The sequence below is a fragment of the Eschscholzia californica genome, unplaced genomic scaffold (assembly GCF_041429995.1).
Source record: "Eschscholzia californica isolate CP2 unplaced genomic scaffold, dmEscCali1.0.p SCAF_1, whole genome shotgun sequence".
Taxonomy (NCBI): Eukaryota; Viridiplantae; Streptophyta; class Magnoliopsida; order Ranunculales; family Papaveraceae; genus Eschscholzia; species Eschscholzia californica.
In genome coordinates this window covers 22,805,331-22,877,419 of record NW_028238198.1, presented here as the reverse complement: position 1 = coordinate 22,877,419, position 72,089 = coordinate 22,805,331, and the positions used below count along the sequence as shown (strand labels likewise).

Below are 72,089 nucleotides of genomic sequence, written 5' to 3'. Positions count from 1 at the left end.
TGTTTTCAATGACGCTTATGACGTTGAATGTGTCTATTTCGTTAATGGTTTTACGATAAAGTTTGTATCGTTGATAATGCTTATCGATTGGCAGTTTTGAGGATTTAGACGTTGATTTCAATGGAACTGTTATCGTCAACTTTCCTTATTGATGTGATGGTTTATATATGGAAAATATCTTACGAATGATTTTTAGAGAAATGGTTTTCTAAACGGATTGTAAATTGATGTTTTGAAACTGTAACGATTTCGTATGTTGTATGTGATTGGTGATGTGGACTGAGACGAGTCATGAGGGTCTTGGCAGTTGTAGTGCTCCACTCGCTTGCCAGGATTCTCGTTAGGTTGGACTCTCGGGGCTCAGGGATTTGCTACCCTTGACCGCTCGAATGGACTGTAAGCTTATTTGTTCTTACCCTCGGGGCTCAGAGGCTGTACACCTCGGACCGCCCGACTGGTTTGATGATTGGGATCCCTCTGCACGTTATGATATGACTCTTGGTTGTGCCACTTCTGTGTGTGATAAGATAAGTAATGTTTTAAAAAACCTATCTCAGTCGAGGGCGTAATGGGTGAGTTTCGAATCTGCTGAGATTGTGGGTGAAGGATGTTTTCACAAGAAAAGAGTATTATTTCGAAATGCTTTTCCAAAACCAGAAGAAATAGTTGCATGCTAGGGTACCGATGAGAATATGCTTTTCGTCCCAACACGAATACTAGAGGGACGACCTGACTATTAGACTTCGGTGAAGCTAAAACGTATCTAGTTAAGCTAGGTGTATATATTTATCACGAGGTTGGCTTTTCAATGACTGTGGAGTCGCCTAGTGGGAGAGGGGCTTACCTACCTAGGAGTAAGCCACTTTCTCGAGAGAATTTGAGTACCTTGGTTGGTGCCGGTATGTGACGGTACTAGCCAAAGTACAATAGAATTCTCTGGGTAACTCCCTGTTAATTGAGAGGCATACCAAGGGTGGGCAGTTAAGTCTGCTATTGTATGTTAGTATTAGGATTGATATATATTAATATTTGGGCATGTTTTACTCGAGAAAAGGCTTATCGCAATTTTGTTTTGGAACTCCTCTACCAGTTTAACTCGTGTCGGTGAGTTACTGACCCCCTACTAGTTCTTAGTGTGCAGGTTCTTAGTTAGAATCATCTGTAGTGGCTGGGTTAGCAGATGGATTGCAATGGTTGTGGCGGTGCCACTTTGGGTGTTATCTCTTTTCACTTTGGTTTTCTTTAGCTTCAAGTTATATTTTATTTCACGAAGAACCATATAACATATATATGTATCACATAAGTTGTATAAGGATGTATGGATTTGTGCAGGATGAGTTAAGTGAGTTCTGGTGGTTCGGTTTTGAACCAGAGTATGTTAGTTTAATTTTAGTTTCATTTTAGCTTCCGTTGTGTTTGTGTATGCGAATGTATGGTTTGCATGACAGGTTCTACAGGTGCGACCGGTTCGATTTACAGAGGAGATGTTGCCGAATTTTCGGTTCGTCTGTGAATTGTTGGGGCGTGCTCGTGCCTAGTTATGGGGCACGGGGCATCACAAAATCCGCATTTCTTAATGGAGAACTTGAAGAAGAGGTCTATGTGGAACAACTACAAGGCTATGAAATGCAAGAACATGAAGACGAAGTCTATCGTCTTCAAAAGGCGCTTTATGGACTTAAACAAGCACCAAGAGCGTGGAATAACAAAATTGATGATTACTTTCAGAAGAATGGATTTCAAAAACGTCCAAGTGAACCATCACTTTATGTGAAAAGGGAAGGCCTAAATGATTTTCTTATTGTATGCATATATATTGGTGATTTAATTTACATGGGCTCAAGCATGGAGATGGTGAAGGATTTCAAAACCAAAATGATAAAAGAATATGAGATGTCTGACTTGGGTCTTATGAAATGTTTTCTTGGGATCCAAGTGAAGCAATCAAAAGGTGAGATAGTTATTTCTTAAGAAAAGTATACTGATGATTTGTTGAAAAAATTTCAGATGGACAAGTGCAAGCCGTTGTCTACTCCTATGGCATTGAATGAAAAATTCAACGATGGAGCAAAACAAATTGAATCAAAATTATTTCGAAGTCTTGTTGGATACTTGATCTACCTCACAAATACAATGTCAGACATAAAGCACTCGGTTAGTCTTTATCGAGGTTTATAAATGAGTCAAATATACTTCATTATGCGCAGCAGCAAAAAGGGTTCTAAGGTATCTTCAAAGTACAAGAACACAAGGCATCTAAGCTTGTATAAGAAAGAAGAAGATAACAAGTTAGTTGGCTACACTGATAGCGATTGGGCTGGATATTTGGAGGATCAAAAGAGCACATCAGGTTACATATTTTATCTCGGAACAAATATTGCCTCATGGAGTTCAAAGAAGCAGAAGACCGTGGCATTATCTTCCGCTGAAGCTGAATATCTAGTTGCTACCGAGGCAGCATGTGAAGGAGTTTGGTTGAGAAGAATTCTTGCTGATTTACTTCAAACTCAAGAACAACCAACTCTCATTCACTGTGATAATATGTCAGCAATTGTTATGACAAAAAATCCAGTGTTTCACGCAAGAACAAAACACATTGAGTTGTGTCACCATTTCTTTAGAGATTTGGTAAACAAAGATGAGATAAAATCAAAGTTCATTGGAACGAATGATCAGCCAGCTGATTTTCTCACAAAGTCCATCAATAGTGAGAAATTTGAGAAGTTCAAAAAGTTCTTAAAAATTATAAATTATGAAGGGGTGTTGAAAGGTAATTAGTAAGTTTCTAGAAAATAATTATATATGTCTTAAGTATGTTTTTAATTACATAAGAGTTATGTTAATCAAGAGTTGGGAGTTTAGGAAATCAAGAGTTTGGAGTTTGTAAGTCTAAGAGTCTAGAAGTTATTGTAAGAGTTATGTCTATCATCTATGATCTATATAAATAAATGTCTTTGTAATGAGAAGATATCAAAGCAAAAAACACAAAAAACATTCAACAATAGCATCTATCTCAATGCAAATAAGTTTAGCAATTATCTTCTTGCTATTCTTCTTGTAAGCACAAGAAAAACGCCCAACAACATCTCCATTAATGGAGTTTTTAAGATCTTATTCAAACTTCAAACCCTTTTTTGCACTGGATATTCATATAGAAAACAAGGTTATTTGCTTCTTCATTTCTCTTCCCAACTAACTATTGTAGTCCTGAAGGATTAATAACTTCAGAAGCTACACATTTCCTCATTTTCCTCCATTGATCTCCCCATGGAGCAACAGTAACAATAGATTAATATCCACCACTCTAATATCTTGTACCCATTGTTAAAGGCCTCGATGCAAATATAGCATCTTATTTTTTCAAGAATTCGGGAGCTATTACGGGTGGATTTACTAGAATACATGAACATTACCAAGATGAAAACAAGCAATATCACTCTTTCCTTCATAAACCCTAATATCCATCGAAAAGCGGGTTTATTTTTTACATAACTCGATTAGGTTGCCGACAACCAGCCAGGGTACAAGACCAGGAGGAAGTGGAGCTTCTCCTCCTTCTTTGGTGGCGGATGATTGTGACAATTAACGTTTTCTATAATTGTTTGATCCAACTTGTATGAGAAATATGAAAAAGAAGAGGAGAAGGAAGGAGGAAGAAGAAGAGAAAAAAAAAATTAAGATCATGGGCCTGCAGGTGACTTTTTGCCGGAAAGAGGGAAAAAATATAGGTGGGTGATAAACACCCGTAAGTTTAAGCGTTGCCTCTAACCATACATGGTCAATTTGTTTTGATCAAGTCTTTAGCGAAAAATACATTGCCTTTAACAAGTTTAGGCATTGCCTATTAAACTTCCCATAGCAAAAAATATCTTGTAATTCGATCATGAAATGAAATGAGAATTTTATCTCTTGTTTTGATTTCTATCATGGTAGCAGAGTAAATATTAATTTCTCTCGTTTTCTCTATAATGAAATTCTGTGATTCTTCATTTAGTGATGGTGTCCCTCTCAATCATCAGCTTCTTCTCAAAATATCTCATCTTCTTATACCTCAATCTCTAACATCGCAAATTTTGTTTCTGAAAAATTGGAAGAACAACTCTACATCTAGAAAGATCAGTTTTAACCATATTGATTAGTACAGAGCTCTTAGGTTATGTTGATGGCTCCATCAAAGCACCTTCGCAACAATAGTTGAAGTTGATACTGAAATAACTAATCCGGCTCTCGTTCAATGGAGAAAGGAACAGAGATTTGTCAAATCATGCATGAAAGCAACCTTATTACAAGATCCTTAACTTCAAATGTGTTAGGTTTAACCACATCAAGAGAAATCTGGAAATTGCATGAGATACAATACGTTGAAGAATAAAAAGTTAAAATTTCTTCTCTTCATGAACAAATTCAAAGCATCAAACGAGGTGATTGATGCACCCGAAAAGGTTGCACACCCAAGCGGAGGTATCAAGTAGTAATCCGGCAAAGCCGGGATCGATCCAAGGATAGGAAGGTAGTTTGGATATCGAAGGGTCTTATCCCTCGGTCTAGATATCAAAGGCTTACTTAGACAAAAGCAGGAATAAACAAAGATAATGTGAGGTTTATAATCGAATAAGCAATAAGAAAATAAAGTAAGTAAAACAAACTAAAATATCAATGTAAGAGGGCGAGAGAGATTTGAGAGAAGTGTCGGAGGAACAAAAGTCGGGAGGCAACAAGAGTCGGGAGGCAAATAAGTGAGCGAGGTGTCGAAGTCCGAGAATCCATAATGATAAACCTACGACTATATGTAGTCCGATCTAATGTTTCAAAGTATAATCGATCTTCGACTCCTAAAGTAGATGTCTCTAAGTACTACGTATATCCGGAGATCATACTTAGTCAAACAAACGTCTAAAGCGGTTAATCCCGGGTCATCGAAAGTATCGTCTAGTCGCCTAACTATGTGAAGTGCATGACAAAACACATGAAATGATGACTTAGACTACGATCGATATCGAATACTTCGTTTCGTCTATTAACTATGCGAAGTGCTTGACAAGACACATGAAAATACGATCAAAACGATAATCGAAATGTATGAACATCAATTTATAATTAAAACATCAAATCACATTAAACATAATCACGAATTCATCACATTTCATCTCATATAATCGACACACTAAAGCTAGCTAAACATGATGATTGAATAAGAAATGGAAAGGAAATGATGAGAGAATCCCCCTTTTTCGATGTGGTTCGAGGCTAAGATCGTCGGAAAATATGAGTCTTTAAGGTGCAGCCGATCTCCCCTTAGCAATTTTCTGGGTTCCCCATAGCGACCACCATCATCTTCTCCATTTATCACAAACTCCATTGAAAGCTAAACCCTAGCTTTCTCTCTCTAGCAATTTCTAACCCAAAATCAAATCAAACCACATGGGTAGCTAGCCAAGGACATGAGAAGTAAAAGCCCCATGATTTCGAATCAAAAAGGTTGCCGGAAAACTCATAAAAATCCGGCCAAAAAGTGAAGAAATCCGGCCAAATCCCTAGATCCGGCCAAAGGGTGCTATCCCGAGCCTTGCAGCCGCGTCCCGTGAGAGCAGCCTCTGTCCGTGCCTTGCAGCTGCAGTCCGAGCTTGAGATGGAAGCTGCTGGTCGCGCCCGAGCTCTGCTGTTCCGGCCATGCTGCAGTCCCGAGCAGGTCTGCTGCTGTCCCGAGCCATGAAGCTACTGTCCCGTGCTATATCTTGCCGTCCCGAGCTTCCCTTGCCGTCCCGTGTTGCAGCAGTCCCGAGCTGCTGCTCGTATTGCAGCTCGGGCTGCTGCTCGGCCGGCCAAGTTAGGCCGGCCTAGTGTGCTGGCCGGCCTAAGCTTGGCCGGCCCTCCTCCTTCTTCCTTCTCTCTTTCTAGCTCTCAACCCTTTTGAATCTTCCAAACTTGAAACCCTAGATCTCCTAGCCTCCTATTCTCTCCCTACTTTTGGTGCTTGAATGATGAAGATGATGAATAGTCTCCCTTTTGATTTCTTTTTCTCACTTGTGTATACACAACCCTAGACTTGACTTAGTCAAACTTGACTAAGTCTTAGGCCATTTTGACTTTGACCAAAAAGGTGCCCATAGAATCTCTATTATTCTCTTCCTCTTTGGGCTCTTAGGTTGGGCTTCTTTCTAAAGCAAGGGAGTGCCTTCATCGAATCGTTGTTTCAAGACCGAACCTCGGCTTCTTTCCTTCACAACTTCTCCGTCCGAACTCCGAATCGACTTCCGTTTTCACCGCCGGACTCGTCATTGACTTCACTTGTTGTTTGACTTCTGATTTTGACCAAAATGACCAAAATACCCCTGGTGCTCTTTTCTTCTCTTTTGCCGCATAAGATGAAAATGTGATAATTCGTTCTCTTTATTCCGAATTACACGCCAAACCCCAAATAAACTACCTAGCAATAAAAATACATAAATAATTAGAAATAAAACTCGAAAAGAACTAACTAATCAAAGTTAAGTGACCTAAATGTGGCATTTTCACGCCACATCAACATCCCCAAACTTAGAATTTGCTAGTCCTCGAGCAAACAACCAAAACAAGACAATAAAGTAAACCTAACTCACTTTCGGAGGCATCCCGGTTGCATTTAGCGTATGCAACAAGCCTTTAAACCCTTAGGTTACCCCTAAAGGACGAGTTTTGTCTCGTGAGGGTTTCCAGTGAATACACCCACAAAGTTCAAGATTTCAAGAGATAAAAGAGTTGAACTATCGATGCAAATAAGGTAACGATCAACAAGTGAGAGACTTAAGTGTGTCAAACATATGAATCAAACCAATAAACACAAAAGCATGCTAAGAGTCTCCTCACTAATAGTGTCATACTCAAGTGCAAATGTCTCATCATCATGAGTATCATCCAAGGCTAAAGTTACAAAACCTTGTTTCCTATCATAGCACATTTCGCCTCGACTTTAGCCTCACGGTCATACGCTCTTAAACATGAAATCACTCAAAATCGAAGTGTAATGGTTCACTCTCATGTGTGAGCATGGAATAAAGTAAACTCAACACATACAAAATTTAAATGAGGATATCAAGTTCTAAAACGAAATGATCTCTTAGGAATGGAAATAACCACTAACGGAATGGGGAAGCTCACTCACCCTTCTCACCCACTCTACCCTCTAATAATGTCTCCTAAAGGTAAACGAATACAAGTGATGGAATGGAAGATGATGAAATCCCGAGAATGTCGACGCCTTCAATGATAAAAGAACACTCAAACAACCTTTAACTTGACTTTTTTGCTTTGAATACTTTATTTACTTCAAATACTTACATAAACACTCAAAAGTTCAAATGAACTTTTACACAAAAACAACTTTCTTTCTTTTTTTTTTTTCTTTTTTTTTTTCTTTTTCTTTTTCTTGTTTCTCTTTTTTTTTTTCTTTCTTTTTTCTTTCTCTTTTCTCTTTTTTACACACATAACCAAACACCAAACACCAAACACAAAAGTACAAACTAGTATTCTCAACAAATCACCTTTACTTTCACACTTTGCTTTCACATTCTTTCTTCTTTACTTTTCATGCCTTCATTCTCGGGAGTAGTATGATGAATGGATGGTGGAGTATCCGTTTCCCTAAAGTTGACACTATTATCGGGTTTCATGGACTACAAGAGTAAGGTTTATTCGCTATCCTGATGTCACTCCTAGTGGCTAAGGAAGTTGAGCTCATGAGATCGCCTAAGCTCTTTTGAAAGTTGCGAAGTTGAGTAGCTCTTCATTCTACTCGGAGTTAACGCGGAAGAGTACACTCAAAAGCAATAGAAAGGCTCAGATATCTCACATGGGTTTAAGTCTCCACTAATGACTATTTTAGGTCACTTAGAAGTGTTCCTTCTTCCTTAAGATGCTACTCACATGATAAGACACCAACACCAAAGGACTTAACATTCATGAAAAGACTAAGAGCATGCATAAGATTTATCAAGAAAGAACCACATGTATCAACATACTTAAAAATACCACTAGAGTCATACCAAATCTACCCAAAAATTTTCAAATTTGGTCAATTTGTTGAACCCTCTTGTCTTTTGAAATCTAAAGTCATGATGTCATGCGACCAAAAGGTCGTATCCCCATCCCCAAACTTAAAACTAACATTGTCCTCAATGTTCTAAGCATATACTCACTAAAAGATAAGAGGTACAATAAGTTAAAGAGAAGAGTGGAAGGATATTACCATAGCCGACGGAGATAAAAATTTATACTACCAAGACTTGTGTATTCGAGTTCCAAGTTGATGATAAGCCCATCGCCATCCCCAAACTTGGAACGAACCACGTCCCAAAAGTATACAAAGTGAGAAACACTCCTAACACATCAATATAAAACATAAGAATGAAGCATAAGCATGACAACATAAAAATGACCACTCACGCAGGATCACTCGATTGCATCGAACCATGCAATTAGTCATTGATTCTCTTACTTTCGCAAGAGCACGAGTTAGGTCTCGTGGAGGGTTTCCAGAGATGATACCCACAAACATCAAACCCATCTCAATAGACCAACCAATCATATAACAAAAGACGAAATATTTGGGGGTCTACCCATACGAAAGTTTTAACTAGTAAGAACCGTCTCACAACAATGTAATGGTATGGGTTTATACGTGAGACGGCAAAAAATAAGAGGTAATTCCCAAACTTGGATGACGACAAGGCAACAAAGTTTGACATAATAACAGGGAGGACATGCATTTCACTAAAGGAATTTACGTATGTATGAGATATTGGTTTAGATGTCGAACTACAACTTAAGGATTTGTCCATAAGGCTCGGGACTAAGTCAGAAGTTTCCTTAAGTGAAGGTTCAACCAATCGTTTAAACATTATTCTCGTCTCGATATCATACGTGTCCTTAGAGAAATCTATAGCTCCGCTCAAGAGGGCATCCACATCTAGTCCATCTTTACTAGCTACAAAGGTCTCAGGTAGCAAACTAGTCATGTCGTTATGGTTCTCCTGAGCACTACTAGTATTGTCCCTCTTAACAATCGATGCCAGCATATTCATATCATTGGTAGGGAACAATTGTTGAGGGAAAGCGGAATGAGGTTCATCAACCAATTCAGACTCAGATTTCGATTTTAAAACCTTGTTATGCCCATTACCATTCTCAAAAGTTGCACGATCCTCGGGTATGTCTACCTTCATAGGAGTATCCAATCTAATCATTTCATCACTTCCAAGAATGAAGTTGGACTTAACATTAGCACTAGGTGTATTACCCTCACCTATACCCTTGAGATCTGTTGGAGTTTGGGGTTGTGAAACCCTTTTCTCGATGTCTTTTAATTTTTCCTCCATCTCTTTAAGGGTGTGCAAGGTGTTTTGGCTAATCTGAGTTTCTGCCTCATAAAATGATTTTGAAACATCTTCAAGATTCCTCTCATGATGAGACACATAAGTGAAACCGACTAAGGGCTCTTGAAGATTCTCATAATCATTTGTAAAGACATCACTCCTCGAACCTACGTGCTTCATATGAGTGTCTACGACATTTGTGCATCTTAGTGAGAAATCTCGACAAGGAGAAATAGTAGGGCATTCACCCGATAAGTGTTCTCGACTTGCACAAATGCTACAGACACTATCAATCACCAAATCACCATCATGCATATCTATAAATTCTTTCCGAGCCATGTAGGCAATTTTATCTTCTACTTCCCCGTTCTCCTTTAAAAAGCATATGCCTCCTTTTGAGTAATGGGTTCCTTCGGCTATATCTCTGTCACTCTTAACGGGTGTGTCCCAATCTTGGACTTTCTCCGCTAAGAGGTCGAGATACTCCCAAGCCTCATTAGGACTTTTACTCATAAACTCTCCGTTGCACATCACTTCCACGAAGTGTTTCATTTTGGAGGTCAAGCCATCGTAAAAGAACCCGATGACCCTCCATATTTCATAGTTATGATGTGGACATGCGAGAAGGAGGTCTTTAAATCTCTCCCAACACCCAAGGAAGGTCTCCTCTTTGTGTTGCTCAAAATTCATAATTTCTCTTCTTAAGGTGTTGGTTCGATGAATTGGGAAAAACTTTTTCAAAAACGCCCTAGTCATCTCATCCCAACTTCTTATAGTCCTAGGCCTTAGAGAATGAAACCATATCTTCGACTTTTCTTTTAATGATAATGGAAATAGTTTGAGTTTAGCGACTTCCTCAAGTACTCCATTGATTGGGAGTATCGAGCAAATCTCATCGAACTCTCTCAAATGAAAATATGGATCTTCATCCTCTAGGCCTCGAAATATAGGAAGTAACGGAATAATCTCATGGTCTATGTCTAAATTACACTCATAACTCGGGAATATGATGCATGAAGGTATGCTAGCCATATTAGGTTCAAGGTAGTCTCTAAGACTTCTAAGTGGTCGATGAACCTTATACCCATCATTCCAACTATCATTCCCATAAACATCCATTGAAGCACAATTAAAGCAAAATGCAAGCAATCACAAGTGTTCAATTCAACCACTACTATCAATAATAGACAAGTTACAAATGCACTTAAGCTGCTCAAATAGGTAAAGGTTAGGGAATGATACTAGAGGTGGTGTTTGTTACCACAATTGGATCCCCTTCCCTTTTCTTGTCTCTACCTTTTTATCTCCAAACTTGTTTGCTTTCGTCCTTTAAAGCTCCTTGAATGAGTACCTCAAAGAAAACAAGAATTAAAAAGAAACTAAAAAAAACAAAGAAAATAAACGTCTAAGAAGCAAATAACACAAGCCTAATGAACAAAACAAGAAACGTTATCCTAACTACTAAACCTATCCCCGGCAGCGGCGCCAAAAACTTGATGCACCCGAAAAGGTTGCACACCCAAGCGGAGGTATCAAGTAGTAATCCGGCAAAGCCGGGATCGATCCAAGGATAGGAAGGTAGTTTGGATATCGAAGGGTCTTATCCCTCGGTCTAGATATCAAAGGCTTACTTAGACAAAAGCAGGAATAAACAAAGATAATGTGAGGTTTATAATCGAATAAGCAATAAGAAAATAAAGTAAGTAAAACAAACTAAAATATCGATGTAAGAGGGCGAGAGAGATTTGAGAGAAGTGTCGGAGGAACAAAAGTCGGGAGGCAACAAGAGTCGGGAGGCAAATAAGTGAGCGAGGTGTCGAAGTCCGAGAATCCATAATGATAAACCTACGACTATATGTAGTCCGATCTAATGTTTCAAAGTATAATCGATCTTCGACTCCTAAAGTAGATGTCTCTAAGTACTACGTATATCCGGAGATCATACTTAGTCAAACAAACGTCTAAAGCGGTTAATCCCGGGTCATCGAAAGTATCGTCTAGTCGCCTAACTATGTGAAGTGCATGACAAAACACATGAAATGATGACTTAGACTACGATCGATATCGAATACTTCGTTTCGTCTATTAACTATGCGAAGTGCTTGACAAGACACATGAAAATACGATCAAAACGATAATCGAAATGTATGAACATCAATTTATAATTAAAACATCAAATCACATTAAACATAATCACGAATTCATCACATTTCATCTCATATAATCGACACACTAAAGCTAGCTAAACATGGTGATTGAATAAGAAATGGAAAGGAAATGATGAGAGAATCCCCCTTTTTCGATGTGGTTCGAGGCTAAGATCGTCGGAAAATATGAGTCTTTAAGGTGCAGCCGATCTCCCCTTAGCAATTTTCTGGGTTCCCCATAGCGACCACCATCATCTTCTCCATTTATCACAAACTCCATTGAAAGCTAAACCCTAGCTTTCTCTCTCTAGCAATTTCTAACCCAAAATCAAATCAAACCACATGGGTAGCTAGCCAAGGACATGAGAAGTAAAAGCCCCATGATTTCGAATCAAAAAGGTTGCCGGAAAACTCATAAAAATCCGGCCAAAAAGTGAAGAAATCCGGCCAAATCCCTAGATCCGGCCAAAGGGTGCTATCCCGAGCCTTGCAGCCGCGTCCCGTGAGAGCAGCCTCTGTCCGTGCCTTGCAGCTGCAGTCCGAGCTTGAGATGGAAGCTGCTGGTCGCGCCCGAGCTCTGCTGTTCCGGCCATGCTGCAGTCCCGAGCAGGTCTGCTGCTGTCCCGAGCCATGAAGCTACTGTCCCGTGCTATATCTTGCCGTCCCGAGCTTCCCTTGCCGTCCCGTGTTGCAGCAGTCCCGAGCTGCTGCTCGTATTGCAGCTCGGGCTGCTGCTCGGCCGGCCAAGTTAGGCCGGCCTAGTGTGCTGGCCGGCCTAAGCTTGGCCGGCCCTCCTCCTTCTTCCTTCTCTCTTTCTAGCTCTCAACCCTTTTGAATCTTCCAAACTTGAAACCCTAGATCTCCTAGCCTCCTATTCTCTCCCTACTTTTGGTGCTTGAATGATGAAGATGATGAATAGTCTCCCTTTTGATTTCTTTTTCTCACTTGTGTATACACAACCCTAGACTTGACTTAGTCAAACTTGACTAAGTCTTAGGCCATTTTGACTTTGACCAAAAAGGTGCCCATAGAATCTCTATTATTCTCTTCTTCTTTGGGCTCTTAGGTTGGGCTTCTTTCTAAAGCAAGGGAGTGCCTTCATCGAATCGTTGTTTCAAGACCGAACCTCGGCTTCTTTCCTTCACAACTTCTCCGTCCGAACTCCGAATCGACTTCCGTTTTCACCGCCGGACTCGTCATTGACTTCACTTGTTGTTTGACTTCTGATTTTGACCAAAATGACCAAAATACCCCTGGTGCTCTTTTCTTCTCTTTTGCCGCATAAGATGAAAATGTGATAATTCGTTCTCTTTATTCCGAATTACACGCCAAACCCCAAATAAACTACCTAGCAATAAAAATACATAAATAATTAGAAATAAAACTCGAAAAGAACTAACTAATCAAAGTTAAGTGACCTAAATGTGGCATTTTCACGCCACATCAGTGATTCTCCAGTAATGGACTATCTTCGAAAGATTAAGGTATTACTGACTCTCTCATTACTGTTTGAAAGATTTAGGTTTTTGGATGAGGAAAACCATATACCTCCATATTTATTTATACTAGAAGAGAATTACAATGTATGAAAATAAATAACGTAAATATAGAAATAATCCTAATTCTAGTAAATCCATATCTTGGAGATATATATATGAGAATATTTTCTTTGAATTTCTTAGGTAGAAATATTTGACTTGAATACCTCTTTTACCCTTATTACCCTCCCGCAAATTGAACGGAGGATCAAATCAAAAGTTCAATTTGAGAAATAACTTCGTGGGGAGAAACTTCATGATACTATTCTGTTCCTTGATAAGCTTGAATGGAACTGAGATTAGATGCAGTATGTGTCATATGACTACTTGCACCTGTATTAGCTAGCCAGGCTTTATCTTGTACTGTTTTAGCTTCAGGAACTACATGACATTCCTCTGTTGCATCTAAATTTGAATCACAATCATAGAAAATGTCATCATTTATGTCAAGAACAATTGTTGTATGACATTCTTGAAGTACATCATCATCATCATCATTATTATCGAGTTCATATAGTACAGCATTTTTGCATTCTAGTAAGCATTCATCCTCATTCAGGTAAGACTGTGATTCTATTTCACCTTCAAAAGTCATGTTTGCTGAAATTTCTTGCTGATTTTGAGATTAGGAGTGATGACCCATATGAGTTTTATTAGATTTATACCTAAAATAACATACTCCTGTTGAATGCCCCCATCTTTTACAAATTCCACAAGGGGCTGTGGTGAAATCAAAATCATCAGATCTCTGACCCTTGTATTGAGTATTGTGAGCCATAGTATTGAGGACTTGACACAGTCACGTCTTTTTTGACAGAAGCCTGATTTTTATAATATGAGGCTGATGGTTTATACCCTTGTCTTGAATATTGTTTCTGATTAAACATTTTTACATAATAGGCTTCTTGATCCACATCTCTTGACAACAACCATTGTTCATGCTGGATCAATCTTGACTTAAGTTGAGCTAGAGTCAAATGTTCATTATTTGCTTTAATTGCAATAGTAAATTGATCATAACCTGAGTTTAAGCCTTGAATTGCAAGTCGAACAAGTTCTGACTCACTTATTTTATCATGAACTGAAATTAGAGAATAGGAAACTTATTTTAATTCTCTAAGATATTCTGATATTGTTGCATTTCCTTTCTTAAGAGTTTGTAGTTTTCCCTTAACTGGTCTTTTTGTGTTTCTAGGCCTTCATTATTGGTAAGAGATAGGTAATCCCAAATCTCTTTTGTTGTCTTTAAGCCATATGTGTCATAATAAACTGATTTTGATAAAGTGCTCTTAAGATATAATCTTACAAAACTCTCTTTATTCCTCCATTGTTGATAGTCTGGATTGACTTGCTAAATCCCATGAATAAATTTGATTTGTGGTGGTTCCTCTATAGTTCTAGTAACAAACCCTAGGAGATCATAGGTACCAAGAAGAGTTTCTACTTGATCTTTTCACATGAAATAGTTTGAATCATCTAGTTTCTTAATTATGAAACTAGTAACAGCAGAGATAGGTGGAAGATTAGCTTCATTTGATGCCATTTGTTGAATGCTGAAAATTGCTTGGAAGAATGCCCGAAAGAACAGTAAGTATTCTTCTAATACTTATCAATTTTGATCTTTAATCTTCTTTTTTGAATGCTAAATCTTCTGAATTTTAATGTTATCCTTGTTTGTTTTGCGAGATAATCAATGATTGCTTTTGAGTTCTTGAAGAGAAAACCCTAGTTTTTGGATCTCAAACCCTAGATTGTACCATGTAAGAAATCTCTTATGAACTCGATTTTGTTTCAATCAAGCTTCGCAGTCTTTTGACATTATTTATTTATACAAGTAAAGAGATAAAATGAAAGAGAGTAACAGAAATCTGTTATGAATAATAGAATAGAGAAAGTTAGTTACGAACTAACTTTCTCGTTACAGGTAGTAGATGAGGTTGCCTTTATCAATTGTTGATCAACTACTGGGCTTGACATTCTTCTTAACTGTTGAATTGGCTTGACTGATATCTGGGCTTGACTAGAGTCTTCACTTGACCAACAGATGACTGGTCAATAGCTCCTGTATATAAAAGACCAAATGTTTCCCTAATATTTACTTCTCTTTCACTTCGAAACCCTAGTGTCACACTCATTATGTTTATCCTTCTTAAGATGAGCCTAGAGATAGAGAGAGAAATAGGTAGAGAGATAGAAGGGTAAACTACGGTGGGTTTTGTTTAGTTGAGAGAGAGTGAGAAGGAGAGGAGAAGAAAGGTTATCTGTTTTTAGTGATTTCAGTATGTTACTCTATGTTGTTGGAAGTAGTGAGTTTGTGTAGAGGTAGCAAATTTGATGTCTTTTTTAGAGAGAGAAAAAATTGTTTAATTGATTTTAGAAAGAGAAACAATTTGGGGAAGATGAAGAAGAGAGAGAAACAATTTGAGGAAGATAAAGAAGAGAGAAAAATAATTTGGGGAAAATGAAATAATTAAAAAAGGGCATTTCTGAAAAATACAAAAAGAGGTTAACAGTCAGGACAGTAACGACCAAACGGGGTCATCTGGGTATTTTCGATAAACTAGGGGATTACCCGGGAAGCTGGCCATAAATTAGGGGGCCATTTGGGAAAGAACCCTAAAAGAAAACACTAAGTACTCTACGTATATAATACATAAAATAAAATTATCTAGTTTTTACCCATCAATTATGAGTTCTCATATACTTATATGTCTCTTTCACTTTTGAGTTATTGATTGCTTCGTACTTCTCTAAATGTGATTTTAAAGATTCTGGCGACCTCAATCCATCTGACACAACAAAATGCGTACTTCATCCAACAAAACGCGTACTTCATCTCAGTTTCTTTCTCTAGAAACTGAAATGAAGCATCTCTCCATCTCTCTTTCTAGATCTCTCAATATTTCTTGTTTCCTCATCATACATTTCGGAAGGTTCATCAAACACATTCTAAAGCACAACCGGAACCCTAAAAGTCAGAAACAAAACGCCATGAATGATTCATCATCTACATCTTCATCTTCAAGCTTCTTCTTCATCTTCAAGTTTCATTAATGATTGATAATATGTTATTAAGGTTTGATAATGCTCATGAGAAGCTCTGAATCTTGAAGCTTCATCTTCTTGCTTTCTTTATGCTTTCATTTGTACTTTTTCATCTTCAAGGTTATGTTTCGATCATCATCTTCATCTTTTTTTAGAGTTTTATCTTCAAACTTATGTTTCAGCGTCTGTACCATTCACAAACTATTTATTACAAAACACATTTTGTATCATCCATTTCATATATTTTATGTTCATAAACTTGTTGTTTCATATTATATATGTTTTGTATTATGATTTTTCATATTGTGATTTACAAAATGAGATTTCCACTTATAATAATACGCGATTTGATGTGTTATTATCAAGTAAAAATTATATTTTTGTAATACGTAACAGAATACATTTTTTACACAAAATGATTATGTGTTATTATCCAGTAAATATAAAAAGCAAAAATAAAAGTTTATTAGCAATATGTGTGTTTTATTAGACATTTCTTATTTAGGTAGATAAATATATATCCTTCAAATTGTTAATTGGATAATGTTGATTTCAGGGAGCTAAATCAATTTTCTTTTCTGTGGATAGTTGGAACAAGTTCTAAAAACAAAAAAGATAAAGAGAAGTCAATGGGAGGCTGCATAGTTGATGTGGTTGGACAGCCTAAATTTATACTAGATTGCAAATCTATTTCTACCATATTACAAATCGAAAATGGAAAATCTTTTGATATTTTATCACTAACAAACAATGTAATTTTGTTTTTCATCTGCTTAAGTATGTTTTTCATATACAAATGTTGTTCTGTGAACAACCTCAAACTGTTATGTTAAATTTTCAGCCAAACCACCGATAAACTTCAAATTGAAAATTATAAATTTTGTTGGCCGCAAAATGAGTATTTTCATCTGCCAAACGTATATTGATCACTGAAAGTTATACAAAACATACACAATAATGAGAATAAGTTGGAACATAATGTGTTTTACTATAACAATAATAAATTGTTTTCTTTTGAATTTCAGTGGTGCCCAACCATGGATTTTCATTTCAGTGGTGCCCAACCATGGATTTTCATTTCAACAGTGCTCAGCCATAAACTTGCCTATTGCAGTCTTCTATAAGGCAAGCAGCAATGACACGCTTTAAATCATTCTTCACAAACTTGAAATCGTGACCCGTGTTAATACTTTATTGATGAAGGATGAACCCAAATGTCTTCACACCCCAGAGAATAGTTGACCAACGTGAGTGGAAATTTAATGCAACCCTCAAATTTGAGAGTCTTCTTCTCTACTGAGTTTGATGATTCCATGGAATAATCCATGAGCATTATTGTAACTGACAATATAAAATTGAATTATTATGATAACAGAAAGCATTATGATGAATACAAAATGAATTATGTATCATCTAATATGGAAAATGTTGAATGAACTGTCCAATATTTATGGTATGTAATTTTTTTTTCTGCTAAACAAAATGAATTGTATTAATTGCATTTATCATAATGTTAATGCATATGAAAGATATAACATTGTTAATACAAAATGTGTTGTGTATGAAACATACATTAAAATGTTAGTTGGAAATGATATTTGAGAATAAATAAGTGGGTTCTTATAAAACAAAATACGTTGTGTATCATACATTTGTTAAGAAGTGTAATTTGTTTAGATCTGACATCAATAGTTATAAAAAGAAGAGAAATTCTATTCATCCCTCCATTTTGGTCCCTCCCCCAGCCCTCCGCTGTTGTGGCGACATCTCACTTGAGTATGGAGTAATTGGAGAGAGAATTGTGAGAAAATATACTCAAGTGATATGTCGCCACTTCAGCGGAGGGCTGGGGGAGGGACCAAAATGGAGGGATGAATCGGATTTTTGTATTACATAAATTAAAATTCAGAATCTGTTAGTACCTGTGACATCCGAAAATATCTTAACAAAAATGGGGATTTAGTGTAAGATGATGGAGAGGTTAAGATGATAAACTGACCATGAAAATGATGACGAACATGAAGATTAATGAAAGATTTTAATAAATAAAAATTGTGCTTTATGTGAGAAAAAAACAAAACTTCTATATGATAATGGAGTTTTGGTTTAACAAGATGATGGATGATGATGGTGAATAAGAATAAATAATAAGAAACAATTCTGAAAACTTACCTGATGGGTTTGGAAGATGATGAAAACGATTCTGAAAAATGTTATATGATAATAGAGAGAGAAAGTATTGAACTCGTGATTAATTATTCATGTAAACGCATTTAAAGGAGATTACATGTGGGTGTGGGTATACTCAATGAATTTTCCATTATTTTAGCCAACTAGTCTAGAAGTCAATTCATTGGGGAAAACATGCAGCAAGTGCTTAAACAAGTGATGAAAAGAGCTGGATCTTAGGATCAGAGCACAAAACAATTATATTTTGGAGACAACTTGGTTACTTAATCAATCAGTACTACTGAAGCAAATTGGAAGGATTAGTTAATTAGTTGGAATTTGTTGGTTGAAGTCATCAGGTGAACAAGTTGGCAATTTATTTAATCCTTTTGCAAGGAGCCGGTTGCTATAAATAGAGAGGTGATGTTGGAGATGAATTCACCAAGCAAGCATCAAAGAGTAGAATTTCAAAACCAATATATAGGAATATCTACTTCTTTGCAGTACTCATCAAAATGGCCTCTAAGACTTCATCTCCTTTGTTGGTTGGCTTCCTCTTCGTCTTGATTGCTTTATCTGCTAATTCGCGTAAGTACACTTAATTGTCTTTGTTTCATGTCTCTTTTATGCAGTTTATTATATACTTGCATTCGTTTTTGTGATTGCTAATCTTGACGATATATTTTTTTGTAATATATGTTATGCATGCAGAGATGGCATCAGCTATAGGACTTACCTGCCAGACCACTGTAATTTTGAACTTGACAATACTTGGGGTATGCAATCCCACACAGTGTCAGACTCAATGTGGCACTACCTGCAACATCAACTTGGGCGGTTCAGTCACAGCTTCTGCTTGTGTTGCCGGCGGTCTCCTAGGCCTAAGTGGATCTGGTTGCGCATGTTGTTGTGCCAGCGTACTCCCATGATCGGTTGTGCACTATCATGCATCCGTCATAAGTTAATAAAAGCAGCAAAAAGCTATAGCTATAGCTGCGACTTAGTTTCTTATTCCTACATGCACCTTAGTACCATTAGTTGCTTATGATTGTGGATGTTACTCTAGTTCATACTTGCTTCTCTTGTATTTCCATTATCATCATCATTGTGTACTAAGGTTGTGTTTTTTTTTTTTTTTTAATGTCTGAATCTGAATTGGCTGAATCTGAATTGGCTGAACTGAATTGGGCTGAAGCTGAATTAGCTAAAATACTTTGCAAGTTAGATGTTTGTTTTTTACATCTGAAATGTTAAGTCTGAATTAGAATTTTGACAATTATACCCTTATATAATATTTTATACAAAACCCTAATTTCTAGATCTCCCTCATTAAAGTAAAAAAGAAAACCAAAACCTAAACTTTTCATCTCCCTACCGTCTCTCTCTCTCTACTTCTCTAAAACAAAAGGAAATCTGGCGATGGAGGTCCAGTGGAAAGGTCTCTCTCGCAGTACATTTATCTCTCTTTAATCTCAGTACATCTCTCTTTCTCTCTCTTTCTCTCTAATCTCAGTACCTCTCTCTCTCTTCGAGTTCCTCTCTCTCTCTCTTAGTCCCTCTCTTTCAACAGATCGGTGAAGTGAAACCCTCGCCAGATCCGGCGAGGGTTGTCTCTCTTTCCCAGATCCGGTGAAGTGATTTTAATGGTGGTTAGTGATTGTAATTTGTGGTTATGGTCTTTGGTGGTGGTGTTGTCTTTTGAAGCCACGGTTTGGTCCATGTTGGTTGGTGGTGTTTTATGGTTTGAAGTGGCGATGGTGGTGGTTTTCTGGTTATAGTTTTGTGGTGGTGGTGGTGGTGGTGGTGGTGGTGGTGGTGGTGGTGGTGGTGGTGGTGGTGGTGGTGGTGGTGGTGGTGGTGGTTTTCTGGTTATAGTTTTCTGGTTATAGTTTTCTGGTTATGTGGTGGTGGTTTTCTGGTTATGTGGTGGTGGTTTTCTGGTTATGTGGTGGTGGTTTTGTGGTGGTGGTGGTGGTGATGGTGGCAGCGTTTTGGTGGTGGCGGCAGCGATCTCTTGTGTTGGGCAGTAAAAAAATTTTGATGGGAAACTTTTTTCTAAATTAAAAGGGTATAACAGTCTTTTACATTTTCCAGCAGATGGACCTTTATTTCAGACTTGTTTTGAAGTCTAAAATATTTGGTCTACATTTCACCCAATTCAGACCAGGTCCCAATTCAGATCAGATTTTCAGATTTCTTTAAATAAAAAAACAAACATCTGACATCATGAATTGACACCCAATTCAGATTTCAGATCTGAAAAAATAAAAAAAACAGACAGCACCTAAGTTTTTTTTTATGTTTTAATAATAGTGCCAAACATTTTTGTGGGCCATGCATGTGAACCACCAATTAATATTTGCTATATAAATTGTGAATGCCTCAGTATTTGTTTGACCCTAGTGGTCACCAACATTCCGGTGTTCTGGCGTGCATGCAGGGACGCATCCAGAATTTTTACTTAGGGGGATCGGATTTATATACTTAAATAAATTTCTTTTTTGCATATACAGTAATTAACAAAATATTTATATTCATTAATTATATTAATACATCAACGATTACAAACGCAATTGAGCTCTATAAGAGTTCATATTTTGAAATGTCAGTATAATCGATTCATTGTCAATTTCACTAAAAACTTCTTTTTTAATAAAAACTACTGAACTATCATTCAACCACAGATAACTCATCTTATTTTTTAAGCGTGTTTTAACTAGCTTCATAGCTGAAAAAGCTCTTTCTACGGAGGCAATTGCAACCGGTAAAGTTCGCGCTAAAGTGATAAGCAAATAAACTAAATATAAATAGAGAAGGGAGCATTACCAAGATCACTAATAATCCACCTAATAGTTTCATATGTACATGAGTAAACAATATCTTTTTTAATATTAGGAGCAACCAATTTTAAATTTTCAATAACATTATCAAATGTAACTGCATCAATTTCTATACAATTTTGGGCAAGAAGCTTTAGTAGTTTAATGAAATTACCTGGATTTTGTGAAGTTTCAAATTCATCATTTTCGTGAAACGGCAATCCTTGTTCCAATAGATACCGAGTGACCTCTATGATGGCATTTAAATGAGTGCGGTACGACGTTTGAGTTTGCTCGGAATGTCTACCTAATGTCGTTTATGACAGATGAGTTGAAGTTTAAAGGTTTTAGAGTAGATAAATTGAATTTTATAGGGTGTAGGGTAGTTGAATTGAATTTTATAGGAATTTGCTCGGAATGTCTATCTAATACCGTTTACGGCAGATGGGTTGAATGCGGTATGATATTTGAGTTTGCTCTAATGTTGTTTATGGAAGATGAGTTGAAGTTTATAGGGTTTAGAGTCGATGAAATGAATTTTATAAGGTGTAGGGTAGTTGAATTGAATTTTATAGGAATTTAAGATATATTAATTGAATAATATCAATAAATAAAAAGTTAAAATACTTCAAATTGTTTATAGTGGGGTGGGACTCAAACCCAAAACCTCAAGTTCCTACTTGCCCACAACCCAATGCTTAAACCGCTAAGCCAAACTTTAGTTGATGTCATTCATATGCACGATTAGATATATATATAGGCATAGACACATAAATATCAAAAAAATACTTAATAAAATGCTTGTACAATGATTGGAACTCATGCCCTTACTACAATCACAACCGCATCACAACTCATGCTTTAACCACTAACCCAAAGACTTCTTTGTGTTGAACTCATACATCAGAACATATATATTATACGCATCTATCCATATAAAAAAATTACTACTACTAGTTTTTCTTTTCTTTCGGATCCAAGGGGTGCGGTCGCACCCCCTCGCACCCCCTCGCACCCCCATAGATCCGACCCTGCCTGTGAGGAACACAACGACTATAGTAGGCACAAAGTTAAGCCATGTAGTTCGGTGTTGTGCCTTGTCACCGAAGTTTAGGCATGCACAACAACGTTCTGTAACAGCTGCCCCTCCGTATAATTACAAGAAACTCAATCTGTCACGACTGTAACAGGCACAAAGCTAACCCATGCCTTTTTATACATAAAATTTTGGATAATTACAATAGATATCCTAAATAAATGAAACTTAATTTTTGTATCTTCATATCTCTTGCGATATATTCTAAAATATAGGAATATCTTCAACTTTTGTTGATCGCCGGATCTTCGCCTTCTCCATCCGTCACTAAAATCACGTATCTTATAATAGCTCTATATTGATAGAGTTAAGCACTTTGTTTTGTAATTATACTCAAACATTAGCTTGTGCAAGAGGCTCTGACGTCACTGTTGGGACTTACCGTAGCCTAATACTACCAACAGAATTTTCGGACAATGATCAGTTCGGTTGATTCCTCCATTATTTTACATAAGTAGCATGTGTTAACCATTGTAATCCCACATCGACCACTTCTTGGTGTAGTGGTTGGACCTATTGTGAAGAAATCAATTAAACCAAGAAAAGCAATAAGAAAGTAAACAATCACATATAAAAGGTTTACGTGGTTTAGTTGGTGATGTGACAAGAAAATGCCACATTTTGATTGTTACACCTCGATTAGTTCGTCCGTCTTGGGTGTTATTTTTTAGGATTAATTCCCTTTTGTCCCCCAATTTGTGACCAACTGGTCGGTTTGGCCCCCAATTGTGTCTTGCTTTCTTGTTTGGCCCCAAAAAATTGTCAAGCATTCCGGTGACACTTCTTTTTTCTTTTTTCTTTTTTCTTTTTTCTTTTTTCTTTTTTCTTTTTTCTTTTTTCTTTTTTCTTTTTTCTTTTTTCTTTTTTCTTTTTCTTTTTTGTAAACTTTTGTAATTATATTGTTTTCTTCCTTTCTCCAACTCACCTCCACTTCATCCTTTTCTTTCTTCTACCTCACCTTCTTCAACCTAAGAAGGACGTCGGAGGAAAGTCGTTAGCCGACGACTTCCGACAAACTTTTTTCTTACTCATTTTTCTTAAATCACCTCTCTCTCCATTACCACAGTTGGTTGATTCTCCCACCACTGCCCAAAAATGATGGGCCATGAAAATATTTTATCTGGATCGTTTAATTTAGGCGAGTTAGTCTATTTCCAGGCTTTATTATAATAATATGATTGTTTTACTTGATTAGGTGGCTTTTGCGGAGATAAGTGAGAAAAATAGATAAAAACGGAAGAAAGATACTCGGAGAGCATTTAGGTCATTTGGAGCCAAGAATATAAGGGAAATTTTTCAAAATCAGTATGTGGGTGAAAAGTAGAGTCAAAGACAAATCTGGAGGCGAAAACAAAACTCAAATCGGAGTTTGGGCGAGCAAATAAGCCAAAGTCAGAGTTAGGGTCAATTAAAGTTAACCAAGTCAGCATTTGGGACATCTTCGGGATTTATTTGGGCAAGTGGGAAATGTGTTCACGATTTGGGGATGCGCTACAACTTATATTGTCCGCCGCGAAGTAGCAAATCGCTCGCTCTAAAGCGCATGATCTAGTAAGTTGCGAGGCAACTTAACCTGCATAATCCCACTGACGAGCATTATTCAGATCTGCGTGATTCTTCAAACGAACGGCCAAAGCTTGATGTCGAACCTCAACTCAGCAACCGTAACTCACTCAATCCCACCCAAATCTGAACCCTAGCCGTCAGGAAGTAAAAAAAAATATTTAAGGTTTATGCCTCATTCAATTCCCTTTTGCACCAAATTCCCGAATTACCCTCTCTCCCTTATCTTTCAAAACAGTGCTAACCCATATAAACACATCATTTAATGCCAATCATGGACAAGACCAAATCCCTGTCGTTCTTACCCATCTCTTAAACCTTCTTCTTCAACATTCTTGAGAAATTCTCAATTTTCTCCGAAAATTCTTCTCTTTTTTCCTCAATTTCTTCATCTAAACTTCTAATTTATCTAATTTCTCCACAACTTCTCTAAAATCTCTTTGTCTCTCATTTCTTTTTTAAATCTCATTTTCTTAAGCAATAAAAAGAGGATATCACCTGAATTTTGGGATTATTCTTGAGCACAATTGGAGCTAATATTGAACATCAACGTGGAGCCACATGGAGCTATGGATCTAGATTCCCTTTGGAGATTTCTTTTCATTTCTCTTTTGTAATTCCATTTATTTTGTAATTTCAATGAGTATTTCCTTAGATTCCATGTGTAGCTAACTCTTCATCTAGAGTTGTAGATGAAACTCATCTTGGATCCTTTTGAGACATGTTATTGATTAATTAAATCTTTTGATAGTGCTTTAATGGCTATAAATGCGTGATTATAAAATGGTTTTATCAAAGAATATCTTCCGGAATTTAATTAGGTCATTATATTAAATTTTGAGTTATAACGAAAGAGGTTTAGTTGATTAATTGTTTGTTTTACAAAGTGAATTTATGTGGTGGATTCTAAAATCTTAGACTTCTTCTTACCTTGATTTCTAATTCCCCTATAGTTTTTTATTATTATTTTTATCATTTTCAAAACTCAAAATTCAACTTTATGAATTGGGTGTTAATTTAAGATTTAAAAGCAAATTTTCTTGTCCTTGTAGATCGACCTCGGTCTTGCAGGGTTTATTACTTGACGCCCATATACTTGAGGGTATATACTTATTGGGCCAATCAATAAACGAATTTCAATGACTCTCTCACTTATTTAATTTGATGGCGTCTTTCCGCTCACATTATTTCTGCAAAATCCCCTTTCATTCGGCTTTATTTCTCTCTCTAAAGTTTCTCACCCCTTCTTTAATCTCTTGCTCTCTCGAAGCATGGATTTGGAGATTCTTCTATCATTAAGGTGTTGGTTGAAGCTTACTGCAAAAATGACTCAAACAAAAAGCCATCTTAGATACTTTCCAACTGTGCAGTGATTGTCCTCGCCGGCAAGACATTAGCGGCGGCATCGTCGATTTCCTCATTCCTGGTGACTTTTCTGATAGATAACCAATTATTTCCGTTGAAGATTCTTGATCTTCTTCTTCACATGAAGGAGACATTCCTCGATCTCTAGCTCGGCGTGAACACAGATTATGATGATGAGTCGAATTCACTAAAGATATAACAAATTGGTGGCCAAAACCGAATTAACCAAATTTTTAGTAAGATGCATGTTTTTCTTGTGTAGATGGTAAATGAAACTAGACATATAGTTGGGAATAAAAAGAGCAAAATCATCATTTCATCTCATGCGGCCAAAACGGAAGAAATATGGATCAAGGGTATTTTGGTCATTATGTACTAGGGTATTTTGATAATTTTGATCAAAATCAGAGGTCAAATAAAAGTTCAAATCATAAGTCAAATATGCTGATGATGTCAAACTAATGATAATGATGGTAGCTATTATCATTACAAAACACATGATTGACTCGTCTAAAGTAGAGTATGAGAGCATAGTAACTCGAAAGTTCGTTGGAGCGTATAGAATTGTAATGTTTCTTTCTATATGACGCGATCGTTGTATCTTGGGAGACAAGTGCCCGTAGAACCGTTAGCACCGTTGCGGAGACATGATTGTCTTAAGGAAAGAGTGACCACTCGCCTCGATCAAACAAGATAAATTTTCGTTTTTATATTTATATAATCTTACAGTGTGATAGTAATTAGTTGTCAAGAACCGAATCCATAAACCCGAGAACAACAAGATAAACATTAAAAGATAAGAAAAGCATAAAGTAGAAATATCTAAAGATATGATGATCTGGTTTCTTCTTTCCCCTTCATCTGGATTTCCTTCTTCTATTTGATATTCTTCTCATTAGAGTGAAATGTTGGACATGAATCGGCACCCAACTACAAAGAGTAGAGTTTGATTACTAATAGGATTACTTTCCCATCCAAAATTTTCAAATCGTCAAAATGGCCTCTGAGACTCTTTGTTGGTTGGCTTCATGTTTGTCTCGATTTCTTTATGCAGTCATGTTTTGATGGGTTGAACATAATTAATGGTGAAATAATCCTATTTGATTTCAGGATTTCAACTATAAGAGAGTACTTAAAGGCTTCATGTTTGTCTTGATTGCTTTATCGACTCATTCACGGAAGTACTCTCTTATAGTTGATATATCAAATAGGATTATTTCCCCATCAAATATCTTCAACTCATCGGACCATGAGTAGGTAAAGCCCTCAAGACAAACACCAAGCCTCTAAGTACTCTGACTATCTTTTTGAAATGTTGGACATGAATCCGCACCCAACTACAAAGAGTAGAGTTTCATTACTAATAAGATTATGTCTAATATTTCACACTATTTATAGCCTGCAGTTCTCATTGCATAAAAATAAAATTGAGATTTTAACTAAAAATGTCAAAATAATAGTGAAAATGAGTAAAAAAAAAAGTATAAAACACTTCATAATTATTCTTTGAGTCAAAAACATAAAAAGATTAAAGTAATTCTGTTAGAGTATAAAGATCGAGATGAATCGAGATCCGTAGATATCCGTATCAACCGTCCAACATATATGAAGATATTATTGATACTTATCCTAGATAGAGTCCTAGGAAAATAAGATACCAAAATCACTCTATAAATAGAAGTGACCTCCATGTATTTTATATTGAATTGAGTTGCATTGAGTCTTCGAGTCTGTAACCAATCAATCCCACGATTGTGGAGATAATATAATCCAGCCATTCATGGTTTTCTCCGTGGACGTAGGTCGTGATCCTCCGACCGAACCACGTAAACCATTGTGTTATTTATTTAGTTCGTATCTTCTATTCTAGCGACTAACATGAATTTTCACATGGTATCAAGAGCAGGTTAATCAATCCTGATCAAGCTTCCGCAAATTCTGCCGACGTTTCTTTTTTCTTTGCGTCGTGATTCTACCTTCAGTCACTTTGTCGATTTGTTCGACTCTGATATTCATACTTCACTTGTTCTTACAATATCATCTATATCGATTGATATTTGTTCTCGGTTTAACAAGCCGTTGTTCTAGAGAATCCCAGCCACTTTTGCCATTCAAGTTGTCTTGGTCGATATAGATTATAGAAGAACTTGTATCGTGAGTTTTTTCTTTCTTTTGGCTTTCAAATCTGACCTTTTTAATCAGATTTGTTCATCTTTCGGTCTTTCTTTATCACTAAATCTAATCGTACCAACAAGGTCAGATCCGAATTTTACTACATCAAATTTTCAAATCCGATTATTTGATTGTTAGATTCAGTTCCTCTTTAATCTATAGACATGGTTAGTCTAACTATCATCTATGGATTGGTTTTATTTTCAAAAACCTAGTCGTGTTATTATTAGCTTACCGGCACTGTTCGATTCTCTGCCCTAGTTTCATCACTCCTTGAGTGTTCAAGTCTATTACTACATACCTGGTTTATTCTTTTGGATAACCATTTATGAAGCTTTGAACGAAAATATCCCATACTCAGATGTAACTTTGCAAAATAATATCTCTATCAATCTAAGCTTTTATAATCCAACACTCCAGCTTAATCTTCAAAGTACCCTTCCCTCTTCCTGCTTGGTACTTTAATCCTTTCCCAATTTAATGGAAGTTCCATGGATGGAGTAGTAATTATCTCTCTCTCTAAACTTTCAGAGTTCAGTTCTTTCATGGATTCTCATTGAGAAATTTATATTTCTTCTTATTCGGGCATTGTTTCATCGTCCCCACGAATATCACCACCATCAACAACCGTAGGCCAGGTTTCACTGGCAGGGTTTGTTTTGCTGCAATTTCCATTAAATTGTTCCATTACTTGTCGATTGCTTCCGTCGATTTGGCTTAACCACCAATGATTTCCCTTTTCGATTTGGTGACGAATCCATTGTGATAACTTCCGATCACTCTCTCTCTCTCTACAAGCCGATCACCGCCGGTTGATCTTGGTCGAGTCCGATTCATATGGTCCATACAAATCATCGATTTGGAGTCTAATACACATTACATGTGATTTCTATTATTTGACATTAACCCTAAATCGAGTTTGAGAAATCCTGATTTCGGAAAACCCTAGTTATTTGGCTAGAGGTCTTAATTTCCACAATTTTATTTGTGACAGCTTCTCTGTTTTGTGACAGCTGTTTGCCACAGTTATTTCCTGTCGGAAATTTCCTTTTGCGACAGACTACTTTTGTCCCTTATATCCAACTATTTCTAGTTGTGACACAAAATTTCTGTCACCCTTTTCCTTTGTGACACTATATCTTCATCATCCTCTTCATGGATCCTCGAGATGAATCGATTATGTCCACCGGTTCCTCTCTTCCATCATCAACTACCTATCGTTTTCTCCCTCTCACCAAATTTTATTCGAGCTCGAAAAAGAAAGAAACAAAGAAGAAAAGAACGAGATTCAAGCTTACGAAGAAGAATATTATATCAAGTTTATGTTTGATTACAAGTTCAAGTTGCAGACAAAAAATTCAGCACCATTGACAATTGTTCGACGTTAAACAAAAAATTAAAATTCAAGTTCAAGTTCAAGTTCAAGTTCAAGTTTGAATCATATCGTATGCGAGCAACATCCATCTTTTCCAAGTTCAATTTTCAAGTTGGAAACTCCACAAGTTCCGCTTCCAACTTGAGGGGGAGTGTTAGAGTATAAAGATCGAGATGAATCGAGATCCGTAGATATCCGTATCAACCGTCCAACATATATGAAGATATTATTGATACTTATCCTAGATAGAGTCCTAGGAAAATAAGATACCAAAATCACTCTATAAATAGAAGTGACCTCCATGTATTTTATATTGAATTGAGTTACATTGAGTCATCGAGTCTGTAACCAATCAATCCCACGATTGTGGAGATAATATAATATAGCCATTCATGGCTTTCTCCGTGGATGTAGGTCAGTGATCCTCCGACCGAACCACGTAAACTATTGTGTTCTTTATTTTAGTTTGTATATTCTATTCTACCAACTAACATGAACTTTCACAAATTCTTTGTCATTTTGTGTAACTAATTCTTTTATTTTTTAAAAAAAAAAACTTTAAATCTATATCTTTTTCTTGAGATGTCGGATTTTTATGAATTCATATATTTAGAAAGGATTTTTCATTAGCTTCCTAACAAGATTCACTTTCAATACTTTTTTTCAAAAAAAAACTCAGAAAATCGTCGTTTGTTCTGTTTTTCACCAAAGTGGGTTTGCAATTATTGAACACAGAGGTTTGCAAAAATGTAAAATGCAGACCGGGGGTTGCAAACTAGGGTTTGCAAAAATGTAAATTGCAAACTAGATTTGCAAGCTTAAGAAGAAGAAGGAGAAGAAGAAGGAGAAGAAGGAAGAAGAAGAAGGAAGAAGAAGAAGAAGAAGAAGAAGAAGAAGAAGAAGAAGAAGAAGAATTTTATATAAAAACAATACAAAATCACCTTATATATAAAAAAAATACAAAATCACCTTATTGATAATTACCCAAATTATTTTCAACTCAATGGATCATTATCCATAATATTTTGACAACTTTTACTAAATAGAACAAGATGTAGGTTTTTTAGTTATTATTGTAATTTTCTCAACCCAAAAAATCATTTTCTAAATAAAATACATAGCCAACTTGTTCTTTAGATGAATTTCAGCAGGAAATTAGTTAATCGTTCGAACTTGCTTAAGTATTATTGTATTAATTGGCCCAGTGGTCTCCAAAATGCATTGTTTTTTGATCTTTTTTGTGCTTCTAATCCTAAGGCTTAGGGTTTTTATTTACTTGTTTAAGTATCTTTCAATCGGTATTTATATATTGTGGTCATGTCCGGTCATTCTTTTCACTCCATTTTAGCAGAATCTTCGGTGAATTGTCAAAAGAAATAAACTTGTTTACATTGTAAATAATGAGCAGGCGGTGTGGTGGGGGGTGTGGGTCACGTGGAGCCAATTTTAACCTTCGAAGGGTGTAGTGATTAGTTATAAAGTAATGGTGTGTTTGGATGGTGGAATCATGAATCCGCGGATTCATGAGTCCTTGGGATTCATGATTCCACGGATTCATGAATCCAAGTAATATATTTTGGCTTGTTTGGCAACTAAGAATCCTATGATTTATTATTATTTGAGTATTTTTAAACGTCTTTAGGAAAAATATGATTTTTGAAAAAAACAATGATTTTGAAAAAAAATAATGATTTTGTAGAAGTAAATATTTTTTTGTTGATTTTTAGTTTGAAATTTAGGTTCATTAATCCAAAATCCTAGCAAATCCTAGGGGGTAGGGTGGGATTTTGGTCCAATACAAATTTTGGAATTAGGAATCCTTAGTATTCAAGAGTCCTAGGATTCTTGGTAGCCAAACAGACCAAAGATTCATGATTCCTACCAAATTCCACTTTTGATAGGAATCCTAGTTAGGAATCCTGCAACCAAACACACCATAAATGTCACAATGTTAACATCTAAATGGAAGTTTCTCGGTTGGTTTGATGTTTCACTACCCATATGAGAGGTCTTGAATTCGCTGACATATGCCTGACAATTTGCCTTTTTTTATTAGCATTACTTATCTGCTTTTCTGCTTTTTTTTTTTTTAAGAGCATAACACTTGTGTGCTTGCTAGCTAATTGTGTGATATTCAATTTTAATTTGATTTTAAAAATCTTTTTGTATAGTTTTTGCACATCAAATAAAGATTAAAGACATCTCAAATCCTTCTTCATCACTCTCTAGCGTATATTTATCTTCAAAATGTGTATTTCTCTTGCTCATGGACCTCTCTTCTCTTTCAAATTTGTTCATAGTCAAAATCATAATGGACAGTCACACAGTGAGAAAATGATAATTTAATTTTCTACAATCTTACCAGACACTAACATTTGATTGTCTCAAAAAAGGTTATATTGTCATCATGGAAAAAAGCAAACAAGCCTAAATGTTAATTCCTTATTCTCATAATTTAATTTACATTCTTAATTCCAAAATAATATTTTAATGAAAATAAAGTATTCTTGTCAAACCAGAGAAGTTTTATATGAAAAGTGTTACATCAATCATATATTAACATCACTTACATTGAGTTTGGTTTCGTCAATGGCTCAATCTTTATTTTATAGTTAAATCATTTCAAGACAATAAAAATTCAGGTAAAAGAAATCTTTCAACTATCGTGTTTTTCATATTAAATGGTCTCGTTTCAAGTTTGGCACCGTGCCCCTAAATTGTTAGCCACGACCCTGATAATGAGATGTGTGTAAACATAGATTTGAACAATTGGTAGTATTCAAATGAACTTGTTCCACAATGACACTGTTGTAAAAGCAAAGGAGTGACAATTTTTAACTATTGTTGAATCAAATGCTAGTAAGTTTTGACCAGTTAAGAAGTCAACCGATTGATCTGGGCGGCATATGCTAAGTTTCACACGCGTACAAGTCCTCGGTAAAGCTATTGTAGAGATGGGTCCGAAAGAGCTCTGTCACCTAAGTTGAATCCTAATCTGAGAGATGTTGGGGAGTTCGTCACGAGTCGCCTAGACACCTGGAACTCTGTTCTGGCCTAGAAACAAGCGAAGAGGTTGATCAGAATTAGCTCTTCCCTGAGTATTAATTAAGGAAACTATTTATAAGGTTAATGACTAACCTCAATTAAGAGTATTTGCTTTTACCAATTTTTACACAGAATCGGGCCGGTTTTGTTTGACTTGAATGTAGTTTAATTTAGCACATTTAAATTTTTATTGTCCTAAAATGGTGTAGAAATTAAACCTGTATTGGTCTGAAGTGTCACACATACTCTACATTTGTTTGATTGTTTCATACCACATTAGGCATGCAATTGAACATTTAATTTTTTTTACATCTTCTCTTCATTTGCATATCATAAGAATATATTGACTATATAGTCAAGATAGGGTTTGACAAGAATATCTTTTTGGCACCATCATAAATATTATTCTATACATGTCTTTCTACAATTGTTCTTATAGTTCTATTCCATCCTCTATAATAATCATATCATTTCTTGTTGTTTCTTGACAAAGTAGAGAGTAAAAGAAAGAAATGGCAGAGAAAACTTAGATTTTGATCATTGGAGGAACAGGATATATTGGGAAGTTCATAGTAGAAGCAAGCATCAAATCAGGAAATCCCACCTTCATTTTAGTTAGAGAAACCACTGTTTCTGATCCTTTGAAAGGGAAATTATTTTTATTTTTATTTTTATTTTGTTGTAGGGAGATTTATACGATCACGAAAGTTTGGTAAAGGCATTTAAGCAAGTTGATGTTGTAATATCAGCCGTTGGATTTGGACAGATTGCGGACCAAGTGAAAGTACTGGCTGACACAAAAGAGGCTAGTAATATCAAGGTAATATATACGAATTTTGTCCGAAAAAATGAACTCTCTTTGATTTCTTTTCATTTTGACACGAAAGTTTTGTGTAAAATTGACTATGAAAACCTCGTATATGATGCCTTACTATTGCATTAATTTTAACTTTAACATGTGGTTGGAAACAATTGTCTTACTTTTATAGAGCTCCCACTCATTAAATCGATATTCTGTATGCATGAAACTGTTACATTTGATCTAGAACTCATTAAATCAGAAATCTATCTAAAACACAGATGAATCATAAATTATTGGCTTTATAGGGAGATTTGAATGATCTCGAGAGTTTCGTGGAGGCGTCCAAGCAGGTTGATATAACGGTCCCTACAGTACGATTTGGGCAAATTACCGATCAAGTCAAGATTATTTCTGCCATAAAAGAGGCTGGTAATATTAAGGTAATTAAATTAAAATTCCATTTCCTTTTTAATTTATTCTTTTAAGTCTCTTCCTTATTAGGGCTACTTTTTAAAATTTTCAAGTGGTCAATAGATTTTATGTGGTCCTATGAACCATATACTGTGTTTAAAAAATAAAATATTGTTTCTACTTACTTCTGAATTGCCAAATATCATTTGTACAGAGGTTTTTCCCTTCCGAGTTCGGAAATGACATGGATCGTTGTAATGCGGTGGATCCAATTAAAAGTGTATTCGCAAGCAAAGTCCCAGTCCGTCGAGTTATCGAGGCAGCCGAGATTCCCTACACATATATCTCAGCCAATTGCTTTGCTGGTTATTTTCTTCCAAAGTTGTCACAGCCAGGAGCTACTTCTCCCCCAAGAGACAAAGTTGTCATACTAGGTGATGGAAATGTGAAAGGTACATTATTACTACTTGTATACTCAAGTCCAAACCCAATTAATACCAAATTTCGTTCCTCCTAAAGTTCCACGAGCTCACCCGAAAAACCTCGCCACTCATGAAATTTGCATCAATAGTATAAGTTCTTGAGGTATATATATTCTCCTAGACGACATAAGAGTACTATAGGACTATCATAAACATATTCTTGTTTAAAATGAACTTGTACAAAATCTACCTTGAATTCGATCTATATATGGAAGGTGTAGTAGAATGTTTGTTAAGATATCTAGCTCCACGTAGACGTAAAAATATTCAAACAATTCCAATTAACAAAGTAACATACACACGATATACATATAGATGCCTCAAAAAAATACCACCATACGATGATGCATTTTGGAATATTATAACTAAATAGCAGCTTTGCTTGATCTTTTTATTTCACCCGTTTTCAACAAGGAAGAAGACATCGGCACTTACACCATCAAAGCTGTGAATGACCCAAGAACCTTGAACAAGACCTTGTATATTAGGCCACCAGGCAATGCACTCTCCTTGAATGAACTTGTGTCTTTATGGGAGAAAAAGATTGGTAAAACTCTAGAGAAGGAATATGTACCAGAGGAACAAGTTCTGAAGAATATTCAAGGTTAGTATTCTTATTCTGAAACTATGTATGTGAGTATATGACGATATATTAAGTTTGTTGGATCCAACTAAATATCAATTGTCAATGAGTGGAGAAGCTCTAGATATTCTATTTATCGTCATCTCTTTATCCTTGTGGGACTATGACAATATATTAAGTTTGTTGGATCCGACTAAATATCAATTGTCAAACATTGAATATATTTCAGTGTATTTAAGATTGTCATGTTATGTTTTGTGCAGAAGCTCCAATGCCCCTCAACCTCTTGTTGTCCAATCTGCATGCACTTTATATCAAAGGAGACCAGACATCTTTTGAGATTGAACCTTCATCTGGTGTCGAAGCTTCGGAGCTTTATCCAGAAGTTAATTATACAACCGTCGATGAATACCTTGATCAATACATCTAAGACCTTCCATGGGTCGGTCAATATGAGAACCTTGAGATCAAATCTAAATGTAATTTGAGTACTTTCAGTTTCTAAATGAACAAATAAATCAAATCAAGTTGGGATCATTGTTATTTTGCTTTTGCTCCATTTATTGTTTAATTTTTTGTTGCTAGAAGTCCTAATGAATAGATTTACGATACTACTCGGGCAAGTACTAGTTGAAGTAGGTGGTGCTAATTCAATAAAGTAAGAATATAAAACAGCTCTATATGTACAAAAAACAATGTCAATAATCGATATGCGAGTGGTCACAGCTAGGACAGAGTTACGACTTCGCTCTTGATTCATTGAAGGAGAAGCAGAGATTTCCAACCTTATCAACTAGCATAAGTGGACAAACAGTGAGAGAACGCGAAGGAAATATAGACATTGGATGAAGTAGATGAGTTCAGTGCCAAGTCCTTTACAAAAAGTTCAGAGCAGAACCAATGGAGACGTTTCCATATAATTGTAAAGGCAAAGAGCCCCATGGAGAAATTCATTGGGCATAACGGAAAAGAATACTTCGAGAGCAAGAAGACACACTAGAAGCGGTCATATTAGATTTGGTACCACAGCTACAAATAAATGTGTAGATTTTAAAGTTTTCTTGTCTAACAGACAAGTCTACAGAGATCACATTCCCCCTTTCTCCTTTGGCCAGCGTTTTTGGGGAAAGCAAAATAGTTTCCGAGGTGTGAAGACTTTGTCAAAATTTGATCACTTTTGTTTGACAATTTTATTTTGAAAGTTGTTATAGGGAAATTAATTTAGGAAAATAAAAATAAAAAACCCTCCACCTCACTTTCTCTCCACCTCGCCTCTCTCTCTCTCTCTCCACCTCACCTCTCTCTCTCTCCCCCTCTCTCCCACCTCATAAAATATGTTTCGCCAGAAAATTTTCATAATATTCCGGAAACTATTTAGCTTTTCCGTAAGTGCTGGCCTTTCCTTTTTTTGCAATCGAAGACAAAGAACATGCATAAATTAAGTTACACAACATTAAAAATATGACAGGAAATCAAACAAAACTTGGGTCTACATTTATGAGAAACAGGCACCAAAAATATAGATTAATTCCCTCTTATAAATCAAGACTAGAATCTCTGTAAGTAGGTAGATGAAAAAAGTAAACAGCATTTAACTATAAAGGGAAAGAATAGAATGTCAAAATTCAAAGTTTCAATAACTTTAGTGGTCTCTTGAAACTAGAAGGCTCTTTTCCCTTTTCCTTTTGGTCCCTTCTGGGCTGAGCCTCTGCCTTTCTGACCCGCTTTGCCTCCCGGGCCTGCTTTGCCTTTCTGGCCCTTACTGCTCCTCCCCTTCGAAGTGCTCCCCTTCCCATGTCTACCAATTCCCTTAGACCTCAAATCCTTCTTCATTCGTCGATCGACTAAAACTTTTCCTTTGCCAGGAGCTTTAACCTGGACACCCTTCTTTGCAACTACGTATTCTTTCTTGGGCCTCTTTGGGGCAGCCTTCTTATAAAGTTGTTCGATCATCTTCCCCTTGGAGCGGTCAGAGATGTCAGTCTGGTCCGAAATAGTGTTTGCCTTCTTTAGAACCTTCGCCTTTTGTCTCGCTTCAACTCTCTTCTTTCGAGCTTTAGCTTGAGCAGCCTTCTTCCCGGGTCGTGCATTGATCTCCTTGAACTGGGCTTTCTGTGCATTTACCTCGTCCTTCGTAACAGGCTTATTTAGTTGGCGATGTCTCTTTTCCTCGTCCAAAAACCATGTGGGTAGGCCCACATCATCGAACATATACCTGTTATATCCATCATCTATTAAATGCTCCCTCTGCTTCTTCCTTAACATCTTCTTTCCAGTAGCTAATAGCTCAGCTTTTGCATGGATATCTTCTTCCTCTGATTCATCTGAGGATGAGGATGAATCACTACTTGAATCTGTGGCTGGAGCAGGAACTATCTCAAAGTCTTCCTCGGCATCTTTGGATTGTTTTTTGTTTTTGGAGAGGTTTGATTTGGAGTTCTTATTGATCTTTTCTTTCGGTTTTTTGGGAACTGCAAGCGTTTTATCCTTCATGTCCTCCTCCATTTTGTCTTCGGTGTACTTTTTTCCCAAATCCTCTTTAGCGTCAGCTGCTTCGGCAAAGATATCTTGACTAAACCATTTCTCTGTAATTTGATCTTGGGTTTGGACTTCTTCCTCATGTAGTGGGACCATAAGAGGATTGACTTCACTTTCAACATCTTTTTCAGAATCATTATCGGAATGAACAACATCATCACCCTTCAAAACAGATTCCGATACGTCAGATAGAGACAAGGAATGCTAAAAGCACCATAAGCTACTGACAGATAAAATTGTTGAAACCATTACATCCTCTAAAACTGATTTTAACCATACCTCATAAAGTTCTTTCTCATCATAAGCCCTCTTAGCACGCTTCCGCTGTTTGGAACTTCCTTCCTTTCTAGTCACAAATCGCTCATAGGCTTCATCAAGGAAACCCTCAAGTAGGTCATCATACCTAATCAAAAACACAAATGCTATTTATATAGATGAACGTCTCATACAACCTAGTGTTAAAAGAAGAGAAACTTGCCTCTGTTGCTCTTCATCAGTGTCAACATCACTGGGAGAATCGACTTCCCTACCCAACTGATGGGATTCTTCATTCTCACTGTCTCCATAGTTGCCACTTTCGTCATCAAATTTTGCCGAATCGACAACTTCCAGATCTTTCTTTCCCTATTAATCATTAAGAAGAACAAATGTCATACAGAAGCTAATCCCTACTGACGAAACAATGGTGCTAACTCCGTGAATATCCAAATTCTCAAATGTATAACACAAAAATTAGGGGAATTATGAGTCCATGGCGACTGATAGAAAATATATTTATTTCTATTCTCCCCTTTAAATGCGAATACAAAATACACAAACTGGAAGATATTGAAGTGGAGGGGGAAACCTTGATCGCAGAAAGAGAAAACAACTCATGGTCAACATAACCGTCTTCTAAAGCATCAATTTGCATCCCAGTTGATTTTCGTGCCTTATCCTGGAGATTACAGCAAAAATGATCAGTTAAATCTTCCTAACAAAAGTATCTGGCAAATGACTTCACAAATCAAAATTACAGACCTTGGCCTGTCTTTTGGCAAGAAGTTTCTTTGTACGTTTCTTCTTGCGTTCTATAGCATATGTCATCTCCTCCATTTCGTTCAGTATTTTTTCATCCTCATCAACCTTCTTTTCATCTTTTTCATCAGTAGCTTTAGAGACAGCCTTTTCTGTGGGGGACAAAGCTTTCCTCACATGCATCCGCCACCTTCACATACCGAATATATAAAATACCACATCTGATATAAACTAAGTTGCATTAAATTGAAAAAATTGCCAATATGCCAAAAACAAACTGTTAATAGAGAAATGCAATATATATGTCAAAGGCCCACTCTAGCAATTTAAAATTAGACAGTTTGGTGATCTAAGCATAGATAACCGAAGTTACTTCCAGTGGCTCTTGAGCCAACTCCAAAACTTATCAAATTAGCATATTTCTCATTTGGCCCACTGGTATCTATTTCGTGCTAGTAACATGAACGAATTAAAGTACCATGCTAAGAGGCAAAGAATCGACAGAAAGCACAAGAGAATCTTAGTATTAGGTACTACCAAGTTATAGCTTTACAGTAACTAGTATGATTTTACTAGTAAGTAGTAACATTAACTGGTAAAGTTGGGTTTCAATATACGTGTAGTATGACTTACTTCAACAGCTGCTTGAAGTCTTGCTTCCCTAGAACTCGTAAATCGTCACATAGTGTCTTGATCTGCAAAGACAATAAAGCCCAAAAATTAGCTGACACAACAATGATGAGTAATTACACAAATTAAAACAAGAATATATTAGCAGACAGCTATTTGTGCATCAAGACGGTATCCAATCGTTGTAGTCTGGAAAGGTATAACCTGAATATAAAATATATTAAACATACCTCGTCATTGGTTTTCTCATGGTCCTTTATAGATAAGCAAGCAGGATCGTCGAAAGAGATGGAAGAAACTGTCCCCAGAATGTCAAGTGGAGTCTCAGACCACACAAAATCTGAAGCTGAACACACCTTCCTCAATGTTGTATTTCCTTCCTCATACCTGCATTTATGATTTTAGTGATGATAAGACACGACATTAATCCACTTAAGAAAAAGTACTATCTAGGAAAAAGATATACCCATCACGATGCCTCTTCTGTTTGGTATCTCCAAGAACATCTACAACCTACAGTTGAGAGATCACAAATTAGGACAGCCAATTTAACAGAAAAAATCTGAGTAGTTGCCAAATTTTAATGTATTCATTCCCCCTCCTCAACAAAGATCAGAGTAGTTCTTGCTTTGACACAAAACGTTGAAAACTTCACACTGATTACCTTTGTGCGCTCAGTGGCTTGATTAAACAAATGCTTCACATCAAGCAGACGAGGATCAATCTTGGCAGGGGCTTTATAGTATTGACCCACAACATAAATTTCTGCAGATGCAGAACGACTTGCAGCTGGTTTGGTAACTTCAACCTTATCAAATAACTGTCATACAAATGCCAAGAATTATATATATAAACCATGTCAAGAGGCAAGAGTATCAAAAAAAACAACATAGAGAATAAGAGAAACGCTCTACCTGCTTAAGACAGTAAAGTACAGCATTGTAATCTTGTGACCTGAACACCTATCAAAACAATATAGATAAATAAACAATATTCAGAAACTTATTTATTAATCATCAAGTAAAAGAAAAGAGTAATTTATGAGTCTAAGAACCATTGACATTTTCAAAGAGGTACACATGCAACAAAATAATAATTTTAGAAACACGAGATGTCGATCCAACTTTTACCCAAGTTACTCTAACAGATGGGTAGGCAAAAACTTTGATGTGTGCTCAACAAATAGCAATACAACTTCACATTATGATTCAGTATATGCAAGAGATCGACTTTACATTCATCTGGTGCGTCACTTTACAATTAATGTATGATTCCTAAATATGGAGGACTAAGAAAACACTTGAAGACACCAGCTTTCCTATTACCTATTCCATGCCATTTTTCTAATTTACTTTTTCTCACTATAACATTTTAATTTTTAGCAGTAGAGAAACTGCCCCAGCATCTTTGGCATGATTTGTGAGCCACTTTAAATTTTTATAAAGGTAGATTGCAATCCCTCCATTCGTATGCTAGTCGAGTGGATTATAGGTTCTCCATAGAACTCCAAATGACTCTTAAATGGAGTTCCACATCCAGCCTCCATGGATGTAAAACCCCCTTACTTTGTTCGCATGGTTTGAGATACTTTGCTTCTGAATTCTTCCCATTCCATCCCCAAACCCTCAAAACTTGGAGTAATAAGTTCCACATGAATCCATTGACAAATCCACTCATTTGTATTCTCTCATCATTTACAAATCCATCATGAGGACATAATTGAAGGATTTAGTTTGATAGGCATCCATATCTATATTGTTAAGTTTACTAAAAACCAATTAGCAATGAGTGGAGAAGACCTAGATGTTATGTTCTTGGTTAATATAGTACCCTTTTCCCATGTGGGACTACTTTCACACTCCCCCTCAAGTGTGGGGTACTTTAGAGTCTAAACCCATTTATATTCTCTCTAAGTAGAATATTTTCCCTCTCTAAACAAGATTTATGATTCAATTCAATGAGTTGTCTCTAGACCAATCAACTAAAGTACATATTTTCTCTCTCTAAACAAGATTTATGATTCTTAAAAGAAATATAAATTTCAGATGAACAAAGAATAAAAACGTTACCTTGGTGACTAGGGTTCCTTTGGGTGCAAGAAATTCAGTAGCAAGTCTAACAGAATCAATAACAAGGGAGGCTTGAGAAGTCGCTTCCTGAGCCCAAGCACCACCGACATTAGGTGAACCATCGTGTAACACAACATCAAAAGCCCTACAACCATTTTCCGCCATTAATCTTTTGATAGTTGCCCTACATTTACTTGTTGTAATATCTTCTTCAACTGAAACCGCGCCACGGATTGGGCGAATTGGGAAAAGATCGATTCCAAGGACGAAACTTCCAACAGGAATACGTTGAACAGCAACTTGCATCCATCCACCAGGAGCAGCACAAAGATCAAGAACACCATGAGCTGATTCAAGAAAATTGTATTTCGCTTCTAATTGAAGAAGCTTGAATGCAGCACGAGATCTGTAACCTTGTTCTTTAGATAAATGGTAGTACTTATCCAAACGATGCTTTCCTTTTACTTTACCCATCTCTGATCTAGTGTGACTGCTGTTTTTAGGGTTTTGAGTCAAGAATAGGAGGACGGTCTAAAGATAAATGTAGACGACGAACGATATATTATGAGGTTTTACTTTTTAGGGTTTATGTGTGACTGATCTGTAACCGAGTTAAGAGGTCGGTTTGCTGAATCGTACTCGGCCCGGTAAGGATGGGACCAGGCCTACTAATCAGCCCATTTAATCGGACTTCTTAGAGGGAAATTTTATAGGCGCATCCCCATTGTGTTATTACCATCTCTCTGTTACCGGCGCTCCCCATATTCTGAAAAGTTAAAAGCCTCCCTCGTCGAAGAAGCACTTTGGTTCAAAATCGATGGACTTGAACTAATTCGGCTATTACATAATCAGCTCAACTCTACCAATTTTAAAGGGCCGAGCGATTTCACCTTCCACCATCACATCCATATCATCTTCATCTTTCTCTACCCTTCTATAACTTTCTCTACCTCCCCCAAATAGAGACAGATATGTTAAGTTGGTGGTTGGGGTGGTGACATAGAGAGGAAATGACATAGAAAAAAAATATCAGTTGACAAAGGGAAATGAGTTCTTGATGCATGCACATTGAGTCCACAACGTATGACTTTAATTTAAACTTCTCACAGCTTCTGTTTGTTTTTCATGTCTTTCAAGCTTAGTTTGTATCGAAGTTACGAGCATATTGGAAATGACTCATTGTACAAGGGTAGATGGTCAGTTTATAAGAGGAGAAAGTCTTACCTCTTCAATTAACTTTTTGAGTGAGAATAGTTGAAAACAAGGCAATAAGGGTTCATATCAGAGTTAAAGATCGAAACATCTCAGCCTAATAGTCTTCGGAAGTTAAAAATAGATGTGAGAAAATGTTTACATGATTCCACATTGGGAGTAGGATGAACTGTAATCAATTTATTAGTAGGACCGAAAATCTCTAGCCCTTGAGATAGCTTTCAGGATGAGAGAGGTCCACGAAAACTGGAGAATATTTTCCCACATAATTGAAATCAAAATTGTCAAATATAACTACAACCCTCTATATGAAAATGTATATTACAAGAGATACCTCATTATCCTCCCAACTTCCTGATAAATAAGCTTTATAATTAATTTAATTACTAATCAAATCATCTATTATCCATAACTAATGTTCTTCTTGATCCCCATGCGGACGGTGTTGGTGCTGGTGTTGGTGCTGGTGCTGGTGCTGGTGCTGGTGTTGATGCCGGTGTTGGTGTAGCGATAGGCTGCACCGCCACCGGTTCTTGTTTTTCCGGTGCTCTTCTCAATTCAATTCTCTCTAAATAAGCCATCATTTTCCTTGCTACAATTTCCCTCTCATTATTGTTACCTGCTGATAATTAAGAAAACAGAAATAACCAAAAAATATCAACAAAAATAAGATTACACATGAACTTAATCCAGTAATTGCACCTAATTATAATTAACATTCTTAATTAAGTACCTTTGGAAGCTAAATTTGCTGATTTAGCAGAGGCTGATAGTTTGATAAGAGTAGGGGTAATGAGAGTTATGACTGCCCAACAGAAAAAGATCAAAACAAAGGTTCTTCCTTTAGCACTCATTTCTTGGAGTTTTCTTGCTTCAAACAGTTTGAAGCTGTCTTTTGAGGGTTTTAATGGGAGGTTTTAGAGAGGGAGAGGGAGGTAACAACTTAATTAGCTGGCCATGTTTGGATGAACAAGTCAATGAATGAAAAACTTCTACTCAAATAGTTCCTTTCATAATAATTGAATTTTGATTTTATAGCTAGGTGGGTTTTAAGTAGTTGGAGGGTTGTTATGTTGAGTTTGGTTGATACATTAATATATGTATTATTTGTAAACATTTCAACTTATTATTTGGCATTCCTTTTGTTTAAGTGAATCTATAAAAAAAAAAATTCTTTTATTAACCGAAGTGCTAATGAAATCACGAAAGATAGACAAACATCACCGAATTTTAAGGAGAATTTTATAGTAGCGATTATGTTTTCCCAAGAGTTCAACAAAAAATGACAGAAAACTCTGGAAATATCTCGTACGTATTCTCCATGAATAAATCAACTTAATCAATATAATGACATTTTTAGGACTACATTCAACTTGCAAAATTACAATTATTTCTTTTTTAACCAAATGTTCAATGAAACCACAGACAAAGCAACTTACTAAAGAACACACTTACGAGTGTCTATTCTAAAACTTCTATATATTAAAGACGTATCTCAAATTCTAGCATTTGAAGTTGGATGTCTGGAAATTTGATCAAATGCATAAATTATTTACGATCACGTTATCAACCACTATAAAGACTATCGACTTAAATTATTACTTTTATTTTTATTTTGTTGAAAGAGTTATTAGTTTAGTTTTTTTTTTTTTTTGTTGAAGAAGTTATTAGTTTAGTTGGTAGTGGTGATGTTTTTGTTCACCAATGCATCTCTACTTATGTCAACATCAAAATTTTGATCTCATGGAAAGAAACAACTATCCTTTCAATGAAGAGGACATTTTAACTATTAAGCCATTGCACATGTATATGTCAAATTCTAAGCAGTACGAAAATTTTCTTTGTTATGTTTTTTTTATATTTAATTTTCTCCATATTTTACGCCACTAATTAGAGCAGACTCAAAAAAGACACTGAAATGGGAAGCTCTCACCTCGTTTTAGGAGCTTCTAAATTTTTATGAGTTTCTTAAGTACTCGATTCCAATAGATGCTATTCAACGAGGGCTCCTAACTCAAATTTAATTAATTTTTTAAATATGTTATGTTCGTGTGTATGATTTTGACTTTAATTTTCAACTATGAAATTATTAACACCAAATTAAAATTTTCAATATCAAATTTTGCACTCAAAAATTTTTACCCGAAGTTATTGCAGTGTTGCCTCTGAGTCTCCTGTTACGCCAACCGTGAGATTTTGATATTTGTACAACTAAAATGAACTATCTCCCTTGTATGTTATGTAATTAAATAATCATCCACAATCTCATTTTTTAAGTTCTTTACATTTATTAGTTTTCAATTTGTATGCCACTATGCCTATCCTTTCCCATCACTCAACAAATGAGAATAATTTGATGGACACGTTAAGCACAATACATAAAATTTTCCAAGAAAGGTGGTAGGTAGGTAGATTAATTGATCATTGGCTAGAGTTAGAGGAATGGCTTATTGATGCCTGGGACCATCTATTATCTTCATGAGATACAACCTTAATTGTAGTTGTTGGTTAAGTTAAAATCATGGTCAACTAACAAAACACCTAGCCAAATATACATTTTTTTTTTTAAATTTAATCCTTCTCTCAGAGCTTCTAAGTTTAAGCTACCACCACCAACTTGTACTTGTTTTTTTTTTTTTCTAATATTCCATTTATACATATTTTCTTTGTTCTTTCTTCCCAATGTCATGGAGTGGATAGGAGGAGGCTCATCAAACCCTACCTAACATGGTTAAACAACACAGGATAATATCTTACTCTACAAAAGTGAAGACTTTTTGTGATGTAATTTTTGGGAAGGAGTCGACCGAAACCATCCCAATATTGTGTAACCTTAATATAGTGTACCCTTTTAGATTGAGCAGTGTTTTTTCTCTACTTAGTATATAGTGTATCCTAAAGAACAAGAAGCGGTGGACGGACCGCGAGAGCTATGAGAAAGAGGGGGTGGGGGATTTCAGATTTGCTTCTACGGGACAGTTATGTGTTATTCTGTGTCTCGGCCTTTTCCTCTATTTATATCTGAAAAAGTCCAATAGGTTTTCCCTCGTGAATCTCTTGGCTCAGACTTCGGCCAGCCTCACCCTCTGCTAGCTACGGACCAATTACCATAACCAATTATTGATAAGTTCCACCAGAAGTCCATAACCGGATACTACCCGTTAATCTGATCCAACAGTTAATCTGATCAAGTCACTAGACTTATATTTACTGATAAGATATAATAACTTCTTTGTCCAACATTTAGATCAAATTAAGACATCATTAGTTCAACAAAAAAAAAATTAAGACATCATTGCACAGCTCATGAGACAACTTGTGACTACAAGGATACCTCTATAAGTATGGGGTAGTAGACCTAATCATACTCGACAAACCGAGAAACCCAACCCAGTCTAAATACTGGGTCACGGAAATTTCACTGATTGATCAAGTCAAAACTCTCGAGTGTGGTGTATGCCTTAAGTCAACCCATACCAATAGATAACCTAGTCCCCTGAATCCCTTCCCAGTGAGGTGGGTTACGTGGTGAGTTTCTCAGTGTCAAAAAGTTCTATATTCTTTCAGTTTTGGTACTTGCAACATATATTTCGAGGAAAGTCGTCTTTATCTCAATTAGATATTGATTGGGACTTTTGTCAACCAATTTATATTTCGAAGAAAGAAGTTTTCTAGGGTGAGACTGTGAGGTTGTAGATATACTCCGAACCAGAGTGAACGGATAAATTCTCCCAAATACAAGAAGAAACTTTCAACAATTCAACCTGGACACTGGGGAAAATTGTTCAACAGCGAAAGGTTCATGAAAACAGAACAGGGGAATCAATTATAAAGTTTGATTTGCCAAAATACCTCAGGAAATACGCCTTCTCAAACACTAATCAACAAACAATGAAACTTATGAGCGGGCAGGGAAGAAGTTATGGAGTAAGACTTTTTCTTTTTGCAATTAAATTGTATAGAATTTGAAACAAATATTTCTTCATCATATAGTTGTACAAGCTCAGAATTTTCACTTTCTTGTGGTATTAGTGTGTTTGTACCACCAAAACAAACTGAACCGATACAATTGACCTTGGTTCATTTCAAGTGTGCTAGACTTAAGATATCAGAAATGACAGGAAATATAAGTTGTTCCAAAAATCCAAAAGCATGATCATTTTACCTAGGCTAAAACGCTTATCGCCTTTGGTCCCGGTGAAGAAGGCTTCAGTCCCTACTTGGTAAGCCACCACTGCTACTAGCAGAAGACTTCTTATCATACCTCTGTATAAAATAGACAACTGTCAACATTTTTAAGAGAAAAATTTATACTGACACCACCTCTCTATTAGCCGAAAATCCAGCTTCTTGCAAGTGCACCCCACAGGCTGGGCTGACGCACCACAAGATCCAAAAAATGAAGTTCCAAATTTCAAATCGTTGGATCGGGGGCCAGTAGAGAAAAGTGGTGCTATTAAGAAAAGTGTTTTCGTTTAAACACCTAAAGCAATGTTTTCGGCAGTTCTATCATCAAAGGGAAAATATAACACAGCAGTACTGGTGTGTAGTAATAAGTAGATAAGTATTCGAAGTTCACCTGTTTTCCGATGTTGAATGGAATGTATTTGTATTTAATCATGTGCAGAATTTGACGCTTCATTGTAAAGAAAAAAAGAACAACCCAGTAGATGAGCAATATGGGCCAGAAGACAGGGACATCAAACATTGAGAAGAGGGTCATAATAAGTGCCACAAGAAACGCTTTTGTGATTGAATACCTAAAACCAGACAATACAAGAGAAGAAAACAGATTATATACAGAACCCACCATTTGTTCCAAAAGTCCGAATTTTTCATGGGTAGAGAAATACTGCAAGAATAATTGGCCAAAACATTTCAAAATGTTTGCACAGATATAAGAATAAGGGTTTTAATCTGAAGCTACTTTGTTTGAGTTGTACCACGTATGTCTCTTCACTGGGGAGACTAAAGTTCAAATCTTACAGTTCCCAAAAACAAGAAGGCTTTTCTAACATGAGACATATATTCTCAACACTTTTAACTAAGAAACTTTAGAATCAAAGCAATCAACGACGGGATTTTGAATATTCAGTTGTCAAAAGTTGAAAAGTTAATGACTTAAAATGTGCCCTATTTCCCTTTGAATAATAACTTCACAATAAACCCATGCCGACGTGCATTATGAACTTATCTTGGTTCACTTGTTACGTTGGAAACGGCTTAATCTCCATAGTAACTTCCACTAAAAAGCTTATATATTTACGATTGCTCTCGCTAGTTACTTGAGATTCTTAATGTAATCTATATGTATTTCGTGGATTTTTGCAATGGTCACCTTCCACTAAAAAGCTTATATATTTACGATTGCTCTCGCTAGTTACTTGAGATTCTTAATGTAATCTATATGTATTTCGTGGATTTTTGCAATGGTCACCCCCTGTGCCTCCAATTAGATAGTATAATGAAGGCTTTCGTCTTAGACAATTTAGGCACTTGTTCCTCATTTACTCCATCAACTATGCTAGATTGAATACTCTTTAAGTCTAAAACCCAAGATTGCGCAAGTAACACTAAGCTATTAATAGTTATTGAAGATACGATTTTGCAACGAAAGAAGCTGAAATCAAATCAAGATTCAATACACAAGTAAGAAATATGTTACCAGAACTTGAACTCGGGCAAACGGCGCATGAAAGGCTTGAACTCATCAGAACCTTTAGTTGGCAAAGAAGCCCCATCCATGACTTCCATCTCTGGATCAATCTTTGGAGAGAGAAATTCAATTAAGAGATTCAAAATATAAATCCCTAATCCATATGAAATTAGGTAAAACCCTTGAACATAGTAGACTCGAAGTATATAAATTGAGGCAATAGCTAAAGTTCCCAACCATCTTTGAACTGGAAGAGGTGTAGACCTATCTAAATAGTACTGAAAAACCCTAGAAATATCATTTCTCCATTTTGCCAGGGGTGAAATAGTAGTTGAACCTCCATAGTCCCCAACTCCACCCATCAAATTCTTGTTCTTATTTGAAGTTTTAATCCTTCCTGCAAATCTGTTAAAAGCAATCCATAAAGAAGAAATTGTTAAATGTAGAAATAACTAGGGTTCTTCTAGATCTGAAGCACGAGAATGAAATTAAAACCCTAAGTTTAAGTTGCAGTTTGTAAACAAATAATTACCCAGATATTAAAGAGAAAATCCTAGCAGCTTCTACTAATCAAGTACAGACCTGAGACCTATAATAAACCCTAAATTTTCAGTTATGGGTACTCAAAGTTAGGGTTTTGCTTAAGCTTAGTAAACAACATTGGAATCATATTGAATGAAGAATAGAATGGGTCAAAACTAAAAAGGGATAATTTGGATAGCTAAAAACAGAGAAATTAGGGTTTGAGAGAGGATGTGAAATCGTTATTCACCTGATGAAGATCTGCTGGATAAATTTCTGGACCGTGTCTGCCTTATATTATCTTCTATCTCAGAGTAAATCAAACTCGTGTTTGGGTGTTTTTTGTTGAAGAGTTGAAATTTTGTGGACCAACTCACCAACCTCGCCGGTGACCAAATAACTGCCGATAAAACGCAAAACAAATTGTGTAACAGTCAGGGACCGAAGTCGTTTTATCGGTTCAGTTCTAGAAAAAAGGTGCTACTAATAGGCCGCAGCTTTGTCCACCAACCTTTAGTGTAGTGGTACCATGGTAGAACATCCCTCTTAAGGCCATGAAGTCTTGGGATCGAGTCTCGTTGGAAGCAGTTCATTGCCAAGATTTATGTTGTCCTCTCTTTCTTGTAGAGTAAGATGTAAAGTGAGAATAAAAGTGATTCAAACAAATTGTAGGGCCAAACAAAATCTTCACTTAAAAGATCTCGGATCGATAGAATCGGTTCTCCATAGAACCCTAAATTTTTTTTTTAAATGATAGCAAAATTACCCTAGATTCCATTCCTGCTAGGGTATTTTAAACCTAGATTGTCGTGAAAGGGTGAGCAAGGGAAAGGAAGTGTGACTTAGAGAGGGAGCAGCAGGTCGGAGAGATTAAGAAAGAAAGAGGGAGGATATGAAGATTAGGGAGCTAAAATCATTTAAATCAAGTTTTGGGCTAAATATGTCCCATAAGTCAATCTTGATTGAGTAAGTCTTTATGCCCCAGAGACTTTTCTTTATTCCCCAAAGTCGCGGCCTACTAATACTACCCGCCCAAAATACTATTAGCGGGCTAGATCACTTGCACCGCCCAAGAAATTGAAATCCTATAGGTGTCGGAAAGTTAGTAGTCGTTCGGTCTTATTCCTAAGTCCAACTCCGTTAATTCTTGTTTTTTCTCGGCCTGATCTTCCTCTTTCTTGTTCGTTTTTTCTCTGATTCACTGTCCTCTATTTTCATATTTTATCTTATTGCATAAATCCTGACACGCAAGATGTATTTATTTGAATAAATTGGTCAAGAAAAGCCATTACGGATTTTTTTTCTCTTTTCACGGTGCTTGAATGGTTTAGGAAGTAAATAACACATGATAAACTATCAAGCATGCTATTTTAATTTGTTTCGAATAAATTTGTACCGTTTATAGTGATCAAAGAACACAAAACAAATTTGCCCTAAAAATCTATCGAACCAATCCTTCTATTACTTACACATTAAGGACTAACCTGTCGGTGACATTAGGCTCCTATATAGACTGACTTGTCCTAGACCAAAATCTTGGGGATTTGTGTCAAAACGGACGGACAAGTCAATCTAGGACCTAATATGTCACAATGAACTAGTCAGTCCGGAACCTGATATGTACCGAACCCGATCGGTCCATGTACGTAAACCATATTCATATTATTTTTGTCAAGCAACCAATACATCACGTAATCAAAATGAAAAAATGGGTTAGTGTATTACAAACTTCTTCTTGGTCCGACCATTGGGAAGTCTTACTCCATGTAGACCTTTACTTGACGCTTTGAAAAAGAAGGTTGTAAAGGACTTTTTCTGGAAAAAGGAAAGGAAATAATGGAGGTGAACATTACCTTTAAGTAGTTGTTTTGGCGGGTGTTTTCTCTCTTTAAAACGTCTCCAATGCAACACTCAATCTTAAAAACTCTGAGTGCCACATATGATTTTTAGAGCCTTTTACAAAAAAAAAAAAAACTCTCTCCAATGCAACACTTTATTTGGATCTCTAAGATGACGTGTCGAGGGTGGAATAAAGATATCTCAAGAGGACACTCAATCTTAAATGGAATTTGACACATAGGATGAATAGAGATTTTTTGAGTTTTGAATTAGAGCATCTCTAATGCAAGACTCAAGAAAAACTTTAAAAATCCTATGTGTCAGGTGTGAAAAATAGATCTCGAAATAGTCTCTTTCCTATTTGACCATTTAGAGACACTCTATTAGAAAACCTTCTCCAACGCAACACTCAAGAAAAACTCTAAAAACTTATATTTTGGTGTAAAACTAATTGATTTGCTTATGTGACACTTAGAAATTCTTAAGAGGACACTCTAAGGATCTCTAAAATAAATCTTGACACATCACTTTAGATATTTATGTTAAGATTTGCATTAGAGCATCTCCAATGCAAAACTCAATCTTAAAATCTTAAGTGCCACCTAGGACTTTAGAGTTTTTTTTGAGAAAAAACATCTCCAATGCAAAACTCAATTGAGACCTTAAGATGATGTGGAACCATTAAGTTTTAAGATGTCTCAACTAGAAACTCTATTTTTGAGATCTCTTTTGAGAGTCTTAAGTGTCCTAGTCATCAAATTTAATTTTTGGACCAATAGAATGCCTTTCTTTCTCAAACCACTTTTTCCTATTAAATGTACGTGTGACATGTGTATTTATTAGAGTTTTTTAGAGTGTTGCATTGGAGAATGACTTGAATTAGAGATACTCAAGTTAGCCACATAGGAAAGAGAATCTGAATTGAGACTCAACACATAAGCCAAACAGAGTTTTTTTTTTTAAGTTTTGCATTGGAGATGCTCTTAGAGATGAATTTCAAAGAAAAACTCTAAAAAATCTTATGTGACACTCTAAGATTTAGAGTTTGAGTGTTGCATTGGAAATGCTCTTAGAGATGCTCTGAAACCCTTGGCTTCGTATCCTTCACATTTATGATTATACTTTTAGAAATTTCATTGATTGGTATGTAACCCTATTTTTTGGAAATTTCAAATAGATTTAGGATTTTCAGTATAATTCTTTTGGGTAAAGTAGATGAATACCTCTTTTCAAAATTTCAGGGGTTTGCCTTTATCTCGGCTAGGGTAATTAGGTGGTGTTTTATTTGATTTGCATAAGGACAAAAGCCTAATTGGTCTTCAACCAATAGTAACTTACCTTTTGCCAACAACCCTTCGCTCAAGTGGTAAGAGGTAAGTCTTCCAACTTAAAGGTCAAGGGTTCGAGGCACAGCTTATCAATTCAAAAAAAAAAAAAAAAAACTTACCTTTTCAGCAAAAATGAAAACAACAGTAACTTACCTAATATGTAAGAAAAATAAAACAAAGACAAGAGAGGGAGTGTGGCAGCAGTAAGCTAGAGAAAGAAAGACAAGAGGAAGAGGAAATTTTAGTGACTTGTGGTGTTCTTTGCAACTTGGCACAGAATTTTGCCTTACTTGGAGGTAGGTTTCTGATTTTTTATGGCCTTAAGCGTCTTTATAATAGAGAAATACCTCATCTTCAAATTCACGTTCTTTTGGTATAATTGGGGGGGCTTGCTTCCTTTGTGAGAAAGACGGGAGGGAATGAGCACGATTGAATGACCATGACTTTTCGATACTCACAGCCAACCCCTTCTTTTTCTGCCTGCCACATCTCTCTTCGATAGCGGGGGTTGGGGGTAGAACCCATATAGACTAATTTCCTCAGTTCGGGAAAAGATGGGAAGTCCCTGCACCTTATGTAGATCGATTGGCAGCAGATACCCCTGCCCGAACTGTATCGGTTAGTTGGGTTAGACTCAAATCCACAAATCCTCCCGGAAATAGCTATCACATATGAGGATTTGTACTAGCATTGTTTGTGAAATCTACTTTTACATGAGTTAAAATCTACTTTTACATGAGTTAAAATAAATACTAGAATTCGTAAAGTTTGTTCGATATAAGTTTTTTGCTAACGGTAAAGTGTCATGTCAAAACATGGTTTTTCCACATGTTCTTGATTGGATAATAGTCATGTCAATTAGAGTAATGAACCACTCAATGCATTATTCTGTTATGTGTTGTATCCACGTAAAAACCCATAAGTAGTATCGATGATACGCGAAAATCAGGCAGGCATGCATTGAAATATCTCATAATCATGATCATAACTTGTATGAATTTGTCACGATTCTGACAAATAATATTTAGAACTCTTACATATATATCTCATGTTAGTTAGCTTATTTGTTTCCTTAAACATATAAATAGATTGCGTAAAGTTCTACGTCGTTTGTACATAAAATATGTGAATATTTGTTATGCATGGTTGATTTTCTTACCTACCTATTGTTGATTTTTTTTTTTTTTGAGAAATAGACTACGATCTACATTGGTCGTTACAAGGCATTGGTACATCATGAAGATGTGATAAACCCGATAACTAGCTAATTTAAACCATTAATGAGAGAGGCCTAAAGACCAACAACATGAAAGAGGTCTAAAGTCCGACAAATTTATTACATTAAATACTTTATTTATTGCTTAAATTACATGGGATAAATCTTGATGACAAACTACTTCAACCGAGACTCGATCCCACGACCTCATGGGCTTAAGAGGGGTGTCCGGCCACTGCACCAAACGGTGGTGGACCCTACTTATTGTTGTTATGCCATAAGGTTGGGTAGTAAAGTGTGCATAGAAACAACATAGTTGTAGAGCGTATGGATCGGCACCAACACAAGGACAACCATGTTAGTACCCTTGTAGAACATAGTCTACACGGGTTTAGGAGGGATTGGATTAAGGATGTGATTATCGTAAATAATTTCCCACATCACTTATGATGACTTATTAATGGCCATAACTTCGCGCTTCACTTATAATGTAACTAATTCCCTTTGACTTAATGCATCTTGAAACCAATCTATAATGGTCATAGAGATTTAGAAATCTACTTGTTTAGTTATGGCCCAACATGATAGTTTTCAGGACGAGGAGAACATTAGGTGTCATCTGCTTGTTTCTTTGTTCATTCGTTCAGAGAATTATTACATAATTGTTCTTTCCTTATTAGTGTTTAATGGTTTAGAGTTTAATTTCCTGAATTTTAGTCCTTGTTGGTTTTTTTTTCTACGATCCACATGTTGATGTTATTAGATAATTTTCAATTTGAAGACGTAATACAGTTACTGATAGTTCGATTTATTAGCACTTGGAAGTTTCATGATTGATGTTTTCTCTGTTCTTGGAGTTACTTCGAGGACGTAATTGAAGGATTTATCCGTTCGGTCTGAAGGAGATGTCCTTCCGAAGGAGTGTCCTTCGACCAAGGTGGCAATGCGATCAATTTGTCAGTTAGGATAACGATGACCACACGTAAAGATCATCCAGTCCGGTCCAATTAGGGGTCGTAATGCTTTGCTAAAAGCCAACTACGATCATCGGATCAAGGAGTTGATTCGAGGCTAACATAGACCGGATCCTACAACGGGTTACACATAAGAGTGGTAACTTGATCGGAGAGATTTGACTAGACGGGAACTGGCTAAAGTTGGATGGGATTCAACTGGAAAGGCCGAAAGGGTCCGAATGGAGATTCGGGACAAGATAGAAAGGAGGCTCTTTGGGCCGGCCATGAGATGGCCGACCAGAGTAAGTGGGCCGGCCAGATAAGGCCCATGGTGGGCTGCCCTGGCCGGCCACACTTAAGGGGATTATCAAAATACCCCAAAAAGGGTATTTTGGTAATTATCTTTTCTGTGACCCAGAAAATAGAAAACCTAATCTGAATGAGATTCTAATTAGGGTTTGTCTATATATTGGGTCAGTTGAGAACAGAAAAGGTGTGGATTTTTCTCTAAGGAAAATTATACAGCTCTCTCTCTCTCTGAATATACAGCTATTGGAGAGAGAGGAATATAGAGAAAAAGTTCCCATTCTATCAATCTAGTCAAGAAGAAGAGTTCTTCTCAACCTTCTACTAAGTCCTAGCAGTCTGAAAGGAAGGGAGATCAAGTCTATTCACTCGGTGTCTCAAGTAGAGGAGCTACAGTTGGAGCTCTCGATCTTTGCATGCGATTGGAATGGTTCGAGGGAAAAACGCGTTAAGGTATTTATCCCTCTCTAGTTCATTGATTAGTTTATGCATATAGATCCTGGGCAATCTAGTGTTAAACATGAGATGTTTGAGATTCCGCTTACAACACTAGGTAGTGTATGAGATACACCAAAACCCTACAGTAATATGATTAGACACATCATATCCAAGCACATTTGATGAAACCTTGTGATTGTGTGGTTATTGATTTAGTCGTTTTTTTTTATTCTAATACAGTATAGAGTTATGGACGGCGAAGGGGCAACCAACAACCTAGATATGGACGCACTGCAGAGTTTGATAAAGGCAACCGTTAATGATGCACTTGATGCTAGGCTAGGACCACAACCAGGTAACCGTAACTCGGTAAGGACATCGACTTTACCCAATGTAAATCAGACCACGCCAACGGAGCTGGCATTGGTGCAATATTGTCTTCAATTTAAGAAGATGAGTCCACCCGTATTTGATGGAAATGGGGGACCGATAAAGGCAAAGATGTGGTGTAATAAGATGGATAGAATTATGAATCTCTTTGAATGCTCAGATGTTTATAAGCAAAGAATGACAATATTTCAGTTTTAAGGAAATGCAGCCAAGTGTCTCTTCGTCGGTTATCCGAAAGAGACAAAGGGGTATTACTTCTACAACCCGTCAGAGAACAAAGTGTTTGTTGCTCGTGATGGTGTCTTCCTTGAAAAAGAGTTCCTTTCCAAGAAGACAAGTGGGAGAAATATAGAGATCGAAGAGGTTCGATCTGAGCAACAAACTGGCACCGTTGCACCGATGTCAGAAGTCGCGATTCCTAACTATTATGAGCCGATAGAAGAGGAAAGAGGGGATGAGATGGTAGATCTCGGAGATCCTCCCGCGCAGAGCGAATGTGATTCGCAAGAGAACCCTCAAGGAGTTGAGAGTGTCTCACCTGTTGTTCAAGCCCCGCGTAGGTCCGCAAGGCTGATTGAGTTGTCTCAACGACAAGAGTTGTTGTTGGTAGAGGATAACGAACCCAGCACCTACGAAGAAGCTATGACGAGCCCAGACTCCGAAAAATGGCTGGGAGCCATGAAATCCGAAATGGAATCCATGTCTGAGAATCAAGTTTGGAACTTGGTTGATTTGCCCGATGGAGTAAAACCCATAGGATGCAAATGGATTTTCAAGATGAAAACAGACAAGGATGGAAACGTGAGCGTTTTCAAAGCTAGACTGGTGGCAAAAGGTTACAGACAAGTCCAGGGTATAGACTACGAAGAAACCTTTTCCCCTGTCGCGATGCTTAAGTCCATTAGGATTATTCTAGCAATTGCAGCTCATTATGATTATGAGATTTGGCAAATGGATGTCAAAACCGCCTTCCTGAACGGTAAACTGGAAGAGGATGTGTATATGACACAGCCTGAGGGTTTTGAGGATTCCGGGAATGCTGGAAAGGTTTGCAAGCTTCAAAGGTCCATCTACGGGTTGAAGCAAGCAAGTCGGAGCTGGAATCTTCGATTCGACGAGAAAATCAAAGAGTTTGGTTTTCTGAAGAATGAAGAGGAATCTTGTGTATACAAGAAGGTTAGTGGGAGCAACCTAGTTTTCTTGGTCCTGTATGTGGATGACATACTGATCGTTGGAAATGACATTCCTATGCTTGACTCCGTGAAAGAGTGGCTTAGGAAGTGTTTTTCAATGAAAGACCTAGGAGATGCAGAATACATATTGGGCATCAAGATCTATAGAGATAGATCGAGGAGGATGATTGGACTTAGTCAAGAGACTTATATAGATAAGGTTCTTGGGAGGTTCAAGATGGAAGACTCTAAGAGAGGATTCCTACCCATGACACATGGTACGACGCTTAGCAAGACTCAGTGTCCCCGAGATCCTGATGAGCTAGCACACATGAAGAAGGTGCCTTATGCTTCGGCAATAGGATCTATCATGTACGCCATGGTCTGCACTCGCCCAGACGTCTCATATGCTTTGAGTATGTGTAGTCGTTACCAATCTAATCCAGGGGAGAAACACTGGACCGCAGCCAAAAATATCCTGAAGTACTTGAGAAGGACTAAGGATCACTTCTTGGTGTATGGCGGGAAAGACGAACTAATCGTGGAAGGCCATGTGGATGCGAGCTTCCAAACGGACAGAGATGATTTCCGATCGCAGTCGGGTTATGTCTTTTGTCTAAACGGAGGAGCAGTAAGCTGGAAGAGCTCAAAGCAGACTACTGTAGCAGACTCTACCACAGAAGCAGAATACCTTGCCGCTTCGGATTCAGCGAAGGAAGGAGTTTGGATAAAGAAGTTTATCTCCGAACTTGGTGTAGTTCCTAGCATAGAAAATGGGGTTACTCTATATTGTGACAACAATGGAGCTATCGCCCAGGCTAAGGAACCCAGGGCACACCAGAAATCCAAACATATCCTAAGGAAGTACCACGTGATTAGGGAAATCACTGAGCGAAAGGATGTGGTCATTTGCAAAGTCGATACGGACGACAACGTTGCCGATCCGTTAACTAAACCACTGCCTCAGCCCAAGTATGAGAGTCATAGAAGGGGCATAGGTATAAAGCGCATCGATGAATGGCTTTAGGTTGTAATTGGATTAATGAAAAGGGGTTTTCATGTAATCAATTAGCTACATTCAATAAAAAGAAATAAAGGAGTTTATTTCTGTCGTTAAATAATGGTTTAGTGTTTAATGACGGTCCAAAATAATGAGGAATTCCAGGTAGGTTTATCAGATACGTGATCTGGTAAATGGAACTCTACTAAGTGAACGTGGAATAGATTCATTATTGAGTCCCTAGTCCAGGTCATTACATGGACAACAATGACTCAAGAAGACTAGCATGGGAATTGACTGATAGCGCAGTTCCATGGGCTATAGGAATATAGTATTTAAGTCAATTACATGGATGTAGATTGGGGAATCTACATTGGATTAACCCAAAGATGAGAGTTTTTTCAAGAAGTTGAAAAAGACGTCACAAACTCTCATAGGCAAGATTGGAGAGATTCCGTAAACATGAGTGCTCCACTCATCTTATGTAAGGAATGTCGAGCTTTGGTACTGTCAAACGCCGCGCCGTAAAAGGAGGTTATAAAGGCAGCATACTGGGGGAGACAGGATAGACATGAAGTTAAGTGGGAGTACAAGACTGGATGATGTCCTCCTATTAAGTTAGGAATAAGTATCTCCGGGCCACTTGAGGAGAAGCAACTGTGAAATGTGTGGCCGCACTCAAATGGATTAAGAGTTAATCATTTGAATTGACAGTTGTTCTCTGGATCAAGAAAGTCTGAAACGTGTGACGTATCAGATGGGATACTAAGCGACATGGGAATCGAGCATTGCACTTGTTCTAAGTACAAGTGGGAGACTGAAGGATTTATCCGTTCGGTCTGAAGGAGATGTCCTTCCGAAGGAGTGTCCTTCGACCAAGGTGGCAATGCGATCAATTTGTCAGTTAGGATAACGATGACCACACGTAAAGATCATCCAGTCCGGTCCAATTAGGGGTCGTAATGCTTTGCTAAAAGCCAACTACGATCATCGGATCAAGGAGTTGATTCGAGGCTAACATAGACCGGATCCTACAACGGGTTACACATAAGAGTGGTAACTTGATCGGAGAGATTTGACTAGACGGGAACTGGCTAAAGTTGGATGGGATTCAACTGGAAAGGCCGAAAGGGTCCGAATGGAGATTCGGGACAAGATAGAAAGGAGGCTCTTTGGGCCGGCCATGAGATGGCCGACCAGAGTAAGTGGGCCGGCCAGATAAGGCCCATGGTGGGCTGCCCTGGCCGGCCACACTTAAGGGGATTATCAAAATACCCCAAAAAGGGTATTTTGGTAATTATCTTTTCTGTGACCCAGAAAATAGAAAACCTAATCTGAATGAGATTCTAATTAGGGTTTGTCTATATATTGGGTCAGTTGAGAACAGAAAAGGTGTGGATTTTTCTCTAAGGAAAATTATACAGCTCTCTCTCTCTCTGAATATACAGCTATTGGAGAGAGAGGAATATAGAGAAAAAGTTCCCATTCTATCAATCTAGTCAAGAAGAAGAGTTCTTCTCAACCTTCTACTAAGTCCTAGCAGTCTGAAAGGAAGGGAGATCAAGTCTATTCACTCGGTGTCTCAAGTAGAGGAGCTACAGTTGGAGCTCTCGATCTTTGCATGCGATTGGAATGGTTCGAGGGAAAAACGCGTTAAGGTATTTATCCCTCTCTAGTTCATTGATTAGTTTATGCATATAGATCCTGGGCAATCTAGTGTTAAACATGAGATGTTTGAGATTCCGCTTACAACACTAGGTAGTGTATGAGATACACCAAAACCCTACAGTAATATGATTAGACACATCATATCCAAGCACATTTGATGAAACCTTGTGATTGTGTGGTTATTGATTTAGTCGTTTTTTTTTATTCTAATACAGTATAGAGTTATGGACGGCGAAGGGGCAACCAACAACCTAGATATGGACGCACTGCAGAGTTTGATAAAGGCAACCGTTAATGATGCACTTGATGCTAGGCTAGGACCACAACCAGGTAACCGTAACTCGGTAAGGACATCGACTTTACCCAATGTAAATCAGACCACGCCAACGGAGCTGGCATTGGTGCAATATTGTCTTCAATTTAAGAAGATGAGTCCACCCGTATTTGATGGAAATGGGGGACCGATAAAGGCAAAGATGTGGTGTAATAAGATGGATAGAATTATGAATCTCTTTGAATGCTCAGATGTTTATAAGCAAAGAATGACAATATTTCAGTTTTAAGGAAATGCAGCCAAGTGTCTCTTCGTCGGTTATCCGAAAGAGACAAAGGGGTATTACTTCTACAACCCGTCAGAGAACAAAGTGTTTGTTGCTCGTGATGGTGTCTTCCTTGAAAAAGAGTTCCTTTCCAAGAAGACAAGTGGGAGAAATATAGAGATCGAAGAGGTTCGATCTGAGCAACAAACTGGCACCGTTGCACCGATGTCAGAAGTCGCGATTCCTAACTATTATGAGCCGATAGAAGAGGAAAGAGGGGATGAGATGGTAGATCTCGGAGATCCTCCCGCGCAGAGCGAATGTGATTCGCAAGAGAACCCTCAAGGAGTTGAGAGTGTCTCACCTGTTGTTCAAGCCCCGCGTAGGTCCGCAAGGCTGATTGAGTTGTCTCAACGACAAGAGTTGTTGTTGGTAGAGGATAACGAACCCAGCACCTACGAAGAAGCTATGACGAGCCCAGACTCCGAAAAATGGCTGGGAGCCATGAAATCCGAAATGGAATCCATGTCTGAGAATCAAGTTTGGAACTTGGTTGATTTGCCCGATGGAGTAAAACCCATAGGATGCAAATGGATTTTCAAGATGAAAACAGACAAGGATGGAAACGTGAGCGTTTTCAAAGCTAGACTGGTGGCAAAAGGTTACAGACAAGTCCAGGGTATAGACTACGAAGAAACCTTTTCCCCTGTCGCGATGCTTAAGTCCATTAGGATTATTCTAGCAATTGCAGCTCATTATGATTATGAGATTTGGCAAATGGATGTCAAAACCGCCTTCCTGAACGGTAAACTGGAAGAGGATGTGTATATGACACAGCCTGAGGGTTTTGAGGATTCCGGGAATGCTGGAAAGGTTTGCAAGCTTCAAAGGTCCATCTACGGGTTGAAGCAAGCAAGTCGGAGCTGGAATCTTCGATTCGACGAGAAAATCAAAGAGTTTGGTTTTCTGAAGAATGAAGAGGAATCTTGTGTATACAAGAAGGTTAGTGGGAGCAACCTAGTTTTCTTGGTCCTGTATGTGGATGACATACTGATCGTTGGAAATGACATTCCTATGCTTGACTCCGTGAAAGAGTGGCTTAGGAAGTGTTTTTCAATGAAAGACCTAGGAGATGCAGAATACATATTGGGCATCAAGATCTATAGAGATAGATCGAGGAGGATGATTGGACTTAGTCAAGAGACTTATATAGATAAGGTTCTTGGGAGGTTCAAGATGGAAGACTCTAAGAGAGGATTCCTACCCATGACACATGGTACGACGCTTAGCAAGACTCAGTGTCCCCGAGATCCTGATGAGCTAGCACACATGAAGAAGGTGCCTTATGCTTCGGCAATAGGATCTATCATGTACGCCATGGTCTGCACTCGCCCAGACGTCTCATATGCTTTGAGTATGTGTAGTCGTTACCAATCTAATCCAGGGGAGAAACACTGGACCGCAGCCAAAAATATCCTGAAGTACTTGAGAAGGACTAAGGATCACTTCTTGGTGTATGGCGGGAAAGACGAACTAATCGTGGAAGGCCATGTGGATGCGAGCTTCCAAACGGACAGAGATGATTTCCGATCGCAGTCGGGTTATGTCTTTTGTCTAAACGGAGGAGCAGTAAGCTGGAAGAGCTCAAAGCAGACTACTGTAGCAGACTCTACCACAGAAGCAGAATACCTTGCCGCTTCGGATTCAGCGAAGGAAGGAGTTTGGATAAAGAAGTTTATCTCCGAACTTGGTGTAGTTCCTAGCATAGAAAATGGGGTTACTCTATATTGTGACAACAATGGAGCTATCGCCCAGGCTAAGGAACCCAGGGCACACCAGAAATCCAAACATATCCTAAGGAAGTACCACGTGATTAGGGAAATCACTGAGCGAAAGGATGTGGTCATTTGCAAAGTCGATACGGACGACAACGTTGCCGATCCGTTAACTAAACCACTGCCTCAGCCCAAGTATGAGAGTCATAGAAGGGGCATAGGTATAAAGCGCATCGATGAATGGCTTTAGGTTGTAATTGGATTAATGAAAAGGGGTTTTCATGTAATCAATTAGCTACATTCAATAAAAAGAAATAAAGGAGTTTATTTCTGTCGTTAAATAATGGTTTAGTGTTTAATGACGGTCCAAAATAATGAGGAATTCCAGGTAGGTTTATCAGATACGTGATCTGGTAAATGGAACTCTACTAAGTGAACGTGGAATAGATTCATTATTGAGTCCCTAGTCCAGGTCATTACATGGACAACAATGACTCAAGAAGACTAGCATGGGAATTGACTGATAGCGCAGTTCCATGGGCTATAGGAATATAGTATTTAAGTCAATTACATGGATGTAGATTGGGGAATCTACATTGGATTAACCCAAAGATGAGAGTTTTTTCAAGAAGTTGAAAAAGACGTCACAAACTCTCATAGGCAAGATTGGAGAGATTCCGTAAACATGAGTGCTCCACTCATCTTATGTAAGGAATGTCGAGCTTTGGTACTGTCAAACGCCGCGCCGTAAAAGGAGGTTATAAAGGCAGCATACTGGGGGAGACAGGATAGACATGAAGTTAAGTGGGAGTACAAGACTGGATGATGTCCTCCTATTAAGTTAGGAATAAGTATCTCCGGGCCACTTGAGGAGAAGCAACTGTGAAATGTGTGGCCGCACTCAAATGGATTAAGAGTTAATCATTTGAATTGACAGTTGTTCTCTGGATCAAGAAAGTCTGAAACGTGTGACGTATCAGATGGGATACTAAGCGACATGGGAATCGAGCATTGCACTTGTTCTAAGTACAAGTGGGAGACTGAAGGATTTATCCGTTCGGTCTGAAGGAGATGTCCTTCCGAAGGAGTGTCCTTCGACCAAGGTGGCAATGCGATCAATTTGTCAGTTAGGATAACGATGACCACACGTAAAGATCATCCAGTCCGGTCCAATTAGGGGTCGTAATGCTTTGCTAAAAGCCAACTACGATCATCGGATCAAGGAGTTGATTCGAGGCTAACATAGACCGGATCCTACAACGGGTTACACATAAGAGTGGTAACTTGATCGGAGAGATTTGACTAGACGGGAACTGGCTAAAGTTGGATGGGATTCAACTGGAAAGGCCGAAAGGGTCCGAATGGAGATTCGGGACAAGATAGAAAGGAGGCTCTTTGGGCCGGCCATGAGATGGCCGACCAGAGTAAGTGGGCCGGCCAGATAAGGCCCATGGTGGGCTGCCCTGGCCGGCCACACTTAAGGGGATTATCAAAATACCCCAAAAAGGGTATTTTGGTAATTATCTTTTCTGTGACCCAGAAAATAGAAAACCTAATCTGAATGAGATTCTAATTAGGGTTTGTCTATATATTGGGTCAGTTGAGAACAGAAAAGGTGTGGATTTTTCTCTAAGGAAAATTATACAGCTCTCTCTCTCTCTGAATATACAGCTATTGGAGAGAGAGGAATATAGAGAAAAAGTTCCCATTCTATCAATCTAGTCAAGAAGAAGAGTTCTTCTCAACCTTCTACTAAGTCCTAGCAGTCTGAAAGGAAGGGAGATCAAGTCTATTCACTCGGTGTCTCAAGTAGAGGAGCTACAGTTGGAGCTCTCGATCTTTGCATGCGATTGGAATGGTTCGAGGGAAAAACGCGTTAAGGTATTTATCCCTCTCTAGTTCATTGATTAGTTTATGCATATAGATCCTGGGCAATCTAGTGTTAAACATGAGATGTTTGAGATTCCGCTTACAACACTAGGTAGTGTATGAGATACACCAAAACCCTACAGTAATATGATTAGACACATCATATCCAAGCACATTTGATGAAACCTTGTGATTGTGTGGTTATTGATTTAGTCGTTTTTTTTTATTCTAATACAGTATAGAGTTATGGACGGCGAAGGGGCAACCAACAACCTAGATATGGACGCACTGCAGAGTTTGATAAAGGCAACCGTTAATGATGCACTTGATGCTAGGCTAGGACCACAACCAGGTAACCGTAACTCGGTAAGGACATCGACTTTACCCAATGTAAATCAGACCACGCCAACGGAGCTGGCATTGGTGCAATATTGTCTTCAATTTAAGAAGATGAGTCCACCCGTATTTGATGGAAATGGGGGACCGATAAAGGCAAAGATGTGGTGTAATAAGATGGATAGAATTATGAATCTCTTTGAATGCTCAGATGTTTATAAGCAAAGAATGACAATATTTCAGTTTTAAGGAAATGCAGCCAAGTGTCTCTTCGTCGGTTATCCGAAAGAGACAAAGGGGTATTACTTCTACAACCCGTCAGAGAACAAAGTGTTTGTTGCTCGTGATGGTGTCTTCCTTGAAAAAGAGTTCCTTTCCAAGAAGACAAGTGGGAGAAATATAGAGATCGAAGAGGTTCGATCTGAGCAACAAACTGGCACCGTTGCACCGATGTCAGAAGTCGCGATTCCTAACTATTATGAGCCGATAGAAGAGGAAAGAGGGGATGAGATGGTAGATCTCGGAGATCCTCCCGCGCAGAGCGAATGTGATTCGCAAGAGAACCCTCAAGGAGTTGAGAGTGTCTCACCTGTTGTTCAAGCCCCGCGTAGGTCCGCAAGGCTGATTGAGTTGTCTCAACGACAAGAGTTGTTGTTGGTAGAGGATAACGAACCCAGCACCTACGAAGAAGCTATGACGAGCCCAGACTCCGAAAAATGGCTGGGAGCCATGAAATCCGAAATGGAATCCATGTCTGAGAATCAAGTTTGGAACTTGGTTGATTTGCCCGATGGAGTAAAACCCATAGGATGCAAATGGATTTTCAAGATGAAAACAGACAAGGATGGAAACGTGAGCGTTTTCAAAGCTAGACTGGTGGCAAAAGGTTACAGACAAGTCCAGGGTATAGACTACGAAGAAACCTTTTCCCCTGTCGCGATGCTTAAGTCCATTAGGATTATTCTAGCAATTGCAGCTCATTATGATTATGAGATTTGGCAAATGGATGTCAAAACCGCCTTCCTGAACGGTAAACTGGAAGAGGATGTGTATATGACACAGCCTGAGGGTTTTGAGGATTCCGGGAATGCTGGAAAGGTTTGCAAGCTTCAAAGGTCCATCTACGGGTTGAAGCAAGCAAGTCGGAGCTGGAATCTTCGATTCGACGAGAAAATCAAAGAGTTTGGTTTTCTGAAGAATGAAGAGGAATCTTGTGTATACAAGAAGGTTAGTGGGAGCAACCTAGTTTTCTTGGTCCTGTATGTGGATGACATACTGATCGTTGGAAATGACATTCCTATGCTTGACTCCGTGAAAGAGTGGCTTAGGAAGTGTTTTTCAATGAAAGACCTAGGAGATGCAGAATACATATTGGGCATCAAGATCTATAGAGATAGATCGAGGAGGATGATTGGACTTAGTCAAGAGACTTATATAGATAAGGTTCTTGGGAGGTTCAAGATGGAAGACTCTAAGAGAGGATTCCTACCCATGACACATGGTACGACGCTTAGCAAGACTCAGTGTCCCCGAGATCCTGATGAGCTAGCACACATGAAGAAGGTGCCTTATGCTTCGGCAATAGGATCTATCATGTACGCCATGGTCTGCACTCGCCCAGACGTCTCATATGCTTTGAGTATGTGTAGTCGTTACCAATCTAATCCAGGGGAGAAACACTGGACCGCAGCCAAAAATATCCTGAAGTACTTGAGAAGGACTAAGGATCACTTCTTGGTGTATGGCGGGAAAGACGAACTAATCGTGGAAGGCCATGTGGATGCGAGCTTCCAAACGGACAGAGATGATTTCCGATCGCAGTCGGGTTATGTCTTTTGTCTAAACGGAGGAGCAGTAAGCTGGAAGAGCTCAAAGCAGACTACTGTAGCAGACTCTACCACAGAAGCAGAATACCTTGCCGCTTCGGATTCAGCGAAGGAAGGAGTTTGGATAAAGAAGTTTATCTCCGAACTTGGTGTAGTTCCTAGCATAGAAAATGGGGTTACTCTATATTGTGACAACAATGGAGCTATCGCCCAGGCTAAGGAACCCAGGGCACACCAGAAATCCAAACATATCCTAAGGAAGTACCACGTGATTAGGGAAATCACTGAGCGAAAGGATGTGGTCATTTGCAAAGTCGATACGGACGACAACGTTGCCGATCCGTTAACTAAACCACTGCCTCAGCCCAAGTATGAGAGTCATAGAAGGGGCATAGGTATAAAGCGCATCGATGAATGGCTTTAGGTTGTAATTGGATTAATGAAAAGGGGTTTTCATGTAATCAATTAGCTACATTCAATAAAAAGAAATAAAGGAGTTTATTTCTGTCGTTAAATAATGGTTTAGTGTTTAATGACGGTCCAAAATAATGAGGAATTCCAGGTAGGTTTATCAGATACGTGATCTGGTAAATGGAACTCTACTAAGTGAACGTGGAATAGATTCATTATTGAGTCCCTAGTCCAGGTCATTACATGGACAACAATGACTCAAGAAGACTAGCATGGGAATTGACTGATAGCGCAGTTCCATGGGCTATAGGAATATAGTATTTAAGTCAATTACATGGATGTAGATTGGGGAATCTACATTGGATTAACCCAAAGATGAGAGTTTTTTCAAGAAGTTGAAAAAGACGTCACAAACTCTCATAGGCAAGATTGGAGAGATTCCGTAAACATGAGTGCTCCACTCATCTTATGTAAGGAATGTCGAGCTTTGGTACTGTCAAACGCCGCGCCGTAAAAGGAGGTTATAAAGGCAGCATACTGGGGGAGACAGGATAGACATGAAGTTAAGTGGGAGTACAAGACTGGATGATGTCCTCCTATTAAGTTAGGAATAAGTATCTCCGGGCCACTTGAGGAGAAGCAACTGTGAAATGTGTGGCCGCACTCAAATGGATTAAGAGTTAATCATTTGAATTGACAGTTGTTCTCTGGATCAAGAAAGTCTGAAACGTGTGACGTATCAGATGGGATACTAAGCGACATGGGAATCGAGCATTGCACTTGTTCTAAGTACAAGTGGGAGACTGAAGGATTTATCCGTTCGGTCTGAAGGAGATGTCCTTCCGAAGGAGTGTCCTTCGACCAAGGTGGCAATGCGATCAATTTGTCAGTTAGGATAACGATGACCACACGTAAAGATCATCCAGTCCGGTCCAATTAGGGGTCGTAATGCTTTGCTAAAAGCCAACTACGATCATCGGATCAAGGAGTTGATTCGAGGCTAACATAGACCGGATCCTACAACGGGTTACACATAAGAGTGGTAACTTGATCGGAGAGATTTGACTAGACGGGAACTGGCTAAAGTTGGATGGGATTCAACTGGAAAGGCCGAAAGGGTCCGAATGGAGATTCGGGACAAGATAGAAAGGAGGCTCTTTGGGCCGGCCATGAGATGGCCGACCAGAGTAAGTGGGCCGGCCAGATAAGGCCCATGGTGGGCTGCCCTGGCCGGCCACACTTAAGGGGATTATCAAAATACCCCAAAAAGGGTATTTTGGTAATTATCTTTTCTGTGACCCAGAAAATAGAAAACCTAATCTGAATGAGATTCTAATTAGGGTTTGTCTATATATTGGGTCAGTTGAGAACAGAAAAGGTGTGGATTTTTCTCTAAGGAAAATTATACAGCTCTCTCTCTCTCTGAATATACAGCTATTGGAGAGAGAGGAATATAGAGAAAAAGTTCCCATTCTATCAATCTAGTCAAGAAGAAGAGTTCTTCTCAACCTTCTACTAAGTCCTAGCAGTCTGAAAGGAAGGGAGATCAAGTCTATTCACTCGGTGTCTCAAGTAGAGGAGCTACAGTTGGAGCTCTCGATCTTTGCATGCGATTGGAATGGTTCGAGGGAAAAACGCGTTAAGGTATTTATCCCTCTCTAGTTCATTGATTAGTTTATGCATATAGATCCTGGGCAATCTAGTGTTAAACATGAGATGTTTGAGATTCCGCTTACAACACTAGGTAGTGTATGAGATACACCAAAACCCTACAGTAATATGATTAGACACATCATATCCAAGCACATTTGATGAAACCTTGTGATTGTGTGGTTATTGATTTAGTCGTTTTTTTTTATTCTAATACAGTATAGAGTTATGGACGGCGAAGGGGCAACCAACAACCTAGATATGGACGCACTGCAGAGTTTGATAAAGGCAACCGTTAATGATGCACTTGATGCTAGGCTAGGACCACAACCAGGTAACCGTAACTCGGTAAGGACATCGACTTTACCCAATGTAAATCAGACCACGCCAACGGAGCTGGCATTGGTGCAATATTGTCTTCAATTTAAGAAGATGAGTCCACCCGTATTTGATGGAAATGGGGGACCGATAAAGGCAAAGATGTGGTGTAATAAGATGGATAGAATTATGAATCTCTTTGAATGCTCAGATGTTTATAAGCAAAGAATGACAATATTTCAGTTTTAAGGAAATGCAGCCAAGTGTCTCTTCGTCGGTTATCCGAAAGAGACAAAGGGGTATTACTTCTACAACCCGTCAGAGAACAAAGTGTTTGTTGCTCGTGATGGTGTCTTCCTTGAAAAAGAGTTCCTTTCCAAGAAGACAAGTGGGAGAAATATAGAGATCGAAGAGGTTCGATCTGAGCAACAAACTGGCACCGTTGCACCGATGTCAGAAGTCGCGATTCCTAACTATTATGAGCCGATAGAAGAGGAAAGAGGGGATGAGATGGTAGATCTCGGAGATCCTCCCGCGCAGAGCGAATGTGATTCGCAAGAGAACCCTCAAGGAGTTGAGAGTGTCTCACCTGTTGTTCAAGCCCCGCGTAGGTCCGCAAGGCTGATTGAGTTGTCTCAACGACAAGAGTTGTTGTTGGTAGAGGATAACGAACCCAGCACCTACGAAGAAGCTATGACGAGCCCAGACTCCGAAAAATGGCTGGGAGCCATGAAATCCGAAATGGAATCCATGTCTGAGAATCAAGTTTGGAACTTGGTTGATTTGCCCGATGGAGTAAAACCCATAGGATGCAAATGGATTTTCAAGATGAAAACAGACAAGGATGGAAACGTGAGCGTTTTCAAAGCTAGACTGGTGGCAAAAGGTTACAGACAAGTCCAGGGTATAGACTACGAAGAAACCTTTTCCCCTGTCGCGATGCTTAAGTCCATTAGGATTATTCTAGCAATTGCAGCTCATTATGATTATGAGATTTGGCAAATGGATGTCAAAACCGCCTTCCTGAACGGTAAACTGGAAGAGGATGTGTATATGACACAGCCTGAGGGTTTTGAGGATTCCGGGAATGCTGGAAAGGTTTGCAAGCTTCAAAGGTCCATCTACGGGTTGAAGCAAGCAAGTCGGAGCTGGAATCTTCGATTCGACGAGAAAATCAAAGAGTTTGGTTTTCTGAAGAATGAAGAGGAATCTTGTGTATACAAGAAGGTTAGTGGGAGCAACCTAGTTTTCTTGGTCCTGTATGTGGATGACATACTGATCGTTGGAAATGACATTCCTATGCTTGACTCCGTGAAAGAGTGGCTTAGGAAGTGTTTTTCAATGAAAGACCTAGGAGATGCAGAATACATATTGGGCATCAAGATCTATAGAGATAGATCGAGGAGGATGATTGGACTTAGTCAAGAGACTTATATAGATAAGGTTCTTGGGAGGTTCAAGATGGAAGACTCTAAGAGAGGATTCCTACCCATGACACATGGTACGACGCTTAGCAAGACTCAGTGTCCCCGAGATCCTGATGAGCTAGCACACATGAAGAAGGTGCCTTATGCTTCGGCAATAGGATCTATCATGTACGCCATGGTCTGCACTCGCCCAGACGTCTCATATGCTTTGAGTATGTGTAGTCGTTACCAATCTAATCCAGGGGAGAAACACTGGACCGCAGCCAAAAATATCCTGAAGTACTTGAGAAGGACTAAGGATCACTTCTTGGTGTATGGCGGGAAAGACGAACTAATCGTGGAAGGCCATGTGGATGCGAGCTTCCAAACGGACAGAGATGATTTCCGATCGCAGTCGGGTTATGTCTTTTGTCTAAACGGAGGAGCAGTAAGCTGGAAGAGCTCAAAGCAGACTACTGTAGCAGACTCTACCACAGAAGCAGAATACCTTGCCGCTTCGGATTCAGCGAAGGAAGGAGTTTGGATAAAGAAGTTTATCTCCGAACTTGGTGTAGTTCCTAGCATAGAAAATGGGGTTACTCTATATTGTGACAACAATGGAGCTATCGCCCAGGCTAAGGAACCCAGGGCACACCAGAAATCCAAACATATCCTAAGGAAGTACCACGTGATTAGGGAAATCACTGAGCGAAAGGATGTGGTCATTTGCAAAGTCGATACGGACGACAACGTTGCCGATCCGTTAACTAAACCACTGCCTCAGCCCAAGTATGAGAGTCATAGAAGGGGCATAGGTATAAAGCGCATCGATGAATGGCTTTAGGTTGTAATTGGATTAATGAAAAGGGGTTTTCATGTAATCAATTAGCTACATTCAATAAAAAGAAATAAAGGAGTTTATTTCTGTCGTTAAATAATGGTTTAGTGTTTAATGACGGTCCAAAATAATGAGGAATTCCAGGTAGGTTTATCAGATACGTGATCTGGTAAATGGAACTCTACTAAGTGAACGTGGAATAGATTCATTATTGAGTCCCTAGTCCAGGTCATTACATGGACAACAATGACTCAAGAAGACTAGCATGGGAATTGACTGATAGCGCAGTTCCATGGGCTATAGGAATATAGTATTTAAGTCAATTACATGGATGTAGATTGGGGAATCTACATTGGATTAACCCAAAGATGAGAGTTTTTTCAAGAAGTTGAAAAAGACGTCACAAACTCTCATAGGCAAGATTGGAGAGATTCCGTAAACATGAGTGCTCCACTCATCTTATGTAAGGAATGTCGAGCTTTGGTACTGTCAAACGCCGCGCCGTAAAAGGAGGTTATAAAGGCAGCATACTGGGGGAGACAGGATAGACATGAAGTTAAGTGGGAGTACAAGACTGGATGATGTCCTCCTATTAAGTTAGGAATAAGTATCTCCGGGCCACTTGAGGAGAAGCAACTGTGAAATGTGTGGCCGCACTCAAATGGATTAAGAGTTAATCATTTGAATTGACAGTTGTTCTCTGGATCAAGAAAGTCTGAAACGTGTGACGTATCAGATGGGATACTAAGCGACATGGGAATCGAGCATTGCACTTGTTCTAAGTACAAGTGGGAGACTGAAGGATTTATCCGTTCGGTCTGAAGGAGATGTCCTTCCGAAGGAGTGTCCTTCGACCAAGGTGGCAATGCGATCAATTTGTCAGTTAGGATAACGATGACCACACGTAAAGATCATCCAGTCCGGTCCAATTAGGGGTCGTAATGCTTTGCTAGAAGCCAACTACGATCATCGGATCAAGGAGTTGATTCGAGGCTAACATAGACCGGATCCTACAACGGGTTACACATAAGAGTGGTAACTTTATCGGAGAGATTTGACTAGACGGGAACTGGCTAAAGTTGGATGGGATTCAACTGGAAAGGCCGAAAGGGTCCGAATGGAGATTCGGGACAAGATAGAAAGGAGGCTCTTTGGGCCGGCCATGAGATGGCCGACCAGAGTAAGTGGGCCGGCCAGATAAGGCCCATGGTGGGCTGCCCTGGCCGGCCACACTTAAGGGGATTATCAAAATACCCCAAAAAGGGTATTTTGGTAATTATCTTTTCTGTGACCCAGAAAATAGAAAACCTAATCTGAATGAGATTCTAATTAGGGTTTGTCTATATATTGGGTCAGTTGAGAACAGAAAAGGTGTGGATTTTTCTCTAAGGAAAATTATACAGCTCTCTCTCTCTCTGAATATACAGCTATTGGAGAGAGAGGAATATAGAGAAAAAGTTCCCATTCTATCAATCTAGTCAAGAAGAAGAGTTCTTCTCAACCTTCTACTAAGTCCTAGCAGTCTGAAAGGAAGGGAGATCAAGTCTATTCACTCGGTGTCTCAAGTAGAGGAGCTACAGTTGGAGCTCTCGATCTTTGCATGCGATTGGAATGGTTCGAGGGAAAAACGCGTTAAGGTATTTATCCCTCTCTAGTTCATTGATTAGTTTATGCATATAGATCCTGGGCAATCTAGTGTTAAACATGAGATGTTTGAGATTCCGCTTACAACACTAGGTAGTGTATGAGATACACCAAAACCCTACAGTAATATGATTAGACACATCATATCCAAGCACATTTGATGAAACCTTGTGATTGTGTGGTTATTGATTTAGTCGTTTTTTTTTTATTCTAATACAGTATAGAGTTATGGACGGCGAAGGGGCAACCAACAACCTAGATATGGACGCACTGCAGAGTTTGATAAAGGCAACCGTTAATGATGCACTTGATGCTAGGCTAGGACCACAACCAGGTAACCGTAACTCGGTAAGGACATCGACTTTACCCAATGTAAATCAGACCACGCCAACGGAGCTGGCATTGGTGCAATATTGTCTTCAATTTAAGAAGATGAGTCCACCCGTATTTGATGGAAATGGGGGACCGATAAAGGCAAAGATGTGGTGTAATAAGATGGATAGAATTATGAATCTCTTTGAATGCTCAGATGTTTATAAGCAAAGAATGACAATATTTCAGTTTTAAGGAAATGCAGCCATCTGGTGGGATTCAAATGTCCGGCAAGAGGGGTTGACGTGGACACAGTTCAAAGTAATTTTCTCGGAAACTTACTTTCCCAGTTCAACACGATTTCAAGTTACAATGGAATTCCAAGAATTGGTACAACGAGAGAATCAGACAGTTGCTGAGTATGAGTTTGAATTTCTCAAACTTTCACTTCTTGCAAGTGACAGTATCTTGACTGAACGTTTTAAGATTGATAGATTTGTGAATGGATTACATATTGCTATAGCGGAAGATATCCTTAGACAGACTGACTGTGACACTTACTAGAAAGTGGTGACATATGCTAATGACCTTGAATACATCAAGAATGATCGCGAGGATTACAACCATCGTAACCATGGCCAGAAAAAACTGAAGAGACCACGAATAAATGGCAAAAATACCACGAATAAATGGAGAAAAATACGACGAATAAATGGGAAAGCAGAGATCTTTTGAAGGGAGTTGTTGAAGTTGCCATGAGCATAGGCATAAGTCAGTTGACAGTCCACCTCTAACCTAAGGTGCTGTTTGTTTTTAATTTTTTTCAGATCTGAATTCTGAATTGGTAGCCAATTCAGATTTCATATGTTTGTTTTTTTAATTAGTAAAATCTGAAATTTTATCTGAGTGAGTTAGAGGTCTGAATTGGCTTAATCAAAGTCCATAATTTTCAGACTTTAAAACAAGTCTGGAAGGTAAGTCTAATGTCTGAAATACATTTAATGACGCTTTTACCCATGTGAATTAAAAAAATCCTCACTTTCAAGAATTTCACCACCACCACCGGCAAACCTACCGGCCCGCACCCAGCACCACCGACAAAACAACCGGACCACCACCACCAACAAAACAACCAGACAACCACCGGCAAAACCACAACAACTTGAATAAAAACCACAGCAAAAATCAACTTCATCCTTAAACTCAAATGAAACCAGCTTTTTTAATTTAATTTTTGTACAAAGTC

The 72,089-nt window shown here is 38.0% G+C and overlaps 2 protein-coding genes, 2 long non-coding RNA genes and 1 pseudogene across 7 annotated transcripts in view; 3 read left to right on the top strand and 2 right to left on the bottom strand.

Moving 5' to 3' along the window:
- LOC147565220 (uncharacterized) overlaps nucleotides 1-3,002 on the top strand; it is a 4,483-nt gene extending 1,481 nt beyond the window's left edge. Inside the window, exons 4-5 of one of the 2 annotated variants that reach the window (XR_015230129.1) lie at nucleotides 1,128-1,373; nucleotides 1,449-3,002. This is a non-coding gene — a long non-coding RNA (uncharacterized LOC147565220). Of the gene's footprint in view, nucleotides 1-1,127; nucleotides 1,409-1,448 lie in introns of those variants that run through there. The other variant, XR_015230128.1, reaches the window with a different exon arrangement.
- A 15,685-nt stretch (nucleotides 3,003-18,687) lies between these two features.
- On the top strand, nucleotides 18,688-19,471 carry LOC147565219 (uncharacterized). Its single transcript, XR_015237071.1, has 2 exons — nucleotides 18,688-18,837; nucleotides 18,961-19,471. It is a non-coding gene; the product is annotated as an uncharacterized LOC147565219 (long non-coding RNA).
- Nucleotides 19,472-32,196: 12,725 nt separating this feature from the next.
- Nucleotides 32,197-34,497, top strand: LOC147565218 (eugenol synthase 2-like; annotated as a pseudogene). The gene is made up of 5 exons (XR_015237068.1): nucleotides 32,197-32,468; nucleotides 32,891-32,926; nucleotides 33,112-33,349; nucleotides 33,756-33,983; nucleotides 34,226-34,497. The product of XR_015237068.1 is annotated as a eugenol synthase 2-like (transcript).
- A 959-nt stretch (nucleotides 34,498-35,456) lies between these two features.
- LOC147565217 (FtsJ-like methyltransferase family protein) lies at nucleotides 35,457-41,057 on the bottom strand. Its single transcript, XM_086651700.1, has 11 exons — nucleotides 40,217-41,057; nucleotides 39,062-39,109; nucleotides 38,812-38,967; nucleotides 38,614-38,660; nucleotides 38,378-38,534; nucleotides 38,151-38,212; nucleotides 37,521-37,707; nucleotides 37,348-37,437; nucleotides 36,979-37,124; nucleotides 36,780-36,903; nucleotides 35,457-36,662 (listed from the first exon to the last, which is right to left on the bottom strand). Exons 1-11 carry the CDS (start codon nucleotides 40,688-40,690, stop codon nucleotides 35,622-35,624), a joined length of 2,532 nt encoding a protein of 843 aa, XP_086507826.1. The 5' UTR covers nucleotides 40,691-41,057; the 3' UTR covers nucleotides 35,457-35,621.
- A 4,305-nt stretch (nucleotides 41,058-45,362) lies between these two features.
- LOC147565216 (protein RER1B-like) lies at nucleotides 45,363-48,126 on the bottom strand. Of its 2 annotated transcripts, none has more exons than XM_086651698.1 (4): nucleotides 47,857-48,126; nucleotides 47,094-47,489; nucleotides 46,008-46,188; nucleotides 45,363-45,694 (listed from the first exon to the last, which is right to left on the bottom strand). In XM_086651698.1, the coding sequence occupies exons 2-4, from the start codon at nucleotides 47,444-47,446 to the stop codon at nucleotides 45,638-45,640; spliced, it is 591 nt and encodes a 196-aa protein (XP_086507824.1). In that variant the 5' UTR covers nucleotides 47,447-47,489; nucleotides 47,857-48,126; the 3' UTR covers nucleotides 45,363-45,637. The 2 variants fall into 2 exon arrangements, with proteins under 2 accessions (XP_086507824.1, XP_086507825.1); XM_086651699.1 differs by having other exon boundaries at nucleotides 47,617-47,895.
- Between the last annotated feature and the right edge of the window lie 23,963 nt (nucleotides 48,127-72,089).

What these genes read in the sequence shown, in the direction of transcription:
- LOC147565217 (XM_086651700.1), bottom strand. Translation starts at nt 40,690, where the DNA reads ATGGGTAAAGTAAAAGGAAAGCATCGTTTGGATAAGTACTACCATTTA. An exon ending in AAGGAACCCTAGTCACCAAG is followed by an intron (nt 39,110 to 40,216) that starts GTAACGTTTTTA and finishes TTGTTTTGATAG; the next exon opens with GTGTTCAGGTCACAAGATTA. An exon ending in TTTCTCTTTCTGCGATCAAG is followed by an intron (nt 37,125 to 37,347) that starts GTTTCCCCCTCC and finishes AATGATTAATAG; the next exon opens with GGAAAGAAAGATCTGGAAGT.
- LOC147565216 (XM_086651698.1), bottom strand. Translation starts at nt 47,446, where the DNA reads ATGGGTGGAGTTGGGGACTATGGAGGTTCAACTACTATTTCACCCCTG. An exon ending in TTGCCCGAGTTCAAGTTCTG is followed by an intron (nt 46,189 to 47,093) that starts GTAACATATTTC and finishes GTCTGGTTTTAG; the next exon opens with GTATTCAATCACAAAAGCGT. An exon ending in CATTCAACATCGGAAAACAG is followed by an intron (nt 45,695 to 46,007) that starts GTGAACTTCGAA and finishes TATTTTATACAG; the next exon opens with AGGTATGATAAGAAGTCTTC.